Consider the following 69348-nt stretch of genomic DNA (forward strand, 5'->3'; position numbering starts at 1 on the left):
ATTATGCAGAGATGGGCATCATGAAGGTCTCGTCATTAATTTAGTTGGAAACGGGAGAAATTGTGCTTTACATTGGTATTGATATTACAGTTGATCTGGAAGTATTACGTTTTTTAGGCGCAAAAATAAGGTAAATTGTACGAACCAAGGCGATACAAAAGTGAGTGAGTTTACGTTAGAATAAGCAGGAGGGAAAAAACGGTTGGTCATCAGAATGGAAACTACAGACTGACTGAGGCCCTGCCTGATCAGGTCATATGTTAAGTCCCGTGAAAAAAGGCTGCTGATTGGCTAATAAAATTATGATGATTGGCGTGATCTTATATCGTTTATACAATTACCATGGCAGGAAAATGCCATGGTACTGGTGCAAATACCATGGTGTTTTCCTGCCATGGTAGTGACCAAAAAAACATGATGTTTTTTTCATTGTACTAGCTACCACGGTACAAAAATTAACCATGGTAGTACAATGAAAGAAATACCTTGGTTTTGTACTAGCAGCATGTAGTTAAACATGAACGCATGGTAGTTGTTTCCAATGTATTATGATGGTCTGTGTCCCACCGTTTTTCAGGTAAAGTGACCAAAAGCATAGTAATTTATGGTACTACGTTGACTACTCGCTCTGCAATGGCAAAGCAGAGGCCTAGTATCCTCTTAAACCCCTTTAGCTCATAGTGAAAAACCACAATACATATTTATTTATAATGAACCTTTATTTATCTAGGCATGTCAGTTGAGATTAAGAACATATTCTTATTTACAATGACGGCCTACACCGGCCAAACCCTAACCCGGACGATGCTGGTCCAATTGTGTGCCACCCTATAGGACTCCCAATCACAGCCAGTTGTAATATAGCCTGGAATTGAACCTGGGTCTTTAGTGACCCCACTAGCACTCAGATAAACCTCCCTTCATTCTTCTCACCATACCCTATCCTGGTCCCAAGGTTTAAGAGGGTACACTACACTACTAGACCATGGACTAGACCACTGCGCCACTCGGGAGTCCCAAGTCCATGGTCTAGTAGTGTAGTGTACCCTCTTAAACCTTGGGACCTGGATAGGGTATGGTGAGAAGAATGAAGGGAGTCTGAAACCTTGAAGATTTCAAATAGTTAGTTTATGTGGTGCTTTTCTCTTCAGTGCAGTTTTTAGCTGTCTCTCACTCATTAAACTGACTTGGCCACTCTTATATAAATAGTCAACATACCACACTTTTTTTTTAAAAGAATGAATATCGCATAGATACATTTTCATCATATAATTATCAACATATCCCTCAAAACAGCAAGTTACAATGTTTCCCTTTGTTTACACCGTGTGAACGTTCGTTGGTCATGTCGCCATGAGGACAAGCTAGCTTGACTGGAGCTAACTTTAGCCAATGTTAGCTTCTATGCTAACAGACATTTATAAATTAATTAAACTATCAAAACGTCATCAATACATAACAACAATGATATAATTACACTCCGTTTAACTTGGTGTTTCATATCCAATGCTTTTTAACTCGCTCACCGTGATGATAACGTTTAAAATATTTTGTTCATCTGGCGCTTCTCTATTCAGTTTTGAGTTGGCTTAGCTCTCTCATTCAACTGTCTCACTGACTAGGCAGGCTAGTGCGAGAGCCACTGTAGAGTGATCGAGTGTGAAGCAACCAATAGAGCAACGACTCCCTCTGCGGGCCGAAACAAGCACAACACCCCTTTACTAAAAATACTATAAATGATTAAAAGATTAGGCCAAAGATTAGGCTACCATATATCTCACATTACCCCACATTTCAGGTTGGCAACACTGGGAACCTAAACATGAACAAAAAACGGTACTATTAATACAGAAAGTATTATCTCTTTTCACAGCAACTATTTCCCTTTAACTTTGATGTTACGGAGAAACTAGGACCAACAATTGCAGCCTGCCTCTGATTTTATCAGAAACTATAAATAAATTAATCAATATAATACCAACCAACCTATTTTGACCTTACGGGCATTTATTTATGAAATACATTATACTGCCATTGTACTATGGCAACACACAATTAATATAGATAATCGTGCTTTACCATGGTAGAATGTATAATACAGGTCAAAACCATGGTATTTTTGTGATCCACATCTATACCATGGTATAATTTAGGTAAATGACAGTACCATCATACTTCAAGACTAAAACCATGGTACATTTCCATGATTCAGACTATACCATGGTATAAGTGAAAGTACCATGGTACATTTTTGTAAGGGACGCTAAGAACGTATTTCCACCGACATTATAATGAAAAGGTGCCTCTCAGGCCCAAATCAAAACGTTTTCTGTAGACTTGTGGGAGGACTGCTGATTAAGTTGCCCACTGTATGCGCTTTCGATAGCAGAAGTCTGCATGTAAGTGTCATGTTTAGGCACGACCTATGAGTGTTCTGGGTGAGTAGGATAAAAGACAATGTATGCTTGATCCGAAAATGTGGTCGGAATCGTCATATGGATGGTGTGATGCAATTGCGGAGCCTCCAGAGGCAGGCAAAGGCCAAATTAAGCTATGTACCGTACGGCGTGCGCCTGCCAAATTTTGTAACAATGCGGAGGGTTCCATGTAGCTCCGCATTGACATGATTGGTTGACAGTAGGTGGGGGCGGGAGGTCCAGTATAAGCACAAACTCACTTCCTTGACAACTTCCTTCACAACACCTCTGCTCTGCTCCACTAGGCGCAAGAAGTATGAAAGTCCTGACTTCTGCAGAGGCTGCATCGCAGTAAATACTGTAATTGAAAGTAACAACATCAGGGAAATGAGTGCTTTGCTGGACCTGTATTTATATAACATGAATCCACAACTAAGAAGTTCAATCAGGGAACTCAGTATAATGGAAGAGGTGAGGATGCTGTACAGGGTTCTGAGCTGGCAATAATTTAACTCAGAGCATCATGGTCTCAGCGCATTTCGTATTATTCTGTATGTAAATCTGGGACAACACATTTAGTATGATATGTTACATTTTGTATGGTATGTATTAATTTGTGACTATCCATCACCCATTTTGTACAACATTTAACAAATTACAAGTTGTACTATATGTTATGAATTAGCAAAACGTAAAATACAGTCAGAAGTTTACATACACTTAGGTTGGAGTCATTAAAACTAGTTTTTCAACCACTCCACAAATTTCTTGTTATTAACAAACTATAGTTTTGGCAAGTTGGTTAGGACATCTAGTTTGTGCATGACATAAGTAATTTTTCCAACAATTGTTTATAGACAGAATATTTCACGTATAATTCATTGTATCACAATTCCAGTGGGTCAGAGGTTTACATACACTAAGTTGACTGTGCCTTTAAACAGCTTGGAAAATTCCATAAAATTACATAATTGACATAATTTGAGTCAATTGGAGGTGTACCTGTGGATGCATTTCAAGGCCTAGCTTCAAACTCAGTGCCTCTTTGCTTGACATCATGGGAAAATCAAAAGAAATCAGCCAAGACCTCAGAAAAACAATTGTAGACCTCCACAAGTTTGGTTCATCCTTGGGAGCAATTTCCAAATGCCTGAAGGTACCACGTTCATCTGTACAAACAATAGTACGCAAATATAAACACCATGGGACCACGCAGCCGTCATACCGCTCAGGAAGGAGACGCGTTCTGTCTCCTAGAGATTAACGTACTTTGGTGCGAAAAGTGAAAATCAATCCCAGAACAACAGCAAAGGACCTTGTGAAGATGCTGGAGGAAACAGGTACAAAAGTAACTATATCCACAGTAAAATGAGTCCTATATCGACATAACCTGAAAGGCCGCTCAGCAAGGAAGAAGCCACTGCTCCAAAACCGCCATAAAAAAGACAGACTACGTTTTGCAACTGCACATGAGGACAAAGATCGTACCTTTTGGAGAAATGTCCTCTGACCTGATAAAACTAAAATAGAACTGTTTGGCGATAATGACCATCGTTATGTTTGGAAGACAAAGGGGGAGGCTTGCAAGCCGAAGAACACCATTCCAACCGTGAAGCACGGGGGTGGCAGCATCATGTTGTGGGGGTGCTTTGCGCAGGAGGGCCTGGTGCACTTCACAAAAAGGATGGCATCATGAGGAAAGGAAATTATGTGGATATATTGAAGCAACATCTCAAGACATCAGTCAGGAAGTTAAAGCTTGGTCGCAAATGGGTCTTCCAAATGGACAATGACCCCAAGCATACTTCCAAAGTTGTGGCAAAAAAGGACAACAAAGTCAAGGTATTGGAGTGGCCATCACAAAGCCCTGACCTCAATCCTATATAACATTTGTGTGCAGAACTGAAAAGGTGTGTGCGAGCAAGGAGGCCTACAAACCTGACTCAGTTACACCAGCTCTGTCAGGAGGAATGGGCCAAAATTCACCCAACTTATTGTGGGAAGCTTGTGGAAGGCTACCCGGAACGTTTGACCCAAGTTAAACAATTTAAAGGCAAGGCTACCAAATACTAATTGAGTGTATGTAAACTTCTGACCCACTGGGAATGTGATGAAATAAATAAAATCTGAAATAAATCATCCTCTCTACTATTATTCTGACATTTCACATTCTTAAAATAAAGTGGTGATCCTAACTGACCTAAGACAGGGAATTTTAACTAGGATTAAATGTCAGGAATTGTGAAAACTGAGTTTACATACACCTTAGCCAAATACATTTACATTTACATTTTAGTCATTTAGCAGACGCTCTTATCCAGAGCGACTTACAGTAGAGTGCATACATTTTATTAAATTTTTACATACTGAGACAAGGATATCCCTACCGGCCAAGAGCAGACGCTCTTATCCAGAGCGACTTACAGTAGAGTGCATACATTTTATTAAATTTCTTTTACATACTGAGACAAGGATATCCCTACCGGCCAAACCCTCCCTACCGGCCAAACCCTCCCTAACCCGGACGACGCTATGCCAATTGTGCGTCGCCCCACGGATCTCCCGGTTGCGGCCGGCTGCGACAGAGCCTGGGCGCGAACCCAGCCCAGCCTGGGTTCGCAAATACATTTAAACTTCTGACTTCAACTGTATGTTAAACATTTTTTAAATGTATGATACGTTACGAATTCTAGCTAGGTGGCTATGTTACCTAGCTGGCTAACGTTAGCTAGGCTAGGGGTTAGGATTAAGTTCAGGAGTTAGGTTAAAGGGTTGGGGAAGGGTTAGCTAAAGGGGTTAAGGTTAGGTTTAGGGGAAGGGTTAGCTAACACGCTAAGTAGTTAAAAAGTATCTCAAATGTAGTAAGTAGTTGAAAAGTTGCTAATTAGCTAAAATGCTAAAGTTGTCTGTGATGAAATTCGAAATCGGGTTGCTAGACATTCACGTTATACGCCTACCCATCCACCCAGACCAACCACCCTACTGGCTTAATTAACATTACCAATAGTAACATGACATACTAATATGGTAGGCCCGGGAATTACGTTTACTCTGTTACGTCTAGTCTATGGGACCAGGCTGCTTAGAGAAGTCCAGCTCTCAGCAACAATCACTCTTTGCTTTGTCTATAAATGTGCAGCCTATGATAATGCATCACACAATTTTTTTAAATCCACTACTATCCTTGAATATCAAAATCTGAACAGCTGCCTAAACCTATGGCTATTAGGCTATTACTTCTTCATTAACTTTTTTAAATTCATCACGAGCATAGGCAACATATGGCGCATTTCCTGTATGGGGGGTGCCCGCAGTCATTCTCCCCACAGGAGAGCAACGCCCCTCAGTCGTCTCTCCTCAGCACCACCCCTCATCCCAACCTGCCCCTCTCCTCTCAAAGGGATGCAAGGGAGTGACGCAGGATAGACGGGAAAACTGCGCCGAACCTCGAAGGAAAGATTGGATAGGGGTGATGCAATAAGACAAATTCTGGAAACCCAAGTGTAAATCACGGAACCTCCGTTCCCTAGAAAGGAGACCGAAGCACGGCCTGTATGGTCAGTGGACGTGGATGCCAGACTCACATGTTATCTATTTTACGCAGCCACTCACTAATGTTTTGATGGATGCGGCTCGAATTTGGACAATTGGTTGAGGTAGGCGAAGCTTAGATATTCGTGTTGACTGTGTTTTCTCATCGTGACCGATAATCCTTCTTCGAGTCAATTGAAGAGGTCTAAACCTTGAAGGGGATACAGGCCAACCAATCTATAGATTTGGAAATAAAATAATTTTATGGAGATACCTATTTTAACGACTTAACTTGTTTTTTCTTCTGCGACTCAGGGTTGATACATTTCCCACTGATCCTTCGATTCAAATGTCAAAATAGTGTTATAGGCTATTGGTAGGCTAATTCATACATTTGCATCAGAGAGCAGGATTCACCATACACCTTTTCGTAGCCAAAAAATTTCAACATGAATTACCTGCGTCGTCGGCTGTCGGACAGCAATTTTATGTCCAATTTGCCCGATGGGTACATGACTGATCTACAACGCCCTGACCCGCCTCAGCAAGACCCTGCAGTAGTGTCGCCTGGACCACCGGAGAGGCGTCTGTCTACCAGCCAGCAGTCGGAGGGCACTGGCAGCGGAGCCGGAGCTGGATTTTTATCTTCCTTTACTAAATCTGTCAAACAAACCACTGCTGCTGTTGCTGAGAAAGTCACCGAGGTAGCAGACAAAGCAGGCGTTGCCTCTGGTGCCAAGATACTCCTGGTAATTGATGAGCAACAAACAGACTGGTAAGGAGAGTGCTGTGTAAGGTTACACGTTATGGCCCCTGTCTAGACTCAAATAGGTGTCAGTATGCTACCAAGAAACACAACGTCATTAGGATATAATTCATCTTTACTATGGTCATAACACACACGCACACATATCCTCACAAGGATAGTAAAACAAGGAATATTCTGACAAGTGGGGACATTTCGCCAGTCCCCACAAGGAAAAAGGTTATTTTAGGCTTAGGGGTTAATTTTAGGGATAGGGTTACAATTAGGGTTAGGGTTAGAATGTGGGGTTAGGTTAGGCGTTATGGTTGGGTTAGGGGTTAAGGGTTAGGATTTTGAATGCGAATCAATTGTTTGGTCCCCACAAGGATAGTAACACACACACACACACACACACAACGAGACCACATTTTACTAATTTAGCAGACTCTTATCCAGAGCAATTTACAGGAGCAATTAGGGTTAAGGGCCTTTCGCCTAGTCGGCTCAGGGATTCAAACCAGCGGCCTTTCGGTTACTGTCCCAACGCTCTTAACCGCCAGGCTACCTGCCGCCCAACTGCTGCAGACTACAGTGTACACCGAGTGAATAAAACATTAGGAACACCTTCCTAATATTGAGTTGCACCCCCTTTTGCAATCAGAATAGCCTCAATTTGTTGGGGGATGGTCTCTACAAGGCGTCGAATGCATTCCACAGGGATGCTGGCCCATGTTGACTCCAATGCTTCCCACAGTTGTGGATGTCCTTTGGGTGGTAGACCATTTTTGATACATACGGGAAACTGTTGAGCGTGAAAATCCAGCAGGGTTGCAGTTCTTGACACACTTCAACCGGTGTGCCTGGCACCTACTACCATACCCCATTTAAAGGCACTTAAATATTTTGTCTTGCCCATTCACCGTCTGAATAGCACACATACACAATCCATGTTGCAACTGTCTCAAGGCTTAAAAATCATTCTTTAACCTGTCTCCTCCCCTTCATCTACAATGATTGAAGTGGATTTAACGAATGACATCAATAAGGGATCATAGCTTCACCAGGATTCCCCTGATTCACCTGGTCAGTCTATGTCATGGAAAGAGCAGATGATCCTGATGTTTTGTACAATCAGTGTTGATCAATGTTATCCACAGTTATTATCATACCTACATAGGCCACTGATATAATGAAGATGTCTTGGGCAATGCAAATGGTGCAATTGCACTTTTGTACCACCAGCACATTCCAGATAGCCTCACTTGTGCCAGGCATGGTAACTAGACTAGGCTACATATTCAAATGGTTCTTTCAGGCCAAATAAGGGCACATTCAGAATGTAAATTTTTTTGGTCTGCTTATCAGCCCATATGAGAGCCCCAAATGATTCAGTATTTACCTTAGGCCAAATGTGTAAGATACCATGATGATTTCTTGGTCCATGATAGTTCATGTTCCTTTCCAGTGTGTTAAACTGGGTTAGTTTTATTTGATAATACATGTATATCTACAGTTACTTCAGAAAGTATTCATACCCCTTGACTTATTTTACATCTTGTTGTGTTACAGCCTGAATTCAAAATCGATTAAGTCGATTTTCACCCATCTACACACAATACACCATAATGACAAAGTGAAAACATGTTATTAGAAATTTTAGCAAATATATTGAAAATGAAAATGAAATATCTAATTTACAAATGTATTCACACCCCTGACTCAATACATGTTAGAATCATCTTTGGCGGAGATTACAGCTGTGAGTTTTTCTAGGTAAGTCTCTAAGAGCTTTGCACACCTGGATTGTACAATATTTGTTCATTATTCTTTAAAAAATTCTTCAAATTCTGTTCAGTTGGTTGTTGATCATTGCTAGACAGCCATTTTCAAGTCTTGCCATAGATTTTCAAGACAATTTAAGTCAAAACTATGACTAGGCCACTCCGGAACATTCAATGATATCTTGGTAAACAACTCCATTGTATATTTGTGCTTGTGTTTTAGGTTATTTTCTTGCTGAAATGTGAATTTGTCTCCCAGTGTCTGTTGGAAAGTAGACTGAACCAGGTTCTCCTCTAGGATTCTGCCTGTGCTTAGAACACTTTGTATTCAAGTTAGTTTCTTTGCCACATTTTTTGCTGTTTTACTTTAGTGCCTATTGCAACAGGATGCTTGTTTTAAAATATTTGTATTCTGTACAGAATTCCTTCTTTTCACTCTGTCATTTAGGTTAGTATAGAGTAACTACAATGTTGTTGATCCATCCTCAGTTTTTTCCTATCACAGCCATTAAACGCTGTAACTGTTTTACAGTCGCCATTGGTCTCATGGCGACGTCCCTGAGCGGTTTCCTTCCTCTCCAGAAATTGAGTTAGGAAGGACGCATGTATCTTTGTAGTGACAGGGTGCATTGATACACCATCCAAAGTGTAATTAATAACTTCACCATGTACAAAGGGATATTCAAGGTCTGCTTTTTTACCCATCTACCAATAGGTGCCCTTCTTTGCGAGGCATTGGAAAACCTCCTTGGTCTTTGTGGTTGAATCGATGTTTGAAATTCACTGCTCGACTGAGGGACCTTACAGTATCAGTGCCTTCGGAAACTATTCAGACCCCTTAACTTTATCCACATTTTGTTACATTACAGCCTTATTCTAAAATGTATTAAATTGTTTTTTCCTCATCAATCTATACACAACATTCATAATGACAAAGCGAAAACAGGTTTTTAGAAATTTAGAAATTAAAAATGTAAAAATACCTTAAGTATATAATTATTCAGACCCTTTGCGATGAGACTCGAAATTGAGCTCAGGTGAATTCTGTTCAAATGTATCATCCTTGAGATATTTATACAACTTGATTGGAGTCCACCTGTGGTAAATTCAATTGATTGGACATGATTTGAAAAGATGCACACCTGTCTATATAAGTTCCAACAGTTGGCAGTGCATGTCAGAGCAAAAACCAAGGCATGAGTTAGAAGGACTTGTCCGTAGAGCTCCGAGACAGGATTGTGTCGAGTCACAGATCTGGGGAAGGGTACCAAAAAATGTCTGCAGCATTGAAGGTCCCAAAGAAGACAATTCTTTGATTCACAGGATTCTTAAATGGAAGAAGTTTCAAACCACCAAGACTCTTCCTAGAGCTAGTCGCCCTGCCAAACTGAAACTGAGCAATTGGAGGAGAAGGGCCTTGGTCAGGGTGGAGGCCACTGTTTTTCAAAAATTTAAATACATTTGCAAACATTTCTAAAAACCTGTTTTCGCTTTGTCATTGTGGGATAATGTGTGTGGATTGATGAGGAAAATCTTTTATTTTATCTATTTTAGAATAAGGCAGTAACGTAACAAAATGTGGAAAAGGTCAAGGGGTCTGAATACTTTCCGAACGTACTGTAATTGTATGTGTAGGGTACAGAGAAGAGGTAGTCATTAAAAAATCATGTCAAACTTTATTATTGCATACAGAGTGAGTCCATGCAACTTATTATGTGACTTGATAAGCACATTTTTACTCCAGAATTTATTTAGGCTTGCCATAAAAATTGGGTTGAATACTTATTGACTCAAGACATTTCAGCTTGTCATTTTTGTATTAATTTGTAAACAGGCTGTAACACAACAAAATGTGAAAAAAGGTCAAGGGGTGTGAATACTTTCTGAAGGCACTGTACATCAAGTATGCTTGTGAGATAGCATTACAAAACTACTCTCCAAAGTAGTCCTAGTTTTTATGCAATTCAAATATTTTCTCTTGCCTTTCTTCTCTAGGGTAAAGGTCTTCAAAGGTAAAAAGATTCATGGTGAATTTGACATTAAGGTGGAACAGGTGGGTTGCTTGTTCACCTTTGTTATTTTAATTGTCTATTTTATATCAGAGATGGAGAGAGGAGATTTGAGGTTATAGAACAGCCAATGAAACTCACAGGTCACCTCATGATGGGTGTTATTGAGTACAGGGCTTGAAGCACACAGATAGACAACCCCTGCATCTACACTCTTAGAAAAAAAAGTACTATCTAGAACCTAAAATGCTTCTTCAGCTGTCGCCATAGGGGAACCCCTTTTGGGTTCCATGTAAAAACCCTTTACACAGAGGGTTTTACATGGAACCCAAAATAGTTATACCCGGAACCTAAAAGGGTTTTTCAAAGGGAACAGCTGAAGAACTCTTTTGAAACCGTTTTTTCTAGGAGTGTACATGGGTGCTGCAGACCTGCACTTACTGTATGCAATAAACAATGAATCAAAGAAATCCCAAGACATGCACATACTGTATAGTTGAACTATGTTAAGCGGACTGACAGTTGGATAATTATCAAGTGTGATAATAATGTTGTCATATTTGTCAAATATATTAAGGAAATAGGTCACTCTGAATCTGCTAACAATATCCATGGAAAATAAAATGATCTCATGGACCCCAAAACATTTATACCCGGTGGTGGCTTTATAGAACAATGAAGTTAATGCTACCCTCTGTGCTTTGTAAATGAAGACTTGAAAATGCTTCTGGATTATTTTCTCTACCGGCATTTTCAATGTCTCCTATTTCTGTCTGCTCCTTTTATGTTGCATTAGAGTGTTTCCACTATGCACCCCATGAGTCTCAGCATGTCTCATTATCTGTGGAGGTGATAATGGCTACCTTCTGCCTCAGTTTTTGTGGACAAAGCCATTGAAGTAATACAGTAGTTCACTCCAAAATCAAAGTCTGTCAGACAATTCTGATCTCTTAAGTGGGCTAATGTGAAGATGAATCAATGTTCCACACCATCTATTTTGTAGAGCCACCTGTCTCAACTCCAAAGAAATGGAAAAAATCTAATTTCATCACGCCTGGAATACGTTGATTTTTGCAGTGAACTATAACCGTAACATGTCCCTGTTATGATCACATTGAGGTTTGACTTGGATTAACACGGATGTTGTCCACTCAGGCTGACTTCTCTGAAATCAACCTAATAGCGCATGCTACAGGGGGCTATAGTGTTGATATCGAAGCAATCCGGAATGGAACCATGGTGACCAAGTAAGTCTACTGTACATCCTTTGAATACAGTGTTCTACATGATGTTTAAGATAATCAGACACAAATATCTATCATGACACAAGGCGAGACCCAGATGCAGACACAGGAGGCAGATTGTTGGAGTCTTACAATATTTATTAATCCAAAAGGGTAAGGCAAGAGAATGGTCGTGGACAGGCAAATGGGTCAAAACCAGTTCAGAGTACCAGAGGGCAGGCAGGTACCAGAGGGCAGGCAGAATCAAGGTCAGGGCAGGCAGGATGATCAAGCAGGTGGGAAAGTAGTCCAGAGTCCGGCAGGGGTCAAAACCGGGAAGACTATCAAATAGAGAATAGCAAAAGGAGAATGGGAAAAAAACGCTGGTTGACTTGACTAACATACAAGACGAACTGGCACAGAGAGACAGGAAACACAGGGATAAATACACTGGGGAAAATAAGCGACACCTGGAGGGGGTGGAGACAATCACAGGAACAGGTGAAACAGATCAGGGCGCGACAATATTATAAGTGTGTCCTGATTGCTTATGTTACAAGATATGCATGATTTCTTGTTATTTTCAAGTGCAAAAGGCAGAATAAAATGTTGACATGTCTGTTTGAATATAATGTATTGGTAATGTGTGATTTATAAATTTTCCAAGGTGTTTCAGGCCAGACTTTGTGCTGGTTAGGCAGCATGCCTTCAGTATGGCCAAGAATGGAGACCACCGACACATAGTGATTGGGTTACAGTATGCTGGTCTCACGGGTGTAAACTCTCTACACTCTGTCTACAACTTCTGTGACAAACCATGGGTGGTAAGCGTGGCAATTTAAAGCAGATTCAATTGTTTGTTGTTTGCTTTCTGAGCCTAATCTAATTCAAGTAAACAGCCATGACTGCTAGACAGATCATGACTTTTGATTTAACTGAAAAAGTCACCTCTTGTGTATTATCACGTCTCGTTTCAGTTTGCTAATATGGTGAGATTGTACAAGCAACTGGGACCAGAGGAATTCCCACTGATCGAGCAGGTTTACTATCCCAACCACAGAGAAATGGTGGGTGTTTTGCCATCTGCTTCCCTCTACTCCTCCCCCCACCACGACATGGCCATGTCTTCACACTAAACAGACCTAAGCAAAGACTATTAGGTGGCCCTTCTGTTAGAATAACACATTTCTATGTCCAGTAAGAAAAGGACAAAGCTAGCACACATCAATAATCCATCTCAGATCTATCACAACAATCAATCTTAATATTGTCTCTGATTAGACTGAGGGTTCATGTGTACAGGTCGCAGTAGAGCCAGAGTGGGTTTGATTTTTCCTGCGCCCTATGGATCCCCTCAGTAGCACTGCAATGAGATCAGTGTCTGTGCTGCCACAGTGTTGCCCCCCTCCACACCCGCAGTCGCTGGTCTGCTCTAGGCGCAGCTCGCCTCAATGATCAACATGAATCGCTCCATAACTCTGAAAGTTTTACTGCTGCTGTTTGGGCTCATGATGCCCTCAGCACATTCACACATATTCTAACATTTACATAGGTATTCATACCCTTTACGCAGTACTTTGTTGAAGCACCTTTTGCAGCGATTACAGCCTCGGGTATGACGCTACAAGCCTGGCACACCTGTATTTGGGGAGTTTATCCCATTCTCTAAAGATCCTCTTAAGCGCTGTCAGGTTGGATGGGGAGCATCGCTGCACAGCGATTTTCTGGTCTCTCCAGAGATGTTCGATCGGGTTCATGTCCGGGCTCTGGCTGGGCCACTCAAGAACATTCAGAGACTAGTCCTGAAGCCACTCCTGTGTTGTCTTGGCTGTGTGCTTAAGGTTGTTGTCCTGTTGGAAGGTGAATGCTTACCCCCAGTCTGAGGTCCTGAGCGCTCTGGAGCAGGTTTTCATCAAGGATCTCGCTGTACTTTGCTCCGTTCATCTTTCCCTTGATCCTGACTAGTCTCCTAGTCCCTGTAGCTGAAAAACATCCCCACAGCATGATGTTGCCACCACCATGCTTCACCCTAGGGATGGTGCCAGGTTTCCTCCAGACGTGACACTTGCCATTCAGGGCCAAAGAGTTCAATCTTGGTTTCATCAGACCAGAGAATTTTGTTTCTCATGTTTCTCATGATCTGAGAGTACTCCAAGCGGGCTGTCATGTGCCTTTTACTGAGGAGTGGCTTCAGTCTGGGCACTCTACCATAAAGGCCTGATTGGTGGAGTGCTGCAGAGATGGTTGTCCTTCTGGACGGTTCTCCTGCCACAGAGGAACTCTGGAGCTCTGTTAGAGTCACAATCAGGTTCTTAGTCACCTCCCTGACCAAAGCCCTTCTCCCCCGTTTGCTCAGTTTGTCCTGGCGGCCAGCTCTAGGAAGAGTCATGGTGGTTTTTAACTTCTTCCATTTAAGAATGGGAACTGCAAACATTTTACTGCAAACATTTTTTTGGTACCCTTCCCCAGATCTGTGCTTCGACAATATCCTGTCTCAGAGCTCTACGAACAATTCCTACGACCTCATGGCTTGGTTCTTGCTCTTACATGCACTGTCAACTGTTTGACCTTATATAGACAGGTGTGTGCCTTTCCAAATCATGCCCAATCAATTGAATTTACCACAGGTGGACTCCAATCAAGTTTTAAAAACATCTCAAGGATGATCAATGGAAACAGGATGCAACTGAGCTCAATTTCGAGTCTCATAGCAAAGGGTCTGAATACTTATGTAAATACGGTATTTCTGTTTTTTATTTGTAATAATTAGCAAAAATTTTGCGAAAAACTGCTTTCATTTTGTGATTATTGGGTGTTGTGTGTAGATTGATGAGAAAAATAAGTTATTTAATCCTTTTTAGAATAAGGGTGTAACGTAACAAAATGTGGAAAAAAGGGAAGGGATCTTAATGCTTTCCGAATGCACAGTAAAACGTGATGATACTTTGTTATTTAACTGCATCCTGGCACATTTAACAAATAACAGCAGCTCAATTTGAGTTTACAGTTTACTCAATTAGCAATTTACTAAGAAATGCTGTGCTATACATTCTCTTTAGTCAAACAAACCTACCTGGCCACAAACCTACCTGCATGTCTGGAGCCTGTGTAGTATGATGTTTTCAAATGGGGATGTTGTGTTGTCTTTTGCTGCAGATTACCACTCCTGGTTTCCCTGTGGTGGTGAAAATGGGCCACGCCCACTCAGGGATAGGGAAGGTAGGACTGGACTGCTCTTGTTTCTGATTTTAAATGATACAAAGTAGGCCTGGATTAGTGTTTATGCTTCACAATCATGACTCTACCCTACAGGTGAAAGTGGACAATCAATATGACTTCCAAGATATTGCCAGTGTTGTTGCCCTGACCAAGACCTATGCCACATCTGAACCTTTCATCGATGCAAAGTACGATGTCCGCATCCAGAAGATCGGAGACAATTACAAGGCCTACATGTGAGTGAAAAAAATAAGCTCCTTGTTGTAGTGACTGAGGTCAATCCATTCTACAAATCCCCAAGCTATTCAGCACAGGCTACAGATAATTTATTCTGCATATCCCAACATTGATGTGAATAATATGATCAACAGAGAACATGCTAAACGGTAGATCTTGTCTGTTTATCAGGCGGACATCAATTTCAGGGAACTGGAAAACAAACACTGGTTCAGCTATGCTGGAACAGATAGCCATGTCAGACAGGTGAGTGTTAACACAGACTGGGCTTTTGTGCATCAGACAGACAGCAGTGCGTTTAGTAGTTACTAGCAGTGTTCTCCAACATCGTAGGTATCGGATGTGGGTGGACTCCTGCTCTGAGGTGTTTGGCGGTTTGGATATGTGCGCTGTGGAGGCTCTGCATGGAAAAGATGGCAAGGATTACATTATAGAGGTAAAAGGATTAGAAGTATTGTTAACAATTTTGCTCTTATACTTATTATATAGCTTACACTCTCCAGTTTTCTTTCTTATTTCGCATGTTTTTTTATTTAAAAATAAATAAATAAATTTTACGGAAGCCCTGAAGCCCAAGACCCCCAAAAATAATAATATCTTATTTGAACATCTTAGTATCTCGTTCGAAACAACTTCATTGTTCCTTTGTCTAATTAGGCCTAATTTGTTATGCAGCTTGTCAGACCGTGTAATGGTTGCTGCAGCCATTCATTCACTAATTCCATCCACTGATATGATTATGAATTGACAGTTTTTTGATAGCCTAAAGCAGGACTGAAGGCCAGAGCATGTAAGTGGGTGAGTGTGGAGCAAGGAGCAGAGAGTAATTGAGCAGCTTCTCTCCCGCTCCAATTTCACTCTGGTACTGCTCAGCCACAAGCTCTGGGCGTGCTCTGTCTAGCATTTTTGTTTCCTTTATCAGTATTATTTTAATTAGGCCTATTTGGATGTAATTATTTAGCCTACCCCGCCCAGAGTAGCCTATATCTAGTTTATATTCTACTTTCTAACATTAGGATATGTAGTTTCTATTTTGAAGAACTTCTAATGTATTAACAGATGTTTTAGGTGGGCAATACATAGGCTACTGTACAATGTATTTACATTTTTCTTGGAATAGAAACACCACAATATAAATCCATTTAGTTAAGCTAAAATAAATAATAAAGGCCAGTATCAGTTTATTTTCATTAAATAAAGGGAATAAATAATCTCAAACACCAATAAACTCTACAAATGAATTATTATTATTATAAAGACAGAAAAATATGCATGTGAAAGCTTAATTACATAAATAAATGTTAGTGGGAATAAAGCCACAATATAAACAAGAGGAAGAATGGAATATATTTTAAAAGCTTAGAATTAGGTTTGACTGGAGAAAGAAAACAATTAATACTGCACAAAAAGTGGTTGTTTTCTCTGTTATTTGATTTGAAAAATATTTAATATGAATATTTTGTGGCTTTGCCCATAACTTTTCACCTTTTGATGTAAATGTTTGAGGAAAGGGTTTTATTCTTTCTGGATACCATTAGAATGACAATCGCAGGGAAAGGGACAGGCAACAACTATATCTACTATATTGCTCCACTAATACTAGTAAAAGGCCCAATGCACTTATTTTGTAGTCAAATATTTATATACAGTTGAAGTCGGAAGTTTACATACACCTTAGCAAAATACATTTAAACTCAGTTTTTCACAATTCCTGAATTTTAATCAGAGTAAAAGTTCCCTGTCTTAGGTCAGTTAGGATCACCACTTTATTTTAATAATGTGAAATGTCAGAATAATAGTAGAGAGAATGATTCATTTAAGCTTTTATTTCCTTCATCACATTCCCAGTGTGTCAGAAGTTTACATACACTCAATTAGTATTTGGTAGCATTGCCTTTAAATTGTTTAACTTGGGTCAAACGTTTCGGGTAGCCTTCCACAAGCTTCCCACAATAAGTTGGGTGAATTTTGGCCCATTCCTCCTGACGGAGCTGGTGTAACTGAGTCAGGTTTGTAGGCCTCCTTGCTCGCACACGCTTTTTCAGTTCTGCCCACACATTTTCTATAGGGTTGAGGTCAGGGCTTTGTGATGGCCACGCCAATACCTTGACTTTGTTGTCCTTAAGCCATTTTGCCACAACTTTGGAAGTATGCTTGGGGTCATTGTCCATTTGGAAGACCCATTTGCGACCAAGCTTTAACTTCCTGACCGATATCTTGAGATGTTGCTTCAATATATCCACATAATTTCCTTTCCTCATGATGCCATATATTTTGTGAAGTGCACTAGGCCCTCATGCATTTTTGTTTCATCAAACCAGAGGACATTTCTCCAAAAAGTACGATCTTTGTCCCCGTGTGCAGTTGCAAACCGTAGTCTGGCTTTTTTATGAAGGTTTTGAAGCAGTGGCTTCTTCCTTGCTGAGCGGTCATGTCGATATAGGACACGTTTTACTGTGGATATAGTTACTTTTGTACCCGTTTCCTCCAGCATCTTCACAAGGTTCTTTGCTGTTGTTCTGGGATTGATTTCCACTTTTTGCACCAAAGTATGTTCATCTCTAGGAGACAGAACGCGTCTACTTCCTGAGCGGTATGAAGGCTGCGTGGTCCCATGGTGTTTATACTTGCATACTATTGTTTGTACAGATGAACGTGGTACCTTAGGTGTTTGGAAATTGCTCTCAAGGATGAACCAGACTTGTGGAGGTCTACAATTTTTTCTGAGCTCTTGGCTGAGTTATTTTGATTTTCCCATGATGTCAAGCAAAGAGGCACTGAGTTTGAAGGTAGGCCTTGAAATGCATCCACAGGTACACCTCCAATTGACTCAACTTATGTCAATTAGCCTATCAGAAGCTTCTAAAGCCATGACATCATTTTCTGGAATTTTCCAAGCTGTTTAAAGGCACAGTCAACTTAGTGTATGTAAACTTCTGACCCACTGGAATTGTGATACAGTGAATTATAAGTTAAATAATCTGTCTGTAAACAATCGTTGGGAAAATTACTTGTGTCATGCACAAATGTATTGTTTGTTAACAATGCATTTGTGGAGTGGTTGAAAAACAAGTTTTAATGACTCCAACCTAAGTGTATGTAAACTTCCGACTTCAACTGTATATTTTTATTAATAAATATTTTTTATTCTGATTTTGCAGGGGGTGATGCAGCACCTTCAGCACCCTATTTCCTGCGGCTATGCTTGATTGTGAGCTATAATCAAATGTTGAACTAAATGTGTGCGACACAAGAGGTAAACAAGTTTTCCATCAATAGAATTACTAAACTTACAGTTAAAGTATCCATCCCCAATAAATGAATAAACTTCAGAAATTATAGGCTGGTATATGCTGCGGACAACATGCTTTTATTAGCCTATCAGAATCTCCTCTGATAGGGCTTCAATTGAAAGGGGTAACTTTTTATAGACTACAGTTCACAATAACAAAAAAATAAATACATTTTATCACCAAAATAAAAGCGATAATAAACTTTCATGATGACAATTAATTTAATCTTTGAATTGTTGGCTAATGGTTTACTGAAACATAAATAAGCTATCCAATTTTCAATAGCACCGATGACAACAACCTATTCATTTGGTGATAAGGCAAAGCTCCTAAGAAGGAGCGCTTGAGAGGGAGATCTGTGCGTAATGGATGGATTTGGTGTTTTTATTAGCAGGAAGAAGTTTAACTAATGTCTAATTGTGGAGTATTTGGTAAACGAAAGTGTCACAATACATAGGGGCATATTTATCAATCAGGGAATTTGACATTGAATAGAGATCTTCATGCCTGCTGCCAAATCTGGTCTGACATTGCAAAGAAGATTCGTCCTGTCCCTTTGGGGATTAAGATAATTAAAGAGTATTTTAGGGACTGCCGATTGACAGCGTGGAGCTGTTTTTTACACACCAATCTGTGTTCTCTTTTGGTGATATGACCATTGTGCATGCCCTCAATGACAGAAGCTTTTTTGTGGGGTTTTTAGTGAATCTTTTATAGAACGTCTGCTCATTCAGTTGCCTGAGTACTTCAGTCTTTTAGACAGTGTAGTCTTGTACAGTAACAGCGCCTCCCTTGTCCACTAGGCGGATGACTATAGAGGGGGCATTCTGGACATTTAAGACCTGTAGCTTGGATATGTCTTTATGCACCAGTCTGTAGTACATATCCAAAGCTGGGTCAATAGGCCCAGGTGGAATGAACTTAGATGGACCCCTAAAAAGAACAGTTTCAGATGCAATGTGCATATGAATTAGTAGTCAAAATGCATTGCTGTTGTGCGTCCTGCTATTCAGGCTGATTTGCCCCTATGTATTATTTTGTATATCTTTTCTGTAAATAGTTCACTAAAGTTTATTGCACCATACTGGCGTTCTGCTTATTTTCTTTCTCCAATCAAAAAAAAGTAAAAAAAATAGCACAAAGCACATTGTCTCATTGTATTTGTACATTTTAGGATTTTCAAATGTATTCCATTCTCCTTTCTCTTGTTTATATTATGGCTATATTCCCACTAATAGTCCTTTATGTAAATAAGCTTTTACATGTGTATTTGTTTGTCTTTATAATAATAATATTTCATTTGTAGAGCGACTTTCCCACTTTCAATCCACATGTGAAGCTTATTGGTGTTTGCTTGAGTTTATTTCTTCCCTTTTATTCATGAAAAGAAGTTGATACTGGCCTTTATTATTTACGATTTATTTAAGATATTTTAGCTTAATTAAATTGATTCTATTCCAAGAAAATCTCAAATAGATTTCACAGTAGCCTATGTATTGCCTACCTAAAAACATGCATGAATACATTTGAAGTCCTTCAAAATAGAAATGACATTTCCTAACGTTAGAAAGTAGAATATAAACTAGATATAGGCTACTGTGGATGGGGGGGGGATAAATAATTACAACCGAATAGGCATAATAAAAGACTAGTGATAAAGGAAATATAAAATGCTAAGCAGAGCAGGCCCAGAGCTTGTGGCTGAGCAGTACCAGAGCTTGTGGCTGAGCAGTACCAGAGCTTGTGGCAGAGCAGGCCCAGAGCTTGTGGCTGAGCAGGCCCAGAGCTTGTGGCTGAGCAGTACCAGAGCTTGTGGCTGAGCAGTACCAGAGCTTTTGGCTGAGCAGTACCAGAGCTTGTGGCTGAGCAGTACCAGAGCTTGTGGCAGAGCAGGCCCAGAGCTTGTGGCTGAGCAGTACCAGAGCTTGTGGCTGAGCAGTACCAGAGCTTGTGGCTGAGCAGTACCAGAGCAAAATTGGAGCGGGAGAAGAAGGCACCGTTTGTTTCTCGCTGCTCCACACTCAACACACGCCCACTTACATGTTCTGGCATTCAAAAGCAGCCCTGCTTTAGGCTATCAAAGAACTGTCAATGAATAATCATATCAATGAATAGAATCATGAATGAATGGCTGCACCAACCATTACATGGTGCAACAAGCTGCATAACAAAAGAGGTCTAATTAGGCAAAATAACAATGAAGTAATTCAAACGGGATACTAAGTTGTTCAAACAAGATACTAAGTCATTCAAATGAGATAATTCCAAGAGGCTAAGTTGTATTTTTTTGCCTTGGGCTTCATGGCTTCCGTACTATTTTGATATTGAATACTGCATTATTGGGAAAGGCTCGCAATTTAAGCATTCTTAAACTGTGTAGTAACACTGTAATTACACTGGTAACAACATTGTAATACCTTGTGGCTACCTAGACTATTTGCATTTCCCCCCCCCCTCTCTCTTTTACGCCGCTGCTACTCTCTTATTATCTATGCATAGTCCCTTTAATAACTCTACCTACATGTACATATTACCTCAGTTACCTCGACTAATCAGACTCTGTACCGGTACCCCTTGTATATAGTCTCGCTATTGTTATTTTACTGCTGCTCTTTAACTACTTGTTACTTTTATTTCTTATTCGTATTTTTTAAACTGCATTGTTGGTTATGGGCTTGTAAGTAAGCATTTCACTGTAAGGTCTACAGCTGATGTAATCGCCGCATGTGACTAATACAATTTGATTTGTGTTTCCCCATCTCGTTCTCTCAGGTGGTGGGTTGCTCCATGCCTCTGATTGGAGACCAGCAGGATGAAGACCGTGCTCAAATTGCAGACCTGGTCATCTCCAAAATGAACCAGACAGTCCCACGCACTGCAAGTCCCTCTCCTGTCCGTCCCACAGCTGCACAGGTTACACTATTGCTAACCACCACTCAGTCTAATAGACTTAAAATGAGTCAATATTTGTCAAAAGGAGTATGTTTAGATGAGTGGTCTTTATTGTTAATTGGACAGTATATTTGGTTTGTATGTGTAACCCATTAACTTTGTGTCTCATTGTAACATGTTGGCCATGCAGAAAGCTGCATCCTCTCAGCCTATCTCACAACCCAAAGTGCCACAGGCTCAGCAACGCCCTTCTCCACAAGGTAAGAAGATGGCTCTGTAATATTAAGGCCCAAAAATTCCAATGGACACTTGCTTTTGTTCTTTAGCTGGTAACATGATAGCTAAATTGTAAAAAAAAAAAAGAAGAAAAGATTGCTTAATAGGTACAGGATAAACAGTGCTCTGTCTCCTTCAGGTGGCCCACAACAGACACCCACCGGCACTGCCACCCCTCGCCAAGGAGCCCCCTCCCAGCAGCGCCCCTCTCCCCAAGGCCAGGCCCCTGCAAAAGCCCAGCCCCCTGGTCAGGGATCCCCCCAGCGATCCATGAGCCTGGGGGGCTCCCCTCAAAACCAGAGGCCACAGCAGTCAGGTCCCCAGCTGCAGCAGAGCCCCCACCTTGGAGGCATGGGCCAGAAGTCCACAGGGGGCCAGCCCCAGCAGAGGCCCCAGCAGAAGCCAGGCCAGCCTGCCAGGCAGCAGTCCCAGGGAGGAGGCCCCCAGGGCCCCCAGCAGCAGAGGGCTCCAGCCCAGCAAGGTCGCACTGGGGCCCCCACCACTCAGCAGCCCCGCCTTAGTGCCCAGGGCCAGGGAGACCCGGGAGGAAAACCTCCTCTGCAGCAGAAGCCCCATCCCCCTCAGAAGCCCAACCAGGACCCTCCTGCTATGGGAGCCACCCCTCCACTGAAGTAAGCAAAACTTTCATAAAGCTTTCCAAAACATTCAATGCCAATATACTTTTTGCTCAGTGTATCCCAACTGTATTACTCAATAGCTCAATATTGGATGTAACATCCTCCTATTGTTTTTGGCTGTTTTTGTGAGCCACACAGGATGCTCTGTCTATCTCATTCTAGATAAGGATGAGTAAGTAACTGACGAGAGGATTCTGTGTTCTAGATTTAGCTTTCATTTATTTGTATCTCATCAAGGGGATTGATGTGCATGATGGTGTTATATCTGTACTGTAGGCTAGATATTGAATTTGCAAATCAATGTAGCTATAGTTTGTCATGGGATATGTTATCAGATGTTTACAGTGCGATTTGTTATTTGATCCAAATGTTTGGACTGAGTGTGCATGAACAAGTCTTTTCAAGACGATTCCAATGGAATGTTCACACTTTTCCTGCTCATTATTCATTTTCATGTTGCACTTGAAATTACAAGGACTTATTTTGGATAATGCTAGATTTTATGGATGAGAGGTTGGTCAGGGCCGACCCTAGGCATATGCGACATAAACAACCACGTAGGGCCCCACGGCTGCTAGGGTGTCCCAACCACCCAAAAATAATAACTATAATATATAGTTTTGTAACTCAGTCAGGGTCTCAACTTACTGATGAGCATCAGAATAGTAGAATACACAAGGTGCAATTTTCCAACAACTTTTCGTTTAGGGCCACCAAAAGGCTGGTTGACATTTTATTAAGTACCATTGACCATGTTTAATGTCCTGGTAATTCTCTAGTGACTCATGGAAAGGAGAGTTTAAATAACACTACATAATTTACAACTAAAGCAGTGTTCCTTAAAACATGTGATAGAGGGCAATGTGGAAAGGGTCAAGGAAAGGGTTATGCAGGTTTCATTATGTAGTAAATGATGTACGCTTCTAGTGTATATTGCATAGAAAATATGGCTTTAACAAGCTATTAACAGTCAAAATGTAATGTTATGAATTTAACTACTGTTCCCTGAAGGAAGGAAATGAGGTACAACATACTATGGGGAGTTGCACTTTCGCGGATCTACAATCACGCCTGACAATGAAATTCGCGCCTCGCTGGAAGCACCGCCTCCACAGGTGATAAGCGTGAGGCAAAGGATTAATTCCTTCAATTTAATACTACTCTTCACTGAGCCCAGGAACGGGTGGCACGGGGCCAAACAGGTGTTGTACCTCGTTTCCCTCCTTCAGGGAACATTAGTTATAATCCTAACGTTATGTTCCCTTTCAATCAGTCAACTTCGGTTCAACATACTATGTGGAAATATAATCACGCCCTAAGTTGATCCTGATTGATACTAAATGAAACGGTCCATGGCAGACCACCCAGACCTGACCCCGCCAGATGCGGCAGTCTGGGTATTGTGCAAACGGCGCGCTGCATATTGACTTTCCCCTGTTCCAGCGGTAAGCACCCTATGGGCTTTACTGGGAGCAGTGACATCCAAGCGATAAAACCTCACGAAAGTGTGTGGTGATGCCCAACTTGCCGCAGGACAAATATCTCCTATGGTCAACCCTTTAAACAACGGCCAAGATGCAGCCACACCCCTGGTAGGTAACCCTTGCCACTTTCTGCTATATGCCAGCGTGATAGCCTCCGCAATCCATTGGAAGAGACACTGCTTAGAGAGCGTCCTGCTGCGAGCTGGATTAGCAAACAGACAAAAAGCTGGTCACATAACCGGATATCCCAGGTCAGTTCAATGTACTTGCGAAAAGCTTGCACCGGACACAGGGCATGTAACCACTGTTGCTCTTCAGAAGCAAAAGGAGGAGGCGAAAATGGAAATTGCTCAAAGCTAAGGATCTGTAGGACACAGTCATGACTTTCAGGGCGAAGGCCGTATTTGGACATAACATCACCGTAGAGTCGCCCGGGGCGAATTGAGTACAGGAAGGGTGTACGGATAACGCGTGGAGGTCCCCAACATGTTTAGCTGATGCCAAAGCCATGAGCAGGGAGGTTTTGTGGGAGAGGATCTTCAGATCCATCAACTCCAGAGGCTCAAGGGGGTTGCCTCCAAAACCATCATCAAGCCCCATAAAAGTACACTTTTCAGGAACCGCACAATCAGTGATAGCAGCCATGTACACGTTTAAAGTGGAGAATGCCCGGACTGAAAAGGAACCAGCCCTTTATCTTGGCACCAGAGCTCAACCACTTATACGCATACAGCCCTCTTGTGGAGGGCGCCCTTGCGGACTGAATGGTAGAAATAACATTCAGAGGTAAACCTCTAGCCATCAGATTGGCCCTCTCAGGGGCCAGGCCCATAGGAATCAAATCTCCGTCCTTGCATTCCAAACCTGCCCGTGTGCCTGGGACAACAGGTTGCTACGCAACGGGAGTTGCCACGGGTCCCTGCCTAAAAGGCAAATGATCTCCACGAACAAAGACTGCTTGGGCCAACGAGGAGCCACAAGAACCAATAGTAAGCCCTCCCGGCACACCCTCTCCAGCGTGAGCTGAATCAGAACCACTGGCAGAACGTGTAAAGGAGGGTCCGAAGACACTGTTGCGCCAGAGCGTCCATTCCCAACAGGTCACGGGTCCCTCATCGAGAAAAATAGACATCACTGCGCATTTCTGAGGCTGGTAACTCTAGGTCTTCCATTCCTGTGGTGGTCCTCATGAGAGCCAGTTTCATCATAGCGCTTGATGGTTTTTATGACTGCACTTGAAGAAACGTCCAGAGTTCTTGAAATTTTCCGGATTGACTGACCTTCAAGTCTTAAAGTAATGATGGACTGTCGTTTCTCTCTGCTTGTTTGAGCTGTTCTTGCCATAGTATGGTCTTTTACCAAATAGGGCTATCTTCTGTATACCACCCCTACCTTGTCACAACACAACTGATTGGCTCAAACGCATTAAGAAGGAAAGAAATTCCACAAATTAACTTTTAACAAGGCACACCTGTTAATTGAAATGCATTCCAGGTGACTACCTCATGAAGCTGGTTGAGAGAATGCCAAGAGTGTGCAAAGCTGTCATCAAGGCAAATCAAATCAAATTTTATTGGTCACATACACTTGGTTAGCAGATGTTAATGTGAGTGTAGCGAAATGCTTGTGCTTCTAGTTCCGACCATGTAGTAATATCTAACAAGTAATCTAACAATTTCACAACTACCTTTTACACACAAGTGTAAAGGAATGAATAAGAATATGTACATATAAATATAAATATATGGATAAGCGATGGCCGAACGGCATAGGCAAAGATGCAGTAGATGGTATAGAGTACGGTATATACATATGAGATGAGTAATGTAGGGTATGTAAACATTATAAAAAGTGGCATTGTTTAAAGTGACTAGTGATACATTTATTACATCCAATTTTTAATTATTAAAGTGGCTAGAGATTTAAGTCAGTATGTTGGCAGCAGCCACTCAATGTTAGTGATGGCTGTTTAACAGTCTGATGGCCTTGCGGTAGAAGCTGTTTTTCAGTCTCTCGGTCCCAGCTTTGATGCACCTGTACTGACCTCGCCTTCTGGATGATAGCGGGGTGAACAGGCAATGGCTCGGGTGGTTGTTGTCCTTGATGATCTTTTTGGCCTTCCTGTGACATCGAGTGGTGTAGATGTCCTGGAGGGCAGGTAGTTTGCCAAAGGGTGGCTATTTGAAGAATCTCAAATATAAAGTGTATTTTGATTTGTTTAAGACTTTTTTGGTTACTACATGATTCCATATGTCTTATTTCATAGTTTTGATGAAAATAGTAAAAATTAAGAAAAACCCTTGATTGAGTAGGTGTTCTAAAACTTTTGACCGGTAATGTCTGTTTTGTAGTAAAAAAGATAGAGGAGATACGTGTTTCCAATGACATCATTGGTGTGTATTGTGTGCTTTTTAACCAATTATGCGTAGGCATTGCTAACTAATTGTCTACTAATTGGTTGATGATGTCATTGGAAACTCTTATCTTCCTCTTTCTTGTTTACTACAAAGCATAGAAACGTGCCATTTTCACATGTGGTGCTGGAGATGCTGAATATGAAGTAGAACCTTTTTTAAATGTCCCTTTAAACATTGACAAGCTTCCAAATGTAGTTGTGATTCCGTGACTGTATTGTCTTGGATGAAGCCCAGTCCCTTATGGACACAGGGGGCTCCGGCAATGGCTGCGGTAGCACCGCCCATTTAGAATAACCAAGCGACTTAATGGTAGATAGGTATACTAAACAAGAGAGTTACCCAAGCAATTCCACCGTTAGGAAGCCGGAATAGCTAGCAGTAGCTAGCTCACCTCTGCAATTTAGCTAACCTGGCTAGCACGCTATGCAGCGCTTGTTAGCTGGCCTGGTCTCAAAAGTCTACGTAGAACCGGATCACAGAGGTGGGACCCAGACCCTTCTGCGATGAGAGGCAAGCGGTGCTTAACCAAGGCAGACACAGGCGGTAGGGGGATATTCACATAACCTGGTTGCCCTCTCTCTTTGAGTAGACTCCCATAACTGTCGACAGAGCGCACAGGAGCCGGTAGACATTCTAGTCGACCAAGCACCCGATCCATCTCTGCGTTCCGCAACTCCGACTCAGCCAAGGTACGGGTACCCAGGAGAGGAAGTCACTATTGGAAACACCAAGCTCCGTAAGGAATGCTACATGATTGTCAAGAGAACCTGAGCCGTGGACTAGTTGGGGAACAGTGCAAGCCGTCTCTTAGTCTTGCACACAAACTGATTTGAGCGAGAGCATCCTGAGCATGCACCGAGCCGAGACATACAAGACAACAAACATTATCTTTTAATATACTGGGGCATGGTCGCGAATCCGGCTTGTTAGTAGTTTTGTCTTAGTTATTGCTATAGCCAGGCAAAGCCATTTGAAGAATAATTCATTGTTTGTGATTAGGAAACTTATGAGAACAAAGTACAAACTTCAGCACTGTCACGGCTGTTGAAAGGAGAGGACCAAGGTGCAGCGTGGTGAGCGTACATTTTCTTTTTTTAAATCAAAATGACGCCAAACAAAACAATAAACACTACAAAAACAAACCGTGAAGCTCAAAAGCAAAGTGCCCTAAACAAAGTCATCTTCCCACAAAACCAGTTGGGGAAAAAGGGCTACCTAAGTATGGTTTCCAATCAGAGACAACGATAGACAGCTGTTCCTGATTGAGAACCATACCCGGCCAAAACATAGAAATAGAAAATCATAGAAAAACAAAACATAGAATGCCCACCCCAAATCACACCCTGACCAAACCAAAAAGAGACATAAAAAGGATCTCTAAGGTCAGGGTGTGACAAGCACACAACGTCCAGGGGGTGAGCACGCTCTACTATTAACAGACAGTTTAGTTGACGTGACTTAAGACAGTCTCGTTTTCCAATTGTTTGTTTTAGTAGCGTGAATTGTTCCTGTTCACACCGAGGTAAATAGTGGAATAATTGAGGGAATGAATCCGAACCTCACACTTATCACCTGTGGAAGACAGGGCTTCCAGTGTGGCGTGGATTTCATTGGCCTTGTCAGGTGTGATTGTAGCTCCTCCAACCGAAGTCGTGAGAGTGCGACTCCCCATAGTATGTTGTACCAAAGTTGACTGACTGAAAGACAACTGCAAGCAATTTCTTCAATTAATTTATGTTTGTGGCGTCGAGTCCAGAACATGGAACTAGGAACACTGGTCAAGGGGAGGGGGGATGGGGGATGATTAAAAAAGCATGCCTTTGCATCCAGATCAATCATTCAGTATACATATAAAGTTGAGCTGATCAGTACACTGAATCAGTTATGTAAGGAATGTCCATACATACTGAAGGAACTCTGTCTATCCCCTATGTATGGTCTCTCTCTTTCTTTCTCCAGCCATGCTCTACACTTCTTACCATTACACCCTACACTTCTTACCATTACATGGGTTTGCTGCATGACTTTAATAGCCTCTTCCTCTCCTCTATTGCCATTTCCTCTCTTTATAGCAAATCCCAGTCTCTTACCAATGCCTTCAACATTCCAGAAACCCCAACGCCACGGGCCAGCCTTAGCCAGGATGAGGTGAAGGCTGAGACCATACGCAACCTACGCAAGTCTTTTGCTAGTCTCTTCTCAGACTGAGAGATGGAGTAAGCCCCCTCCTACGCCGACAGACAGACTGAAAGGCAGACCCTCCCCCTTCCCCTCCCCAACACACAATGGACCAATAGGACTAACACCTCCCTATCATGGACATTGATGTACATTGATGTGAAAATGCACATATAAAACATCCACTGCCTATACAGACATAGGATCTTAATTTGACCAGTATTGTCGCAGCAAAATAATCCTGCAGCAAAAGGATTTTAATTTGGCTATGTGAAAAGTACAATACGCCAAGAGGTTAATATAACCCAGGCTGTATCACAACCGGCCATGATTGGGAGTCCCATAGGGCGGCGCACAATTGGCCCAGCGTCATCCGGGTTTGGCCGGTGTAGGCCGTCATTGTAAATAAGAATTTGTTCTTAACTGACATGCCTAGTTAAATAAAGGTTAAATAAATAAAAAATATTTAAAACCGTGTGTTAGTGTGGGTTTTCAGTGCATTTATGTAAATCACAAAGCTCATCTGCATTTCCTGTGGTGCAGGAAAAATCTCCACAACAAAAGAGTGATCAAATTAAGATCCTACATCTGTACATTTGAAGACCACACATAGAATATAATACAGATAGCCCATGGTAAAATCATGTTGTTTCCACTTTATTTCAACCAGAAAAATCTACGAGATGTCGTTGAATCAACGTGGAAAACTGATTGGATTTGCAAAAAAGTCATCAATGTAAGGGCATTTTGGGTTTTTTCACCCAACTTTTAACTTAAATCCAATTACATTATTATTTTTTTTACTCGACCAAATGTAAATCAAAACTAGATGTTGAACTGACATCTGTGCCCAGTGGGAGGTTTGTTGCTCTCAGTCTGAAACATTCCCTATCACCTTCACATTCCAAATGATTCCTACAAACACACACACATACAGTACACATCCACTTCTCTTGTTGTTGCACGTGTGTTTAAATTTCAGATAAAAGTAAGGGTGAAGATTCTTACCCCATCAATCATCAGTCCCTTTTTAAATGGTGTTGTTATATATTACATTTCAGTAGGTGGCCTATGTTGCCACAGTTTTTATGTATTGGGAGATATTTACTTGGTCACGATTTGATCATTTGGAATTGTTTTTATGCTAGTATACTGGAAACAATACACTGGTAATCGTCATGACAGTGTTCCCAGTTAAATTAAACTTGTCGGCACGGTGTTGTTCACACTACAGTAGGTCAGTTCAGTGTTACAGTAAAACAACACTACAGTAGGTCAGTTCAGTGTTACAGTAAAACAACACTACAGCTGTTTGAGTTGCTCATTCATTCTAAGTTATGATTTTTTAGATGCATGTCAATAAAGGAGATATGGTTGCAATTTCAATCACTCACATCGCCGCTTGTAACTGTGCTGTCACATGTTAGTAGCTAGCGTAATTAGCATAACAAAAGTATGTGTTGTTTTTGTGAGAATGCCGTTGCTGCCTCCCTCTCCCTTCTTCTGTTAGATTAAGACAAAATCTCAATAGCTCTCAATTTGGAAACATGCCTTACACAGGCACAAAGTTCAGTCAGATAGTATTGTCTCAGGGATGTCCTGGTAAGTGACACACTGGTGTCAGGGGTCAGGTCTTCCAAACGTTGCACTGAAATGAGGATGATGAGCTACTGCAAATGAAAGCATGTGTGTTTATTGAGGTAGAATGTATTTGTTCTTTCAAATGTATTTGCACATGAAATATAACAAAATCATACTTGAAGACATGAGTCAAGTGATATTTTTGAGATTTTAATGTCAGATTGTAGAGACACAGCCAGCTCAGTGCTCTATTTTACCAGCCATCACAAGGGCCTGGGATGCTGCTGTTTCTGTGAGTGGAGAGTTTTGGTGGCTGTCCTGTCTGTCCCCTGGCTCCCAGCAGGGTCACAGCTTGTGAGCAAGGGACCTAGTCCAAATAAATGCTCAGCCAAGGAATGTACCATGGGTCATGTAGGCAGTGTAAAATAAATGTACTGGTATGTCCCCTGTGGGATATACAGTACCACTGCAGTATACTTCTGTTTGATTTTCTACACGTAATACTTTCTCCCCAAAACATTAATGACCCCTTTGATCATTGGTCAGAAAACAATCCCTAGATATTCCCTGAGCCCAAAGCTGAAACCTTCTGTTTCTAGGGCACTGAATATGTCTTCCAAAAAGAGTGTGTTCCAGGCAATCTGTTTTTTGGAGCTAATTCGGAAAGTCCCAATCTCCCTGCAGAACCCCTCTGCTTCCTCTACGCATCGACCCTTGGTGTATCCACAGTGAACTCTTGTGATAAGTGGTGCATAAACGTGTAAATGTTGTTTTGTAAAACCAAATAGAAGTGTTGTACAGATCGTGACCTATGAATGATGCAGATTTGTCACGTTTCCCCCCTGTTGCTGGCTGTGCTTGTTGATATTTTGTGCAATGAATACTTGTGGATTTTGGTTTTGGATTTTTGGCATTTATATCATTTTTAAGCCCTTTTTCTGTACTGGCATTCACTATCATGAATTATGCATTATTTCTACTTTTTGAAAAAGCTTTTTTATCTTAGCTTCTCTTGTATTCAGGATTACATGTCTACGTTTGAAAATGTGTATTACACATCTTATCATGGGCCTCAATGGAAATCATAACTCAGCAAACAGAATTGTCAGGGTATACCGTTGAAAGAATGGATCAGAGAAGCCTCAAATGATACCTGCTACAAACACATGATTGGTATACATTTGTATTGTTTTACTCAGCTCTCTGCTACTGCCTGTAACAGAGAACATCCATCAGAGAACATCTTAGCTGTGTTTGGAGTTATAGTCCTCCGGGGGATTATACATTGGAGTGTCATGATAATTGAAACAATCTATATGAATCCTGTTTGTTGATATTCATAGACATGGGTTGAAATGTTAATTTAGTTTACATTCTTTTTGATGGATAGATTTGAATGTATGTTTACAATTTGTATGCCTTTTTTCTTTGCTTAAGTAGTTTTCCTAAATGCAGATGTAAGTATATTTTATTTTGTTATCTGCACTATGAATTTCTGTGAAATTGATGGTCAATATTGATGCCTGCCAGATGTATAAAACAAGAAATCTATATGTATCTAAAATAGACAAAAATTATAAATATTACATATATTGTAAATCATCGTGGAGTATTCAAATAAATGTAGAAAAGTATATGTGATGTTATTCTGATGTTATTTGCAATGTACCTAAATAATTATGCTATCAACATGTGCACATATTCAATAAAGTTCAAGACCATTAGTAACAATGAGGAACCATTTTCTTCATAATGTTCAAATGATGATCAAAAATAACATTCTGAGCAGACATGATGACAGCAAGCCCAGTGGAAAACTGTGAATGGCCAATGGCTCATTTCCTCTGTGGAGTTGTAGAAGAGCTTTTCAGTCGAACAACTGTCATATTATGCTTTATTGGTGTAATAAGGTTTCGCTCTACCAATGTGACCACAAGGTGGTGCAGGGTTACAGTCTGACTGACCAACTAGTTGGAGACTCAAAGGCCTCTACAGTATACTTTACTGTGAACTTTATCCCATCACAACCACCATTTTCTTTATTTTTATTTAACCTTTATTTAACTAGGCAAGTCAGTTAAGAACAAATTCTTATTTTCAATGTCGGCCTAGGAACAGTGGGTTAACTGCCTTGTTCAGGTGCAGAACGACAGATTTTTACCTTGTCAGCTCGGGATTCGATCTAGCAACCAATGCACTAACTTGGGATACTGTAGAGGGGAGTGACCTAAATTATTGGTGTATTTTCTGATGTCTTTCTTATCATATTGTTGTAAGGACAGATATAATGTTTTAATGCTTGGAGAACATGTAATAAGAGCTACAGAGATACAGCATATTATACCTAGGGCCCGGTGTTTTGCGTGATCATGTGACATGACTGGATTTGAACCTTTTTATTAAAAGTTTTTCATCAAACTGTTCCCTTTTCATTTTATGTCAGATGGTCCAGCACCATCCTCAGACAATTGCTTAACTGTTTTGTATAATTCTTGTTTCTGTGTAAGGCTTAAACAGGATAAAATTGTGTTAAGTCACATGATTCTACAGAACACAGGGCCCTAATTATACAACAGGTGTGAGCAACCTTAAAAGGAATGAGAAGTCAGAGTAGTCACATTGAGATTTACATTATTTTTCAAGTGAGCCGTGGCAGTAACAAAGTGCTACAGAGTAGATTATAAATGTCTGGTAATCTTTTAAGATTGTACCCTACTTTCATGCATAATATGCCAGCTATGCAAAAGGGATAATGAACATGGCATGAGGTGGAAAAATCTGGTGAATAAGATTTACTGCCAGCATTACTACAAAATACTACACACAAATGCCAATGTTGAAGTGATGCCATTAATTTAAACAGAGCATGCATAGAACATATCCAAAGATGATCAAGCCTTTTTTTAATCTTATTTTTTTGTGCAACAAATGTGTTCATTCAAGGTTTATATACAGTACAAGAGCCAAACACACGAGCTCTGTAAAGTTCATAGAAACTACTTGTCACTGTTGGAACTATTGTACCAGACAAAGGCAGCATCTACCCCATCCAGCCAAAGAGATACAGAGGAGACTGTTATTACTCCTTCCCCATCTTGGTCTCTTTACTTTCGTCAAAGGATTTGCTTCATAGCCCAACATTTTTTTTTTTGGTTTGCTTGTTTGTTTTTAGCTTTATTTTGTATATGAATAATCTAAGTATGCTCTCTGAGAATATAAACTAACACAAAGAGTGCCAGTATTGGTTTTGCACCCAAATATCTGCTGCCTCCCTAGAGTTCTCTTGCTGTGACTTGGCCTGGAGAAAAGGTTGTTAAAGGTCCAATGCAGCTGTTTTCATCTCAATATCAAATTATTTATGGGTAACAATTAAGTACCTTACTGTGATTGTTTTCAATTAAAATGGTGAAAAGAAATAGTTTCTTAGCAAAGAGACATTTCTCAAGCAAGAATGTTGCTAGAACTGTCTGGGAGTTGTCTGAGCGGGGAGGTGGAAACTGGATTCACCTGGTCAGTCTATGTCATGGAAAGAGCAGGTGTTCATAATGTTTTGTACACTCAGTGTATATAAAACACAGGAAAATCACGTATTTGACTGCACTGAGCCGTGATTTGATCTTAAAGATCAAGTCATGGATGTGTTGCACTGCTGTCTTGTAAAAGAAAAGTCCCTGAGCTCTGTCAAAACTCCATAGTTGGCCAATGCAGCAGAAGGACATACTTAGCGAAGGATGAGGGAGGGAGAAGAGTTCGATATTTTATTTGCAGTCGATCACTTTCCCAGTTTCCCCAGAAAGTTTTTGTTATACTCTACTGTGTCTGGAGTGCACAATCCAATTTGCACAGGATGTTATATGGTTTCAAAGCTGCTAAATGTTCTGAAAGGTCACACTTGATTTTAAAGTTATGTCTGCCTGCATTTCTTATCTACATACTAAGAGTGCAGCTGTTTCCAACCTGACCATAAATCTTCAATAATATCTGATGACCTTCTAGACAGTGATGTACTTGCACAAAATCACTCTCTGATCTCCTGGCATACAAATGGCTTAGTGTCATTCACTGCTACTTAGCCACGCCACGAGTTGATATGACATGAGAATCGCACTGACAACCCCATGATGACAGTGACATATGAGATGTTGTCAATCTGTCAGAAGGAAGAAAAGTGTTTTAATATGACAAAATAACATACATTCCAGTGCAACTTTGTGTATTAGTTCAAGGAGCAAATACAGAAAACATATTTAAAAGCTTTTCGGAAGTAGTTCAGGTCTACAGCTCCACACAAGCCCTGACTGGTACTGTTAGTCTGCCATGCAGTATCGAGGGAAATGTCCTTAATGAGTTCAGCTCTCATTATCTTGCTGGAGATGAATAAAGGATTGAGGCATCTTTGTGATAACATTAGCCTTGCATTGTCACCGACTGGGAGCGAGGGAGATGGCAGAGATGGGGTCCGTGATGTCTCTTTCTCTCACTGAACGGAGATATTTCTAGAGCTGACCTACTTAAACAGCCCTGAGATGCTGTGAGCACAGGTGCATCTGGTTCTGACTGTTTCTGAAACCCAGACAGACACAATAATTAGCAGGATTCACATGATAAGAATGGAAAATGACAACCTCAAACAGCACAGCTCATCAGCTGACATATCACATTAGGGAATGACTGACGGCTGGGCATGTTTGAGCCCTTCATAGATGTTTACAAGACTTGTACAGTAATGAAATGTGAAATTCAGTATTCACGGTTGTATTTAGAGAAATTAGCTGTCATGGTATAACTCAGTTCTTGTCTAAATAAAAACACTGAAAGTAAATCTGGAGATTTGATACTATTTTGCAAGTAGAGTGATTGCATATTTGGCAGCTGTGAAAATAAAATAAAATGTTGATCTCATAAGTTGTGATTGCTTTTTACTTTCTTCAATCATGTAGGCCTATCTTAGGCTTGTACAATCCCTTTGTTGAGGTGCTTTTAGCACTGATGGGAGCTGTCCTATTGTGGACGGCAGAGCAAAAGCATCGTTAGAAAGAGCTCATTGATTCTATTAACTGAAGCACTGAAGATTTGTTGTCTGTCAAGTCATGTTAGGCCTTTTTAACAGCACGGCATGAATGACCTCCCATTGACATCCTTACTCTTCAAAAATCAATCAATAAATTAACAAATGACTACATGTGTCATCTAAAAGCTCTAATTACATTTAAGTTAAACTTAACATGACAATGCATTTCTCTGTGTTTTAGAATCCATTAGGCTCAGAAATTGTGGGAAGTCAGAAGTTTTCATGGGTATTCTTCAAATGATGGTCTGGGTCATGTTTGCACACATGGTCTAAGCCCACTAAGTCTCCCTGGCCAACATGACAGATGATGAAGAATGAGAGACTGAAGTGTGTGGCACAGATTTAATTAAACCGCTCCCCAGGATGTCTCTCTGCCGCTCAAGAGACTAGCAGAGAAGAGTTTCTGTTTGCCGAACACAGTAGCAAATAGTATTGTCTATTCTTACATTATATAAGAATTGACAATACGAGCAGTGTACAGTATGCCCTAAAGACTGCTTTGAGGATCTGCTCTAAGGGTCTGGTTGGTAGGCTTCATCCAGTTTGGAAGTATACCGTATGGTTCCATAATATTCCCCTTATTGCACAGCATCCGGCATAATATAAACCTCTCATTGATCACTCTTGATAATATGGAATGGATGGGGAAGTGATTGGATTTTGTTTACCTCATTGCATTCAAAAATTTGGTAGAACGCTTTACCCCCTGGATCCACTCACGGACTGTTACATATTTACAACCAATTTTCGCCTTCATTCATCTCTGGATAGAGATAGATAGTAGTAGATTTTGATGGTCTCTATGGGCAGCTCCCATCAGCACTTTACTTCATTCCCTTTGAAATCAATTCAGCCTTTTATTTTGCTCCTACTCAATATGGGTTACCATGGATACTGCTCCCAACTGTTAGCTAGCTTCATGCATTTGTTTATGACTGTACGGTTTCTTGGTGTGGTATATACTGTATATCTCTCAAAACTACAAAACATAAATGCAATAAACCGACTGTCGTTGATGTTAACATGTAGCCTATGTTGTGAATGCATGTGTAATACTGTGATACCCACTGTGATACTCAATACCACTTCAAACTGCTTCAATTAGGGATACATAAGAACATCTCTGCTACACCATACAAAATGCCTAAGAAAATTCAGGGTGATGAGGATAAAAGAGACAAAGATGCCAAAGGGTCAGAAGCTCAGGCGATTTAATAGTTTATAATGTTTGTCACTCATGAAAAAGCCCAATCATCCTGTCTGCATATGAGCCAGCCTGACTCACTCCACTCCAGGCCTGACCACATTCTGTGTCAGGGTGGGAGCTTCAGCTCCCTATTAGTCAGAAGACTTAACACTACTGCACTCTTGTCTAAATCCTCATCCCATACTCATGGATCATTTAAGCCCAGAGGCTGGTGCCCCATTGCAGCGTGGTTGCTCAGGTCTGTTTGGGCAAAGCTGATGGATACATGGGCCTTAGAGTAGTTTGGTTTAATTTGTTGACTTTTTAATCCTCTCAGTCTTGACCAATGGATTTAGAGAAAGACTCTCCAAAGGATTCCTCAGATTCACAACACTGTTCTTCACTCAATCCCTAGAGTCTCAGCTTTGGGTTAAGCCTGGCCTGATTTAAAACATCTACATATGTTATAATGAACTTTCATGGACTGTAAGAACTCTTAGATAGCACACATACAGTAATAAAAAAAAAATCCACACATAATTCAAGACCCAAGACTGTGATCTGTATGTAAAATATTAACCACCAAGGGGAGCACAGACAACATCTTGAGATTCCCTGGAGAATATCCCTTGAAACATTCAAACTGCATACATTTTTTTTTACATGCATATAGGCTTACATTTACCCCCAACAACCCCCTCTAATGTATTTTCCTTTTTCCTTTATTTCTACTCCAAGGTGAAAGACTTTGCTTTTGATGGGCTGCTGAATCTTCTATTATTGGCTGGCAATGTTGTAAAGAATAGGTCTGAATGCCTTTGAGAGCTGTTATCTCTTATATAATTGTATAACAATCTATGGTTGATATAGAAATATCCATGTAAGTGTAACAGATGTCCCACAAAGACAAGAAGACTGGTCTCGACACCAGTGTAACAGATGTCCCACAAAGACAAGAAGACTGGTCTCGACACCAGTGTAACAGATGTCCAACGAAGACAAGAAGATTGGTCTCGACACCAGTGTAACAAATGTCCCACGAAGACAAGAAGACTGGTCTCGACACCAGTGTAACAAATGTCCCACGAAGACAAGAAGACTGGTCTCGACACCAGTGTAACTGATGTCCCACGAAGACAAGAAGACTGGTCTCGACACCAGTGTAACAAATGTCCCACGAAGACAAGAAGACGGATCTCGACACCAGTGTAACAGATGTCCCACGAAGACAAGAAGACTGGTCTCGACACCAGTGTAACAGATGTAGCGGTCCCAGTTGATCGGTAGTTTATTTTCTGACGATAGACACAAGGGAGCACATTAGATGTGCAGGACAACTGTATGTTGATGGCTGTAGATTCATAATTTGTCGCTTACATGTCAATATCAGACAATATCATAACATTGACAGTGTCACGACTTCCACTGAAGGCGTTTCCTCTCCTTGTTTGGGCGGCGTTCGGCGGTCGGCGTCACCGGTCTTCTAGCCATCGTCAATCCACTTTTCATTTTCCATTTGTTTTGTCTTGTTTTCCTACACACCTGGTTTCCATTTCCCTCATTTTTTGTTGTGTATTTAACCTTCTGTTCGCCCCATGTCTTTGTGTGGAATTGTTTGTTGTAAGTGCTTGTGCACTTGTTTACTAGTGCGCGTCGGGTTTTTTGTACCCATATTCTGTTGTATTGTTATGCCGTTGGTTTTTGGATTAAACTGCTCCGGCTACTACCTAGTTCTGCTCTCCTGCGTCTGACTTCCCTGCCACCAGTTACGCACCCCTTTACAGACAGAGATTGTACAAAATACAATAAATGTAAGTATCTGAAGATAGACACAAGGAAGCACATTAGATGTGCAAGACAACAGTATGCTCATGGCTGTAGATTCGTGATTAGTCTGTTAGCATAGAAATAACTGTGAATTAGCAGGGGCTAATGTGACCATTACATCTCGAGCATGATAGCTAACTCGCTCTTACAGCAATAAAATACAATTGCACATTCCAGGATGCCCTCAATATTTAACAGGTACTGTACACATATACCGTATACACATAAGGACATGTACATAGTGAACTCGTACACATTGTAAATATCAAAATAGAATATAGTATTTCAGAACGTGACCTAATGCTTGCATATCACTGTCACACTGGGAAGATTTGATGATCACCATCTCCCCTATCTGCAAATGTAACCAATGGCCTAACACCTTATTGATATGTAAATTCATCCAACCAATAGGAATACCTAAACATCAAATATACATTTCTGCAGAGGCAAGTGGAAACATAACTAACCCTCTTACATAAGAAACACAGAGACTTATCAACATGTTCATGTTGGGGGCCACTCATCCACCAAGAGCACATAATCAACTCAGAGACTTTTACAAAGGTTTCCTCGATGACTTTGGCAATATGGCTCTTTGGAGAGGATACATTGAAAGTAGTCAAGTCAAGACCCAGTTTACAGACAGAGGACAGGAGTCAAGCTTTGTTTGCAGTTCCATTTTGCTACTATATGGTGTTAGTCTGATTGATCCCTTTGGCAGGGGGCTCCAATCAACACAAGGACATTGATTTCCTCCCCCAAGGGCCTCTGAAGAGGCAGAGACACCTGCTATCACAGCTGACAGATATTAATGCCTACTAACAAACAGCTGACAGTATCTGATGCCAGAGTGTGGGGCAGGAGAAGGTGAGTCAACCATGCGCCGTTAGATCCCACTCTCAGGGATATTGGATGCTAAAACACATCACAGAGTGAGATTCTCAGTGCTATCATTCTAAATCATATCTTATACAGTACCAGTAAAAAGTTTGGACACACCTACTCATTCCAAGGTTTTTCTTTAGTTGCACATTTTGTTTTACTACATTGTAGAATAATAGTGAAACATCAAACCGATGAAATAACACATATGGAATCATGAAATAACAAAAAAGTCTTAAACAAATCAAAATATATTTTATATTTGAGATTCTTCAAAGTAGCCACCCTTAGCCTTGATGACAGCTTTGTACACTCTTGGCATTCTCTCAACCAGCTTCATCAGGTAGTCACCTGGAATGCATTTCAATTAACAGGTGTGCCTTATTAAAAGTTAATTTGTGGAATTTCTTTCCTTCTTAATGCGTTTGAGCCTATCAGTTGTGTTGTGGCAAGGTAGGGGTGGTATACAGTAGATAGCCCTATTTGGTAAAAGACCAAGTCCATGTTATGGCAAGAACAGCTCAAATAAGCAAAGAGAAACGACAGTCCGTCATTACTTTAAGACATGGTCAGTCAATCTGGAAAATGTCAATAACTTTGAAAGTTTCTTCAAGTTAAGTCGCAAAAACCATAATGCGCTATGATGAAACTGGCTCTCGTGAGGACCGCCACAGCAAAGGAAGACCCAGAGTTATCTCTGCTGCAGAGGATAAGGTCATTAGAGTTACCAACCTCAGAAATTGCAGCACAAATAAAAGATTCATAGAGTTCAAGTAACAGACACATCTCAGCATCAACTGTTCAGAGGAGACTACGTGAATCAGGCCTTCATGGTTAAATTTCTGCAAAGGACACCAATAATAAGAAGAGACTTGCTTGGGCCAAGAAATAAGAGCAATGGACATTCAACCGGTGGAAATCTGTCCTTTGGTTTAATGTGTCTAAATTTGCGATTTTTGGTTCCAACCGCCATGTCTTTGTGAGACGCAGAGTAGGTGAACAGATGATCTCTGCATGTGTAGTTCCCACCATGAAGCATGGAGGAGGAGGTGGGATGTTGTGGTGGTGCTTTGCTGGTGACACTGTCAGTGATTTATTTAGAATTCAAGGCACACTTAACCTGCATCCTGCATCCTGCAGTGATATGCCATCCCATCTGGTTTGCGCTTAGTGGGACTATAATTTGTTTTTCAACAGGACAATGACCCAACACGCCTCCAGGTTGTGTAAGGGCTATTTGACCAAGAAGGACAGTGATGGATTGCTGCATCAGATGACCTGGCCTCCACATTCACTCAACCTTAACCCAGTTGAGATGGTTTGGGATGAGTTGGACTGCAGAGTGAAGGAAAATCAGCCAACAAGTGCTCAGCATATGTGGGAACGACTTCAATATTGTTGGAAAAGCATTCCAGGTGAAGCTGGTTGAGAGAATGCCAAGAGTGTGCAAAGCTGTCATCAAGGCAAAGGGTGGCTACTTTGAAGAATCTCAAATCTAAAATATATTTAGTAGTGTAGATGTCTTAACTATTATTCTACAATGTAGAAAATAGTAAAAATAAAGAAAAGGCCTTGAATGAGTAGGTGTGTCATCATTTCAATCTTCATGAGCACTATCTGTACCGTGTATCTCTCCTCTCTCTGTGTGAGACTGCTTTAGTAAGCAGTTTTACTGCAGCAGCTGGTGACTACTGCTTTGGGGCCCACATTGTGCTGTCACCATCATCAATTCAACTAATGCAGAAACTGTGTCTAGGTGAGATTGAGGAGCAGGTGCGGGGAGCTGGAGTCATTACCCTGTGCTGATGAGAGGTCACTGTTTCAGAGGTTTTGCTTTGCTATCTTGTTTTTTACTTCACTGAAGAGCCCCAAATAATTTTGACATGTATCCACCATTTTATCATCTGTAGTCTTTCTACTGTTGTGCAAGAGACTATTGTGAGTTAATCATATGTGACAAAATGAGTGAAGAACTTGTGTGAACACAGCAGGGAGCTTTTTAGGTGTACATTTGAACATGCTGCCATGCCTCATCTCACATAGTACATTTTGGTGAGGAAATAATGTCAGTTTAATAAATAACATGCCATTAATAAGCAAATAATGAAGAGTTAATTTTCATTGACAGGATACTTGTGAGATCTCAGCGAAAATGATTGGTGAATTATCTTCCCATATGAACAGTGATGCAAAATGAGCCTTAATTTTTGTGTCTGCAGCTACTTTCATGAACACAGATAGTATGCAATTCTCCTCACAGACATGTATTTAATAAGCATGACAAAGTCCCTTATAAACGCTCATCAGCACGCAAGCATACGAACTCACATGCTAATGCACGCGAGCGCGTCATTTAATGCCCATAAGCGCAGACTCAGACACACCCCCTTATTGCTACGAATGCTTCAGATAAACTATGAGGGCGCACTAAATCACTGTTGACTGTGTTGTGGATAACATGTAGCACTAAATGCGAAGATGGCATGATTTTTATAAAGACCGTATAAGAAATGTAGTAAAGCTGCACCTAACAGGAGCCAAGGATTGATCATGTAGCCTACATATGATGGAAGCGGATCATTGGCGTGAAGGGTAAGATGATATCCACTCCTATTTGATGATGGAATGAAAGGACGGGTTTCAAAATTCTCCGTTTTTCCTCTGAGTACGGCCACAACATTTTGGTCTATTTGAGCGTGCGATTACCTCTCCTCGGATGATGTCTTCGATGCTCAAATACATTGGGTCAGCAATGCCGTGCCGCATCAATAAACGAGGACAAAGTGTGCTTCAGATCTTGGTGTGCCAAAATCACACCTTTGAAAATAGAAAAGCTCAATGATAACTGTCCTTTCAAATGTCCTTTCAAATGCAGCCATCGGATCAAATCCAGGGGCGAAAATCTGATATCAACCTTGGAGGGGACAATTACATTACATTTTCTCAAGAGCAATTCCTGAGGGGGACACCAAAAGTAGTGCTGTAACACATAGCCTACGTTGTAATATGTTAAATGTATATTGAGGAACCATAATTCCTACAACTGAATAATTGATAGGTACAGTAGTTAACTGAAGGGTTTAACCAACTTGTTCAAATGTTTAAATCATTATAATACTACTACTAATAATAGTTATAGCAGTGCTCCTTACCAGTCCAGTATGTATGCAGGTATTCGTACTTACAACTAGCAATATCAAGAAAGGCCAGTAGATAGCAATGGTACTGTACACTCTATGGGTGTAGTTTTCATAAATACAATGAACATGGTGTGATCTCATCTAAAAGAGTCTCCATTGAGAACCATCACAAAGTTGGTCTACGTATTGAATTGACCTTTTAATTTTACTTTTTCTGATACATTTATATAGTCATTAAATGTGCCACTGGCCTGAGTCTACTACAATATCTTTACAAGAACAAAAAGCTTAAAATAAGTACAGTTCTAAAAGCAAAATAACTACTTCAATGAAAAACCCAAATAAATCAAACAAAATATCCTTCAGTCAGTGTCTCAACTCTTCAAACAGCAGCTATGGACAAGTATGTCGCACAAAGTATGCAATTTTAAATAAAATAACATGAAATAAATAATTTGTAAGTGTACTGTCATGTACTAAAAACTACTCTCCTCTAGGCTGCTTAGTACCCGCTCATACTGCCCTAGCACAGCTCTAATAGCAGTATTCCGCACAGTCCACCTTGTTGGACATAGGGGTTTCCGGGTGGGCAGATGTGTTTCTTTGGACGTGGCAATTGATTCAAACATGCTCTTAAACTTTCCTGACTGGCCATAGAGGACACCTAACTGATGGACCCAAGAAAGGGAATCCCGGATCAGTGGGGAGGCTGAGCAGCAAGCCTGTGTAATCAGATTTACACAGTGTGCTCCACAATGGACATAGAGGGCTAATGGCTGCTGCCTTCTCACAATTGCCTGTGCACCTGTGTATTTTCCTGCCATGTTTGAGGCACCATCGTAACTCTGCCCACGTAAGCCAGACATGGGCAAATTGAGCCTCAACAACACTTCAGTTGCCACTTTCGCAATGCCCTCGCCTGTTGTCTCCGACACCCTGTATAGCCCAATAAACTCCTCGTGAGGGACAAGGTCATGGTCAACATAATGCAAAAATACACTCTCCTGTTCAGCACCAGAGACATCTTGAGTACCATCAACAATTAATGAAAATTGTACAATCGGAAGAGACCTAATCTCAGCTGCAATGCCTCGAATGATTGTATTGGCCATGATGTTCGGAATTTCATTCTGTGCTTTGGGGCCTCTTGAAACGTCAACACTCTGTTGGCAAGAGTTTGCGGTTCAAAAATTGTGGGTGTGGCTGATATGGTTTTGTGCCATCACTGAGGTAACTGGACAATGCTGTGCCACTGTCCCCTATACTGGTGCTGCTGGCAACAAGGGTGACACCTGGTCCTGCCGTGGCTGTGACATTGTTCTCTGAACTCTCTCCCTGGCTCTTTCCCTTTCACCACCCTCACTGACTCAGTCTGTCTCCTAGAAAAGAAATAAGGTGTTTGCCGTACTCCTAACTACCGGTACCCAAAACTACACAATTAATCACAACAGCAATACCATTGCCATAAACAAATCTTAGTTTAGTCATCAGTTTAAGTTGAGAGCGGGGGTATCCATGGCATTTTCCAATTATGTCCCTATTTTACAAGTAAAAAAAATTGAGAACCTTTCATAATGTTGCCAAACAAAGACTCAACAAACTTACCTGAGACTCCCTGTCTCTGCCAGTCTGTCCCTGCCTATCTGTCCCCAGCTCTGCTGTCTGTGTGCCATCTGTTGCCTGCTCTGCCTAATGACATCATTGTGAAACATTACCATTAGCATTTCACTTCTTTCTTATGAACATTTTATCAACTCGTCTTTGAGATATTAGGCTACTAGAGTTCTTACTTTGCGTTTTGGTATACTGAAAAATACTCTGATGTCCGTCTTTTTACTTTTTTCTGCCATTTTTCTACCTGGCTGGCTGGCTGGCTGGCCGGTCTAGCTGCACACACACACATTTACACAACATATGCTACAACCTTTTCTAATTTTAATATAGTTTGTTTCATATTGGCTGGCTTCCAACAATAGCTGAATTTGTAAAGCTAGCGAGCACCAATTCCGTTTCTGTGGTGTTTGCTATAATCTTTAAAAAAAAAAGGTGAAATAAAATACATTAAAAAAAGTTCACTAGCGACAACTTAGCTTTTGCAACGAGACCATTAAATATATTTAAGACAATGGTATAAGAGAGTGTAGTTCTGTTCAGTTTGGACTTCAGTTTATCGCTAACCTTATCACAGGGACTTTGAAGCACTACAGCTGCATGCTGATCTTGGAATAAACTGACGATAGCAAAGATTCCATCTTTGACGACGCCACATTAATGGAATAGGTACTAGCTAGCTTGCTAGTTAATGTTTGCTTTAGTTTGCGCGCTAGCTCTGCAAATTCAGCTAGTGTGTGAACCCTGCCAACATAAAAATGTAAACATTGCTATGGCGCGATTGACTGGATTAACCTCACGTCAGTTACGTACATTGAGTGCCTTTCGGACAGTAGATACGAACCCTCTATTACCTTGCCAGCTAAAGAACTGGCAGTGGATCAAACCATTGTGAGGCAAAGGGCGGGGTGGTCGCAATCTTTTGAAACTTAAAAAGGCGCTATTAAGTGTCTATAATCAGCACAACTTCTTTCATTGCGTATTATTAATATTATTGAAATTACATAGTTATGTTTACAGTGATAGATTGGGGGGGACAAATCATATTTTTCCCAGGATGGGGGGGTCGTGTCCCCCCCGTCCCCCCTGGGATTTCCGCCTATGATCAAATCACGACACTGTTACAATAGCCCATATTAGACAATTTTTTTCCAATGCATTTTCCCAACAGTTGTCTCAGTGGATAAACTGTTTACTTTCTTATCAATTGTTTTGAGGGAATTTGACAATTTGCGACATGGACAGGTTGCCTATGTAGGTTAAGTTGGATTCGTTTCACGTAGAGAGAGTGCATAACTGTGGCCCATCGAGCATCTATTGAAAACTAGCCTATTTGAATGTTTCAGTGTGTGCTGAGTGTATCCAGGCGACATGGCATGTGGTATGTGAGTGTAGCCAATGTTATTTGTACTAGTTTACAGTGTTAAAGTGAAAGTGGTCCCGCTTGCCCCTTGATGCACTTCTGTAGCCTATGGCAAAATATTTTATTTTAACTCAAGTCTCTCTTCCATCGATGATATAGACCTACATAATCATGGACAAGTATTATATTGCCTATGCACAAACCAAATAAACGATGTCTGTCGCCTACTCTGTATACTGAAGACATTACTGTCAGGTAAATGGCTATTTTCTCCAGATTGCAATGATTTCCTAATTTTCAAATGAGACAATGCAAACAGAGTAGGGCTATCACGATTCAGCCATATAATGTTAATTCTGATATCTGGATTTCAGCAACATCAAAAGAGACAAAAAGTTACACATTCCAGAGATCCACCATAGTTCAGCTCAAAGGTGTGTTTTCTTATTTTATTAGCCTCTGGATAAATAGCCTTCTTTACCCAAAGGACATACAGTACCAAGGCCATAAATCTGCATCCTCTGTGACCTTTTATAAAAAATGCTGTCACTGATGACTTACCCTCTAAAAAGGACATTCAATGCCTTTATCAGCATGAGAGCAAATCAGGCGACTTTGTTTTGTTGGGCAATAGCATAATGGATTGCATGATGGTGGAAAGAGCGTATGATTGTACACACACACACACAAACACACATACGTCTGCACTTCAATGTCAGTGTTGTCAATTTACCTACTTTCTGAGTAATATTGTATATTATTAATCAATTCCATCCTCTTTGCTATTTTTGTAGCATGGCTGACACAGATGCCAGATTGATTAGAGAATATTCATGCTTCAGTGGCATTTCAGTGGTGGCCCTCAATTAGACAGCGACCAATGTAATGAAAAATAAATAGCCATAATTAAAAACATTTATCTTGTCAAAAAATATTTGATAATGCTTCATCTTACAGTCTGCCACAATATTTACTGTGTATTTCCTTAGAAATAACATTGTAAAATAGTAGTAACATAATAATAATCCAATAATTATATTGTTGACACAAACACAACATTTATAAATATTTTGATACCAGGTTGTTAGTTACCAATTGTGTTACACCCGACCCAATGGTGTAATATTTAAAAAGGACATATTTGCTGTATGTTGAAATCTGTTTTGAAAATTGTAATTACAAGATGAGTCAGTGACTGTAACCATGGTACATTATTTAATAGTATCTGTAGGTCTGGTAAGGTTATGATGGTTGTGTGTAGATGATATTTAGGTGTGTTGTGGAGACATGACGGGGGAGACGTTTGGTCAGACCTCTCTCCTCAGGATGAACATATGGTATCTCAGGGTTAGCTCATGGGCGAGAGCCAACAAGGGAGCCTCTATGTTTGTCTCTCTGTCATGAAAATATGCTTTAAAAGTCAAACGAAAAAGCATTAAAAGCAAGGTCTATGTGCAAAAATATTGAAATGTTTGCACTATTTGAAACATGGATACTCAGATACTCCCTTATTCTTGGTTTTAAACAGAGACACATTATTTATATTCCATTTCTTCATATAAATAGTGGTCAACTATACCCCTTTGTTTATTACAATGTATTGTTGTTTAAGATATGAATAGCAAGCTATGTACTAGTGAAATACTCTGTGTGTACTGAAAGCCACTATTCCACTGAATCTATTCTGTTGAAAATCTATTTATTGTGTGAAACAAAGAGTCAGTGATCTTGACTCTTGAAAACAAACCATTGGCATCTTACATAGCCTTTATTTTTTATTTTTTTGGGGGGGGGGATTGACTGTCGTCTACAATCAATGGAAAGGGACTTATTTACTGAGGAGTTGCCAGTCACTATTATACTGTTTGTATATATTATCACGACTGCTCACGCTCCCCCTCACTGGCGCTCGAAGGCGCCAGGCTCCCCAGCATTACGCACTCCTGCCACCATCATTACGCACACCTGCCTTCCCCCGTCACGTGCATCAGCGATTATTGGACTCACCTGGACTCAATCACCTCTGTCATTACCTCCCCTATATCTGTCTGGTTCCCCGCTCTGCTCCCTTCTTCAGCATTAATTGTTGTTTGTCGTTGTTTACCTGTGTGCTGACGCTGTTCCTGTTTTGTTACCTGTCTGTTCCTGAATAAATGTTGACTCTTCGTATCTGCTTCTCATCTCCGGCGTCGGTTGTTACAGAATGCTGAAGCCTTCATACGAAGCATCGGGGAGTGCTGCCGATGGAACAGGGGGTGCCTGAACCAGCTCGTCGGGCTGTCACGCCCTAGCTGGTGCTAGAGGTTCTTGCCCCGGTTGGCTCGGAAGCCGCCCATCCCACATCGGGCCTCAGCCGGATCGTCAGGTTTTTACGCCCAGCCAGCTCGTCAGGCTGCTACGCCTCCGCCGGATCATCGGGCTCCCACGCCTCAGCGGGATCGACAGGCTTTCACGCCCCAGCCGGATCGTCGGGCTCCTATGCCTCAGCCGGCTCGCCAGGCTCCCATGCTTTTGCCGGTTCGTCGGGGGGTTCCGCCCAGACGGCTTGTCCTGCGCCCGTGCCTCAGCCGACATGTCAGACTCGCCCAGGTGGGACGCCAGGTGGCACCCCTAGAGGGAGGTACTGTCACACCTGCTCCCGCACCCCCTCCTTGGTGCTCAAAGGCACCAGGCTCCCCAGCATTACGCACTCCTGCCACCATCATTACACACACCTGCCATCCCCCCGTCATGCGCTTCAGCGATTATTAGACTCACCTGGACTCAATCACCTCTGTCATTACCTCAACTATATCTGTCTGGTTCCTCGCTCTGTTCTCTGCTTCAGCATTAATTGTCATTTATCGTTATTTACCCGTGTGCTGACGCTGTTCCTGTTTTGTTACCTGTCTGTTCCTGAATACATTTTGACTCCCCGTACCTGCTTGTCATCTCCGGCGTCGGTTGTTACATATATACAGTGCCTTGCAAAAGTATTCATCCCCCTTGGCATTTTTCCTATTTTGTTGCATTACAACCTGAAATTTAAATGTATTTTTATTTGGATTTCATGTAATGGACATACACAAAATAGTCAAAATTGGTGAAGTGAAGTGAAATGAAAAAAATAACTTAAATATATATTTTTATATATATATATTTTTTTTTAACTGAAAAGTGGTGCGTGCATATGTATTCACCCCCTTTGCTATGAAGCCCCTAAATAAGATCTGGTGCAGCCAATTACCTTCAGAAGTCACATAATTAGTTAAATAAAGAGGGCTGCCCACCAAAAATCATGGCCCAGGCAAGGAGGGCATTAATCAGAGACGCAACAAAGAGACCAAAGATAACCCTGAAGGAGCTGCAAAGCTCCACAGCAGAGATTGGAGTATCTGTCCATAGGACCACTTTAAGCTGTACACTCCACAGAGCTGCGCTTTACGGAAGAGTGGCCAGAAAAAAGCCATTGCTTAAAGAAAAAAATAAGCAAACACGTTTGGTGTTCGCCAAAAGTCATGTGGGAGACTCTCCAAACATATGGAAGAGGGTACTCTGGTTAGACGAGACTAAAATGTTGCTTTTTGGCCATCAAGGAAAACGCTATGTCTGGCGCAAACCCAACACCTCTCATCACCCCGAGAGTACCATCCCCACAGTGAAGCATGGTGGTGGCAGCATCATACTGTGGGTATGTTTATCATTGGCAGGGTCTGGGAAACTGGTCAGAATTGAAGGAATGATGGATGGTGCTAAATACAGGGAAATTCTTGAGGGAAACCCGTTTCAGTCTTCTAGAGATTTGAGACTGGGACGGAGGTTCACCTTCCAGCAGGACAATGACCCTAAGCATACTGCTAAAGCAACACTCAAGTGGTTTAAGGGGAAATATTTAAATGTCTTGGAATGGCCTAGTCAAGCCCAGACCTCAATCCAATGAAGAATCTGTGGTATGACTTAAAGATTCCTGTATACCAGCGGAACCCATCCAACTTGAAGAAGCTGGAGCAGTTTTGCCTTGAAGAATGGGCAAATATCCCAGTGGCTAGATGTGCCAAGCTTATAGAGACATACCCCAAGAGACTTGCAGCTGTAATTGCTGCAAAAGGTGGCTCTACAAAGTATTGACTTTCGGGGGCGTGAATAGTTATGCACGCTCAAGTTTTCTGTTTTTTTGTCTTATTTCTTGTTTCACAATAAAAATTATTTTTCATCTTCAAAGTGGTAGGCATGTTGTGTAAATCAAATGATACAAACCTCCCAAAAATCAATCTTCATTCCAGGTTGTAAGTCAGCAAAATAGGAAAAATGCCAAGGGGGGTGAATACTTTCGCAAGCTACCGTAGGTTTGGATCCTTACACAATCATTCCTAAAGTGCTTGAAACAAACCATTGAAGATACAGATATCAGATACAGATATCTGTACAGATACAGTTTTGCACTATTTTCATGACCAGACTTTGTATGTAAGATCCCACTAAGACTACGTCTAATTTGCCATTACAATACAATACTGATAATTTACTACCTCTTAGAAATGCAGTACTTTTTTTGAGGGGAACATCCACAGTTTCAGTATTTGTTGCTTTAATTGTTTCTCTCTTTTTAAATGTCAATTTATGGGCCTTGCCTATATTAGTACACTCTTAGAAAAAGGGTTCCAAAGGGGTTCTTCGGTTGTTCCCATAAGAGAACACTTTTTTGGTTCCAGATATAACCATTTTTTGTTCCAGGTAGAACTCTTTTGGGTTCCATGTAAAATCCTCTGTGGAAAGGCTTTTACATGGAACCCAAAAGGGTTCTACCTGGAACCGAAGGGTTCTAGCTGGATCCAAATAGTGTTCTTCAAAGGGTTCTCCTATGGGGAAAGATGAAGAACACTTTTAGGTTCTAGATAGCACATTTTTTCTAAGAGTGTGTTGTGTTTCTCAAGTGTTGATCTTGTGCAAGATATTAATCTTAGATTTAGATGCTGTGTAAAGCATCTTGGCAATATGATGGGCAGTAAAATCGAGATTTCCCACTCTCCTAAAATTAGAACAACCTTGTGCGGCACACTGCAGAAAAGCACATCGCAGCATGATACAATTAAATCCTTCATCTGTTTCTTCTCAAGCTGTGTGAAAATCCACAGATTACAGGCTCCAAGTTTAAGATGCTTTACTAGATGTGAACTTTTCCTTCTTTTCATTGGATCTAGAATGAAATAGGCCTACAGTATGGAAGATACAAGTGCTGAATTAACCTCTCTGTGCTACGGATCCCTTTAGCGGGATCATTTTCCTAAACATCCGCTGAATTGCAGGGCGCAAAATATTACTAAAAATATTTATAATCATGCAATCACAAGTGAAATATACCAAAACACAGTTTAGCTTGTTGTTAATCCACCTATCGTGTCAGATTTTGAAAATATGCTTTACAGCGAAAGCAATCCAAGCTTTTGTGAGTGTATCAATCAATGCTAGAACAGCTAGCCCCAAATTAGCATGGTCACGAAAGTCAGAAAAACAATAAAATTAATCGCTTACCTTTGATAATCTTCAGATGTTTGCACTCACGAGACTCCCAGTTACACAATAAATGTTATTTTTGTTCGATAAATATTACTTTTATAACAAAAAAACGCCATTTGGGTTGCGCGTTATGTTCAGAAAACTACAGCCTCGTTCCGTTTGACGAAAATTCCAAAAAGTATCTGTAATGTTCGTTAAAACATGTCAAATGTTTTTTATAATCAATCCTCAGGTTGTTTTTAACATACATAATCGATAATATTTCAACCGGACCGTAACCTATTCAATAAAAGAGAGAAAGAAAATGGAGAGCTACCCCTCTCGCGCGCAGGAACTAATCAAAGGACACCTGACTAGTTTTAAATAATCTCGCTAATTTTTCAAAATAAAAGCCTGAAACTATGTCTAAAGCCTGGTCACAGCCCGAGGAAGCCATTGGAAAAGGAATCTGGTTGATACCCCTTTAAATGGAAGAAAGACGGGAAATTAAACAGATTTAAAAAATAAAAAATCACTTCCGGGTTAGATTTCCTCAGGTTTTCGCTTGCAAAATAAGTTTTGTTATACTCACAGACAATATTCTGACAGTTTTGGAAACTTTGGAGTGTTTTCTATCCTAATCTGTAAATTATATGCATATTATACGATCTGGACCTGAGAAATAGTCCGTTTACCTTGGGAACGTTATTTTTAAAAAAAATAAAAAATTAAAAATTAAAAACTGACCCCTAGCGTCAAGAAGTTAAATAATCATTTGATAATTTATGTTGTTAATCTCTGTCATCATAACATGTTAATGTCTGTGTAGAATCACTTCTACATTTTTAAAGAAAATGTGTGTATGTTTTAATATGGATATAAAATGCTTTTATATCTTTCTTTTCTCAGGCCATATTGATCTTGAATCAATCTGAATGGGGAGATCGGAGGAGTCCCTATAAGATGACACTCACAGATCCCCCTGATATATTGGTATCTACTCTGTATCGGGACATCAAACTAAATCCCATCACTGGGCACTCCATTTCGCTCAGCCCCTTCCAACAATGTGACTCGCAAATGATTGACAAACTGGAGCGACACACGGAAACCATTAACAAAAGACACTGCCGTAGCTTTGACTACCTTGAGTCATTGGACGACCCACAGCCCTTTTCTGCCTCAATGGAGTATCCTTACAAGAGGACTGAGCATCAGAGGGTGCATAAAGAGGTGACCTGGAATGGCCTGGATCATCCAGGACACCTCCGTTTCTCGTCCCCTGATCTGTTCAACACTAGACTACACCCACCACAGCATGCCAACCCAGACAAAACCAGTCAGGCCACGAGGTCAGATTCAAAGAAGAGGACAAGATCAAAAAGTGCTCCCAGAGTCAAGACCACCCTTACCCCTGTGCCTATGTCAGTCTCCCCACTGGTAACCAGGAGAGGACGAGATGTTCCACAGGCTGTACCAGACCCCCCTCTAAGGACATCTGAACCACACCGGGACTCTTACTCCTCTAACCAAGCTTTTTCGAACGAAGTACACCCTATAAAACTGCAACCACACTCTCCCCTCTACGTCTCAGACTGTTTCTCTGAGGAGAGCAAACAGGATGAGCCAGCCATCACTCCTCATGTCAGGTGTCGTGTGGATATCAAGCCAGATGCAGCGGTCCTGCAGCACACAGCCAGGAGGTCTCAGAGCATGAGGACTGAACATCCCTGGCAGAGATACTCCTACTTCAGTCAGAGCAGAGGTCTGTCTGTGCCACGGCAGGTACGGACACCCACACCAAACGACTGTTACAGTGGCGATTATAGACAAACATATCAGTACACTAGCTGCGGGCCCCCCAGCTACATCCAGCCAGTAGACATGCGAAGGGTGCCCTCCACTATAATGCCAAGGGAATACTTGTCAAGGGAGCAGAGGACTCTTTCAAACCCCAATATACCCACTAAATTCTTCTACACTGAGGATCCGACCAGATACCCTGTCCACCCCTCTGCTAGAGCGTACTATCAGGATGATAATTCAAGCCTCACCAGCCAAGGCAGTACTCTTAATGGTCAGTATATGCATGATCCACGGACTCGCTGGGTTCACACTGACCCAGTCCGGCCATATTACACAGAGCAACACATGTCCAGCAGAGACCCTGTGCAGGCTGTCTATACCAGGCCTTACTCCACAAGCGAGGTAGGGCCATACTTTGCTCAAACACAACAGGCAAGAGCATACTATGGGGAAGAACCCAGGGGCTATCCCTGTCAGTCTAATGGCTCCAGGATGTTATACAGCAAGCCGTACAACCCCCCAGCAGAACAGTATATTCCTTACAGGGCGTATCACACGGAGGGCCGTCGACGTACACAAATGTCCCAGGCCTATGCAGATGACTGGTATCGTTCAAGTATATCTGGATACTCCAACCAGTCCTCTCAGCTGACACCACAGAGAGTAAGACAAGAGCCAGTAATGTCCCCCTGGTTTGAAAACAGTCATGTGGAGCCAACCAGCCTGGGAGCAGAAGTCAGAAAACACTCAAAGTCCTGGGACAATATTCTTTATCCTCGTCATGACAGGGAGCAAGCAGTGCCGTGTGGACGCAGCTATGATAATCTGTTATACCAGGGGAGACATGCTCTGTTTCCTAATGATACACCAAAGCCAGTTATACTCAATCTATCTAGTTCACCAAGGCGCTATGCTGCCCTGTCCCTCTCTGAAAACTCCTTAGAGAAAGGTCCAAACAATCCTGGAAGGAACACTAAGGCTGGGCTATGGTTTGTAACTCCTGAGATCACGATAACCGACAATGACATACGCGCACGCAACCACAAACAGCAAGATGTGCGTTCAGCCACCTGGGATGCACTGGATTGTGAAAAGGTGCCAACTCTAAATGTTCTTCATCATCAAGAGCAGCCATCTGAGTCAGCGGAACTGACCAAAGACAGACAACACAAAGATTATTCCCTGCAGCAGAGCCTAGAGCAACTGGACGAGCTGCTAGCTGATCTTGTCACTGATTACAAACCCTCAACCAGCAGGCGGCCTAGTCAGGATCTAATGGACCAACTAAAACAGTTGATTAGTGAGGATGATGAAAAAGGAAAGCTAATATCTTCAGGCCTAGAGAGTCTAGGAGGCCTAGAGAGTCTAGGAACTCTGAGCTCACCAATCGCCTCCACTAAAACCAGCCCTGACACCATCAAAGACCCAGACAGTGGGTGTGATGGCTTACAGAGCATACAAAGGAGTCCAGAGGAGATCTCCCCAGACCACAGCACAGACGACGATGACACCATGATGTGTGCCAACAAGAAGTGCAAGCGGACAGAGACCCTGTTCAATGCCTGTCTTTACTTCAAATCCTGTCATAGTTGCTACACCTTCTACTGCTCCCGGAACTGCCGTCGGGATGACTGGGACAGCCATAAAGAGAACTGTCTATATGGGCGTATCAGTAGTGTGTGCAGGCACATGCTGAAGTACTGCAGAGAGAACTCTGAGATCCATAAAGCCTTCTCTCGCATTGCCAAAGCTGGCTACCTTTCCAGAGGGAGAGGCATTCTTTTCCTGGGCTTTGCTAACCCAGGGACTGCTGACAACTTCCTGAAGGATGGCCTTGAGAGCCTTGTCATGTCCCCCACATATCTGTCTCTAAGAGAGCTGGACAGCTTCAAAGACAACCTGGGGGATTACTGTAAGGACCTGCAGCAGGCTGGCAATGAGTATGACCCCAATGAATGTTTTCTCTTGAATGTATCCATAGCTGTTGGTGAACTAGTGCCTAACAGACCCTCACCAAGAGTCCAAACACCAACAGTCCGAAAACATGCAAAGATTTCGTTGGCCTCCTCCAGCCCAGATAAAAAGGTCTTCAGGAAGGAAAGTGACATGGAGACACTCATTCTCACCCCGCCACCAGGCACACCTGATATTGACAAAGAGGGAAAGGAGGGTATGAAAGCCAGAGAGATCTGCTTTATCAATATCCAACGTGAGCTCAGGACCAGGGGAGTCTTCCTGCGTCATGAGTATCCCAAAATATACCGTCAACTCTGTGAATTTGTGGAGAGCAACAAGAGATTCACGCCCACTACCATTTACCCCATAGATAAGAGAACAGGGAAGCAGTTCATGTGTATGATCATGGCTGCTTCTGAGCCCAGAACGCTAGACTGGGTGGGCACCCCCCATCTCCTGGATGATATTATATAGTACTGACCTGTGCACCTCTGATGTCACCTATATGTACATGTATATACATATGATTTAACAGATATTTATGATGGATGTTTGTAGATACACATGCATTTTACATCAGAAAGGAAGATTGTTAAAGGGATACTTCAGGATTTTGGCAGTGAAGCCCTTTATCTATTTCCCCATTATCACATGAACTCGTGGATACTATTTTATGTCTCTAACTAGCACAATTACTAACTAGCGTTAGCGCAATGACTGGATGTCTATGGTAACTGCCAGCAAGCTAGTAGATACCATAGACTTCCACTCATCGTGCTAACGCTAGTTAGCATTGGCTCGCGAAACTACCTCTAATTTCCTTCAAACTGGATGCAGAGACATAGAAATGGTATCCATGAGTTCATCTGACTCTGGGGAAGTAGATAAAGGGCTTAATTGCCAAAATCCTGAAGTATCCCTTTAATAAGACTACCAGAAGTAATGTTTGCATATTAATCACTAAGAATTCGATATCATTTAGAAGTGATTCATACAAACAATGTGCAGGAAAGGTTGACTGACGTTGCACACACAAACAAACTATAATGTAACACTTTATCATTGTAGTTTTTGGTTGAAGTAGCGTTGTTTTGATACTGTTACACTGAAATAGTTTGATCTGCATGTAAAATGGTCATACTGTATTTTCAAGTCATTATTTAGTTTTAATCCCTGTTTAGACAAGGTACTGCCTGTGTTGATACCATATGAACTGGGTTGGAACAAGCACAAATAATTCAAAATGATCTATAAAAATATAACTGAATATAACTGAATATAACTGATGGAGGCACTACTATTAAGAGCATTTCTAAAGTAAACTAGATTAAAGCTTCAAAGCATAATCTCCACTAGTGTTCTACTTGTTGAAGCTTTTCTCAGCAGCTGGAATATATAAAACAAATACTGACCGTTGTATTTCTGCAGATGCTTCAATATATACCGAAAATTATTCTAATTTGAATATCAAGAATCTCTTGAAATTGCTGTGTTGTGCCAGGGTCTGGGTAGAAATCTTAGTTAATACTATTAATATCACTGCTGATAATAATACTTTCATTATGCCTACATATGGATAAAAAATCAGGTGTCTACATCTACGCTCTGAATCCTCTCACCCCTTGAGTTTCCCAGTTGTTGATTTTGTTTTAGGCATTTGAATTGCACCCTCTTTCATCACTTTGTTTAGATTTTGTACTGATTCTACACTGCTAAATTCATTGTAACACGCTTGATAACTTGTTTGATAGTGGCCTTCGGTAGAAAATGCATTTGACAGAAAGCAATGTGTGGATTTGTTTTGTAAGGCTTGACTCTTGACTGTAAATTAATGTGGTGCATTTGCTTGACATTGCAAATTAACATTTATTTTGCTTAAAGCACGTTATTTATATTCAGGTATTTTAATATTGATTATGCTCATCATAAGACTGACAATGGTTATAATAAACTGACATTCAATGCTTGGAAATTGAATATTATTTTCAAAGATGTATGAAATATTAGTACTACTATTTTTGGTTGAGGAAAAAATGTTGTAACTAACACATTTGTTGAAGAATATCTATTAATATCCTATTACGCACAAAGTATTTCATACCTGTAAATGAACACACAAATGAAATAAAAAGAAGAAACAAAAGAGCAACTTAACATTTAAACAGGACATATTGGTAATGATAAGTTGGAGCTTTGAGCTGCTATGAGCTTCTTTTGCACTTGAACATAAATTATACAGAATGTCTCCTAATGCATCTACACAACACTGAAACAAGCATGTTATGTTTCCATTGATAGAGCCTGACAAATCTAAAATTGCTATTTTTGTCCTCCTGCAAGATGTCACCCAATTTTCTATTTTGTGATGTTTATAACCCATGTATAATAATCTGAAAATAAAGACTGACCTTTCTCTTTGCATTTCTCTTCTAGAGTAAACCATGCAGAGCCTTATATTCAGACATATCAAGGCTCTTGAGTAAACCATACAAATCACTAAAACAATGATCATACAATGTGATACATAGACCAAGTTGAAGGACACACAATAACAACTTGGTATTTAGTCTTTCCCCTTAATTTTTGTTGGTCTTCCAATTTAGGACCAAAATAAACACTATGTATATGGGAAGTCTGTAGTTATTCACACTTCTATCAGATAGCCCTGAAGGACAGTCGGAATTACTTGAAGACTGAATAAATTGAACATCCTCGTCTAACTGATGCATTAATAAACTGTAAATCAAACCAGCCATGCCACGTTAAAGACCATTCTCTGCACTGCAAGCGAGAACTCCAGAAAGCCTACAGCCCAAAAACAGACCAAGACAATGCAGATAATCATTTAAATGGTATCTCAATATTACTTAAATATTGATAGTGACTCTGAATTTGCCAACAGACACTATCCCATCATGATAGTGCATCACCCTGCAATATGCAGGCACATGTGAGAAACCAGCACTACTTCTGCTGCTCCTAAAATAGACATCTCAATATTCTTATGTTAGACAGTGCTGTATCTTTGTTTTTCTATACAAATGGAGCTGGATGGAGAGAAAAACCTGGAGAAAAGCCATTTTGAAGAGTGTATATGAAATCATAGAACTTGAGCACCACCTATTGATGAAATCTAGACATTGCTAAAGTGGCAAATCAGAATAGTCAAAAACTGTCCCTTCATATTATTTGTAAACAAAGTTTGTAGCTTATAGCCTACAAATCTGTTTCATTCATACTCAGTCTATATTGAGAAATATTCTATGACTAGATATACACTATATTTTCTCCAGGAGGTATCTTTGCCACTGTAGGCCTAATATCCTAACATTTGAAAACAGATTGTTTATGGACTTCACAGACTGCAACTATGGCCCAAATTGGAGTCCAGGGTCCTCTATGGGTCCTTGAGGGTGTCCCAGGGGGGTTCTCAACAAGGTGGGGGGGAAATATAACATTTCTTTCACACCCATATTTCACTCACAGTCAGATTGCCTTCAGAACGCATCAGGAGAAATTATGATCATAGTTATTCTCTCAGTCATAATTAAGAAAGTAAATTCGTCTATTTTGTAAATTAACACACAACAGAGAGAGAGAGAGAGAGAGAGAGAGAGAGAGAGAGAGAGAGAGAGAGAGAGAGAGAGAGAGAGAGAGAGAGAGAGAGAGAGAGAGAGAGAGAGAGAGAGATATTGGACTAGACTAGGCAGTTGGCCCCTTAATTTAATTGTGCAAGGAGTATACATAATTTTAACCATAGGGATGCCTCCAACATATAGTGAAAAAACATAAATAAATGAGGTGTGCTTGTCATAAACAAAGATTTTCTAGATTTTGCTTCTCCAGCCTTAGCCTTGAGATGAACCTTTTAGGGACTCACTTCAACATAAATACTTTAAGAAATAAGGAGATAGGTATCTCATTAGTCAATGAATGTAGAAATGTATAACGGCCAACCCAACAGACTGTCGACCAATCGGGTCACGCGGTTGCTAAACTAATCGTCACGAAATCCCTTGTAAAAAGACAGGGTTTGAGTCGAGAAAGTGCTTATCTTCCTCAAAAGTACGCATTGTCACGATTTCAAAACGATACGATATTACAAAGAACAAGTAAAATATCTCAGATCTCGGAAATGATAAGTAATGTTGTCCTTGTTGTTCACGTAATTCATTCTAATGTTGGATTTTTGAGCTAGCGTCCAATTCACTCCCATTCACTCCTTGAAGGAGTCTCTATGGGGGGTGATAAGGGCCATAATTAAGCCCAGGAAACTGTACCACTGTGTGGCTGCCTTACTAACGTCTGCATGTCGCCTGCATGTTACGTTAACTAACATGTCGTGATACCAACGCCTTACTAACATCTGCGTGACTCCTGCGTGTTAATGAAAGTCATAAGGTGTGTAGCCTACATCAGACAACCAATAAGAGTTGTGTCCGTGGCTTTCAGTCAAATAGAGGAGTTCATAGGCTTTCCCAGATGGAAATTTGGGATACTTGGGATGTCCCTACCTCAATCGAGTATACATGTAAAATGGTTGAGTTTAGTGTCAGTTAAGGGTTTTAGTTTAGTATTCAGGGTAAGGACGTCCTAAGGAATCCGGATAGCAGTGACATTCACAGTGAGAAATGGGCATGGTATTTGAGAGCTTGGCGGTGACACAGACATTCATTTGGTAGTTTTTTTTACAAGCAGCAGAGGTGATTTTCCAATGTCTGCCCCAGATAGTTTCCTTAGAGACGATGAATGTAATTACCAAGATGTCTGTCACGCCCTGACCTTAGAGATCCTTTTTATGTCTCTATTTTGGTTTGGTCAGGGTGTGAGTTGGGGTGCGTATTCTATATTCTATTATTTGTATTTCTATGTTTTGGCCGCGTAGGGTTCTCAATCAGGGACAGCTGTCTATCGTTGTCTCTGATTGAGAACCATACTTAGGTAGCCCTTTTTTCCACCTATCCTTGTGGGAAGTTGACTTTGTTTATGGCACATAGCCTTTAGCTTCACGGTTTGTTTTTTGTAGTGTTTATTGTTTTGTTCGGTGTCATTTTGATTAAAATAAAGAAAATGTACGCTCACCACGCTGCACCTTGGTCCTCTTCCTTTAAAACCTGTTGAGGATAGGGGGCGCTATTTACACTTTGGGGGAAAATCGTTCCCAATTTAAATGGCCTCGTACTCAATTCTTGCTCGTACAATATGCATATTATTATTACTATTGGATAGAAAACACTCTCTAGTTTCTAAAACCGTTTGAATTTTGTCTGTGGGTAAAACAAAACTCATTTGGCAGCAGACTTTCTGACCAGGAAGTGGAAAGTCTGAATTCGATGCTCTGTTTAAGCACCTGCCTATAAATGGGCATGATACGTATGACTATACGTGCACGTCATACACCTTCCCCTAGACGTCAAGAGGAAGTGAGAGGAGAAATGAGTTGATTATCTTGGCCTGAGATGGAATGAACCCTCTTAAAATGACGTGTCCTCCATTTTTTGTTTTCTGCAAGGCGCGTGGAGGGACCTGTAATTGCCTTCTGAAAAGCTGTCTTTACAGGCGAATACGATCTCCGGCTTTGATTTTATTTGATACATGTCACAATATCATCGTAAAGTATGTTTTTTCAATATAGTTTTATTAGAATATTGATATTTTTTCGGGACGTTAGGCGTGTTGCGTTGTCTGTGTTTGTTGACGATGGAGAGCTACTTGCCACTTGGCTAGTGCGCTTGCTAATTCAAGAGGGACAAAGGACATTCTAAAACCAAACAACGATTGTTCCCGACAAAGGACCTATTGTACAACATTCTGATGGAAGCTCATAAAAAGTAGGACTCATTTTATGATTCTATTTCATATATCTGTCGAACTGTGTACTATTAGTTTTGCGCTCAGGTTTTGGTCACTATCTCGCCATAACCTAAGCCTTATGTCGTAAAGAAGTTATTTTTAGAATTCTAACACTGCGATTGCATTAAGAACTAGTGTATCTATCATTTCCTATACAACATGTATTTTTTTGTAATGTTTATGAATAGTTATTTGGTCAGAATAGGTGAGAGTCTAATAGAAATATCCGCACGTTCTGGGAAAAAGATACTACGTTAGCACAGTGTGTAACCACTGATTTCAGCTCTAAATATGCACATTTTCGAACAAAACATAAGTGTATGTATAACCTGATGTTATAGGACTGTCATCTGATGGAGCATATCAAGGTTAGTCAAAAATTATATAACTTTTGCTGGTTTGTTACGATCGCTAACGTGCCTATTGCTATCGCTAACGTGCCTTGATGAATGAATGCGGTAGTGTGGTAGGCTATTGTAGTAAGCTAATATAATGCTATATTGTGTTTTCGCTGTAAAACACTTAAAAAATCTGAAATATTGGCTGGATTCACAAGATCTTTGTCTTTCATTTGCTGTACACCATCGATTTTTCAGAAATGTTTTATGACGAGTATTTAGGTATTGCACGTTGGTGTCTGTAATTACTCTGGCTGCTTCCGTGCTATTTCTGACGGTAGCTGTTATTGTAGCTGCAATGTAAAACTGATTTATAGCTCAAATATGCACATTTTTCGAACAAAACATAGATTTATTGTATAACATGTTATAAGACTGTCATCTGATGAAGTTGTTTCTTGGTTAGTTTGGTTGGTTCTTGGTTAGTTAGGTTGGCTTTGTGCATGCTACCTGTGCTCTGAAAAATGTCTGTCCTTTTTTTGTATTTGGTGGTGAGCTAACATAAATATACGTGGTGTTTTCGCTGTAAAACATTTTTAAAATCGGACATGTTGGCTGGATTCACAAGATGTGTATCTTTCAAATGCTGTATTGGACTTGTTAATGTGTGAAAGTTAAATATTTCTAAAAAATATATTTTGAATTTCGCGCTCTGCCTTTTCAGTGGAATGTGGGAGGAGTTCCGCTAGCGGAACGCTGGGGCTAGACAGGTTAACGGCAGTGACAATGTCCTTGATCCAACTGAGGAGTAAATAGACTATATGTAAGTTGTGATATCGTTGGGAAATATTTAGGCCTACTGTGTTGATAAGGCAAATTTGGTTTATTTGAAAATAATTTGTTTTTTTGTTGATAATGAGTTGATAACGTATTGTCGAAAGCACGTAGACAATATTATTCCTATACCCACAAGCATCCCCCATTCAATTTTGCTCCTATACCCAAGAATGCAAAGGTAACTGAACAAAATGACTATCGCCACATGGCACTCACTTCTGTCATCATGTAGTGCTTTAAGAGACTAGTCAAGGATCATATCACCTCCACCTTACCTGTCATCCTAGACCCACTTAAATTTGCTTACCGCCCCAATAGGTCCACAGATGATGCAATCGCCATCACACTGCACACTGCCCTATCCCATCTGGACAAGAGGAATACCTATGTAAGAATGCTGTTCATTGACTATAGCTCAGCATTTAACACCATAGTACCCTCCAAGCTCATCATTAAGCTTGAGGCCCTGAGTCTCAACCCCGCCCTGTGAGATTGGGTCCTGGACTTCCTGACGGTAGGAAGGTAGGAAACAACATCTCCACTTCACTGATCCTCAACACCGGGGCCCCACAAGGGTGCGTTCTGAGCCCTCTCCTGTACTCCCTGTTCACCCATGACTGCGTGGCCATGCACACCTCCAACTCAATCATCAAGTTTGCAGACGACACAACAGTAGTAGGCTTGATTACCAACAACGATGAGACAGCCTACAGGGAGGAGGTGAGGGCAGTCGGAGTGTGGTGTCAGGAAAACAACCTCTCACTCAACATCAACAATACAAAGGAGATGATCGTGGACTTCAGGAAACAGCACAGGGAGCACCCCCCTATCCACATCGACGGGTCAGCAGTGGAGAAGTTGGAAGGTTTTAAGTTCCTCGGCGTACACAACCTGAAATGGTCCACCCATACAGTCAGTGTGGTGAAGAAGTTGCAACAGCGCGTTTTCAACCTCAGGAGGCTGAAGAAATATGGCTTGTCACCTAAAACCCTCACAAACTTTTACAGATGCATCAAAGCTGGAACCGAGAGACTGAAAAACAGCTTCTATCTCAAGGCCATCAGACTGTTAAACAGCCATCACTAACACAAAGAGGCTGCTGCCTACATACAGACTTGAAATCATTGGCCACTTTAATAAATGGATCTCTAGTCACTTTAATAATGCCACTTTAATAATGTTTACATATCTTGCATTACTCATCTCATATGTATATACTGTATTTTATACTGTCTATTGAATCTTGCCAATGCCGCTCTGTCATTGCTCATCCATATATTTACATTTATATATTCTTATTCCCTTCGTTTACTTAGATTTGAGTGTATTAGGTAGTTGTGGAATTGTTAGATTACTTGTTAGATATTGCTGCACTGTCGGAGCTAGAAGCATTTAGCTACACTCACATTAACATCTGCTAACCATGTGTATGTGATTTGATTTGATTTGATTTGACATGATCCGTCCAAGGCCTCAGCTGGACGCCTAAAATGTGAGAAATGAAAACAAAATTTTACAGTAGTGTGTGTGTGTGTATGTAGTTCCAAGAAAACACATGAGAGTGATGTGCCCTTCTGTGTCAATGTTGAAATACCATAAATGGAATATGGCAAAGTAGATAGTGATATGAGTGAGATCACATGAAAATAAAGACACCTTTGGATCTAAAATGAGTATGGGATTCCCTCGTCTCTTTTTTGTCATTGCTGATGAAAATTGATGTCAATGATGAGTGGAGTGTGGCTAAAAAAGAAATGCAATTTTCTGTTGATTTTGTTTTGTACTGTAGAAAACAGGATGTGGGCAGTAGTATTCCAAATATGTATCTGTTTGTTTCATATACTTGTGGCCAAAAAATTACAAAAAATTGTTTTAAAACAAGGTGCTGAACAATGTCAAATTTGCTGTATAGTTAACACAGTGGATAAATTGTGAAATTAAGTATACAGACATCATAACACCATTGAATCCACCAAACATGTACTTTTTGTGTTGACTTTTTCTAAAATCATATCTCACATTATTATAAATCTAAAATAATATTTATTCAGCTTCAATTTGATTCAAATCAAATTTAAATTAAAAACACATAAAGAACAATTGACATCAATGTCACACCCTGGCCATAGAGAGGCTTTTATTCTCTATTTTGGTTAGGCCAGGGTGTGACTAGGGTGGGCATTCTAGTTTCTTTATTTCTATGTTTTGTATTTCTATGTTTTGGCCGGGTATGGTTCTCAATCAGGGACAGCTGTCTATCATTGTCTCTGATTGGGAATCATACTTAGGCAGCCTTTTCCCACCTGTGTTTTGTGGGTAGTTGTTTTCTGTTTTGTATCTGCACCAGACAGAACTGTTTCATTTTGTTCTCACTTTGTTATGTTGTTTCAGTTTGAATAAATGATCATGAACACGTGCTGCGCTTTGGTCCTCTTCTTCAGACGAGCGTTACAATCTATTAAAGTGCTGCACAATGTGAAGTTGACTGCGAAGTCAGTTTCTCAGTCTCCCTTAATGTGAAGTTGTCTCTCAATTTTCAAAGACAGGAGACATAGGGTTCCTAACCCACAACATTTTTCTTTAAAGAATAGTACATCTAACATTTGTAGATGATGATGAAATTGAAAGTTACGACAGAACATTTTATATCAATGAAAGTGCTGAACAAAGTCAAATTGACTGCAAAGTCAGTTTCCCAAAATACCTTGAGCACTGTTAAGTCTCTGAATTGTGAAAGATAATAGCCAGAGGATGCCCATCTAATCCACAATTTACTGTTTTAAAGAAAAGCACATGCATTTCATACAAACATCTCAACTGAACACACATAACAGCTAAATTGAATCCATCAACCTAACATCTTGAATTTGTTTTAATTAAAATATTCTACACCAAATGTGGACATGATCTCAAAGAGATAAAATTTTCAATTTGGTAATTACACTTTAGAATGCATTTTATCCATTTTAAAGCATGACACCTAACGACCTAAGCAAAGCCACATGTTGGGGCTTGAATTATGCCTTTCACCATGAACTTCTTGAATTGTTCATAATTCTGGTGCATGGGTAAATGTAGCACAGCTCCGCAAGTGTTTGCCTCAGGGTAGACCCTGTGTGTTCAACAGGAACTCTAATGTTGGCCATGTGTCGAAGCCAAGTAGAGATATTTCTTCTGCTCCTGACACAATTGGAGGACCATTCCACACGTAACAGGTGCACCGGGTCCTGTAAATTTGACCGATCAGTTTCGAACAGGGTTCAATTAATCTGAACAGCATTATATTGATACATTGACAATGTAGTTGTATCCAAATATTATATGTTTTATAAGACAATAGCAATCATGAATTTACCATCAATCTCTATGAGGAAGTCCCTCCAGCAAATTATAACTAGTTCCTACCGTCTTCTGCTGTTAGTACCCGCCGGGGAGCGTTTTGGTAGGAACAGCTCCAACAGGTCTTCAGCTGTCAATGGCTTTGTGACACCAGCCACAAAATGCTCATGAAGCATTGTGTGGGTGTGCCCTCAGACATTCTAGAAGGCCAAGGGTCTTCAGCCCTTCTGCAAATCTAAGACAGGATTTTTTTAAGGCAAATCACAAAAATGACCTAATATTTATCAGTCATTTCTACATAACTACTTTATTTATCCCTTTTTATTTATCTAGGCAAGTCAATTAAGAACCAATTCTTATTTACAATGACAGCCTACCTCGGCCAAACCCGGACAATGCTGGGCCAATTGTGCGCCGCCCTATTGGACTCCCAATCACAGCCGGGTTGTGATACAGTTTGGAATTGAACCAGGGTCTGTAGTGATGACTCTAGCACTGAGATGCAGTGCCTTAGACCACTGCACTACTGGGGAGCCCATTTGACCACAGCAGAGTTCAATATTATAATAATAATAATATAATAATATCTATAATTTAGCCCAAACAACTACCTCTTTCCCTACTGTATTTATTTATTTATTTTGCTCCTTTGCACCCCATTATTTCTATCTCTATTTTGCACATTCTTCCACTGCAAATCAACCATTCCAGTGTTTTACTTGCTATATTGTATTTTCTTCGCCACCATGGCCTTTTTTTGCCTTTACCTCCCTTATCTCACCTCACATGCTCACATTCTATATAGACTTATTTTTCTACTGTATTATTGACTGTATGTTTGTTTTACTCCATGTGTAACTCTGTGTTGTTGTATGTGTCGAACTGCTTTGCTTTATCTTGGCCAGGTCGCAATTGTAAATAAAGGTGAAAAATAATATATATATATACAGTGGGGAGAACAAGTATTTGATACACTGCCGATTTTGCAGGTTTTCCTACTTACAAAGCATGTAGAGGTCTGTAATTTTTATCATAGGTACACTTCAACTGTGAAAGACGGAATCTAAAACAAAAATCCAGAAAATCACATTGTATGATTTTTAAGTAATTAATTTGCATTTTATTGCATGACATAAGTATTTGATCACCTACCAACCAGTAAGAATTCCGGCTCTCACAGACCTGTTAGTTTTTCTTTAAGAAGCCCTCCTGTTCTCCACTCATTACCTGTATTAACTGCACCTGTTTGAACTCGTTACCTGTATAAAAGACACCTGTCCACACACTCAATCAAACAGACTCCAACCTCTCCACAATGGCCAAGACCAGAGAGCTGTGTAAGGACATCAGGGATAAATTGTAGACCTGTACAAGGCTGGGATGGGCTACAGGACAATAGCCAAGCAGCTTGGTGAGAAGGCAACAACTGTTGGCACAATTATTAGAAAATGGAAGAAGTTCAAGATGACGGTCAATCACCCTCGGTCTGGGGCTCCATGCAAGATCTCACCTCGTGGGGCATCAATGATCATGAGGAATGTGAGGGATCAGCCCAGAACTACACGGCAGGACCTGGTCAATGACCTGAAGAGAGCTGGGACCACAGTCTCAAAGAAAACCATTAGTAACACACTACGCCGTCATGGATTAAAATCCTGCAGCGCACGCAAGGTCCCCCTGCTCAAGCCAGCGCATGTCCAGGCCCGTCTGAAGTTTGCCAATGACCATCTGGATGATCCAGAGGAGGAATGGGAGAAGGTCATGTGGTCTGATGAGACAAAAATAGAGCTTTTTGCTCTAAACTCCACTCGCCGTGTTTGGAGGAATAGAAGGATGAGTACAACCCCAAGAACACCATCCCAACCGTGAAGCATGGAGGTGGAAACATCATTCTTTGGGGATGCTTTTCTGCAAAGGGGACAGGACGACTGCACCGTATTGAGGGGAGGATGGATGGGGCCATGTATCGCGAGATCTTGACCAACAACCTCCTTCCCTCAGTAAGAGCATTGAAGATGGGTCGTGGCTGGGTCTTCCAGCATGACAACGACCCAAAACACACAGCCAGGGCAACTAAGGAGTGCTCCGTAAGAAGCATCTCAAGGTCCTGGAGTGGCCTAGCCAGTCTCCAGACCTGAACCCAATAGAAAATCTTTGGAGGGAGCCGAAAGTCCGTATTGCCCAGCGACAGCCTGAAGGATCTGGAGAAGGTCTGTATGGAGGAGTGGGCCAAAATCCCTGCTGCAGTGTGTGCAAACCTGGTCAAGAACTACAGGAAACGTATGATCTCTGTAATTGCAAACTAAGGTTTCTGTACCAAATATTCAGTTCTGCTTTTCTGATGTATCAAATACTTATGTCATGCAATAAAATGCAAATTAATTACTTAAAAATCATACAATGTGATTTTCTGGATTTTTGTTTTAGATTCCGTCTCTCACAGTTGAAGTGTACCTATGATAAAAATGACAGACCTCTACATGCTTTGTAAGTAGGAAAACCTGCAAAATCGGCAGTGTATCAAATACTTGTTCTCCCCACTGTATATTAAAGATTGTGTGTCATTATCCTTACAAATATGAAAATCTGCATACTGAATGACGTAGATAGGGCTAAGAATGAAGTAATCTTCTCTCTAACACTTTATATGTTAGGGGTGGACCTTATCGGACCCTTCACGAAATCCAGGAATGGCAACAGCTGGTGTCTGACGACGACCAATTATTTTACCAAGTGGTTGGAGGCAATACCCATTAAGGTCTGTAAAAAAGAAGAGAATGTGCTTAACTCCAAATTCCCTTCTGTAACCCATGTTAAAAGGGCTTGGAACCCCAAATTTATTTTTTTGTATGATACTCATCAAGGACAAGACTGACGAGGCCACCTCCAAGGCGATGATGGACATCTACAACACCCACGGTTCTCCTGAGGTAATCTTGAGTGACCGAGGTCGTGGACTCTGGAGCAAGACACAGATGTTATAGGTTATATTCTGTCACCAATGGTTTGTTTTCGTTTTTTTTTACAATTAGTTTTTGTTTTTACATGGTACATAGTCAGACATTTCAATATCTTCCATTGTTAATAGATATCCCTCGCCTACCCCCTCCTCCAGGATTGGATGAATGGACCAACCACACCCTCAAGACTGCCATGGGTAAGTCCCTTGACCGGTTCCTGAAATGGTGGGAGAACAACCTGAAGGTAATTCTCTTTGCACACAACAGCAGCGTCCAGGCCTCCAGAGTACTCACCCTATCGGCTGCTGTATGGACGGGAGCTGCAGCTGTTGACAGAGGTAAACAATGCAATTGTATATCCAATTATTGGATATACTGTAGTATTTAACATTTCTGATTGGCTTAGTGTTGTTTGTCTAATGCTATTTTTGTATAACATACTTTCAGATCACTGAAACTCCACCTGATGTGGTGGAAGTTGTCGAACCAGATCAGAGCACCTTCAAGGATCACCTTCAGGCACAGACTGAGAAGGATGTGGAGGTTTTTGACCAGGTAAAAACTATTGTCCACTGTTAATTTATTTTCTGGCCCTCCAAGAAATATGTAAGAGAACCGCCATCCGTTAAGGTGAATATTAAAATCTCAGATAACTATTTGCATTTGCCTCCTCGCGGTGGGCAGCATCGTCATGCTGTCAACAGTACCAACACTGGCCCGGGGGTTCAAATAGTCAATCTCAAGGCTAACTACTGGGTCACAATGAGTAACCTCTGCTGCCAGGTAGGTACTGTTAAGGTGTATGACTCAAGTGGTTATGACACCATCCCAGAGTTTCTCTCACAACTCACCTCTCTCATCTTTTCCAGGGACCATCCCATACCTCCCTCATCCACCCCACTGACATAAAAAATTACAGACGGGTATCCTTTATTTTCTGTCTGACATTAACAATATTGCATGTCTAGTCAAACATTTAAATTAAATCATTCAATAACTGTATTTTTACATATCAACCTGATCAACCTGCAACCTGTGTGTTTGCTTGTTTACTTCTCTGTCTCTTGCCCTGTTCCCTTTACTTTGCTCTTGTTCTCCAGGACCTCAGGTTTCTGCCTAACACCCAGAAATGGGTGTTAGGCAGAAATGTTGTCATTATCTGCTAAGAAATGTTCTTGCTCTATCATATTGGGCACATAATGTGAGATACACAGATGAACTAAAAACACTAGCATTACAAACAGAGCAGCAGTGCCTGGACTCCACCCACCAGAATTAAGTATTTCAGGCTATTTTTGCTATGTGAGTGTAGAGACAATCTGTGAAAGTAAATTGCCACACCTGTACCAAAACAAATATCTAAGTTTATATATTTCAGTCTTTAATATTGTCAGGTTGGTTTTCACAGCGGTTTCACAAGGTGTTCATTATTGTAAGTTGTAAGGTATCCCTTGATGGTATTTGTTAGTTCAACATTATTCATTGTTGTATCCTAGCACCTACATTATATATTTTCAACCACAAGGGTTTACTAATGAGGTATACATAAAAAAAAAAAATCATAATAGAGGATTACTGAATTAGGCCAGCTTAAAATGAAAACATGCCAGCCAGACAAGCTAGTGTACGGGCGGCAGGTAGCCTAGCGGTTAGGAGAGTTAGGCCAGTAACCTTAAGGTTGCTGGTTTGAATCCGCGTGCTGACTAGGTGAAGAATCTGTCGATGTGCCCTTGAGCAAGGCACTTAACCCTAATTGCTCTGGAAAAGAGCATCTGCTAAA

General features: G+C 40.9%; 2 protein-coding genes across 3 annotated transcripts; both read left to right on the top strand.

Annotated features, from left to right (window-relative positions):
• Nucleotides 1-5749: 5749 nt before the first annotated feature.
• Nucleotides 5750-31652, top strand: LOC139576849 (synapsin-1-like). 2 transcript variants are annotated; one of them, XM_071403377.1, is made up of 13 exons: nt 5750-6723; nt 10470-10527; nt 11639-11730; nt 12374-12530; nt 12684-12773; nt 14863-14925; nt 15019-15161; nt 15334-15408; nt 15496-15598; nt 21228-21368; nt 21538-21607; nt 21763-22255; nt 28235-31652. In XM_071403377.1, the coding sequence occupies exons 1-13, from the start codon at nt 6398-6400 to the stop codon at nt 28368-28370; spliced, it is 1947 nt and encodes a 648-aa protein (XP_071259478.1). In that variant the 5' UTR covers nt 5750-6397; the 3' UTR covers nt 28371-31652. The 2 variants fall into 2 exon arrangements, with proteins under 2 accessions (XP_071259478.1, XP_071259479.1); XM_071403378.1 differs by having other exon boundaries at nt 28273-31652.
• Nucleotides 31653-41324: 9672 nt separating this feature from the next.
• LOC139576850 (apical junction component 1 homolog) lies at nt 41325-54829 on the top strand. The gene is made up of 2 exons (XM_071403379.1): nt 41325-41482; nt 51389-54829. Exon 2 carries the CDS (start codon nt 51443-51445, stop codon nt 54713-54715), a length of 3273 nt encoding a protein of 1090 aa, XP_071259480.1. The 5' UTR covers nt 41325-41482; nt 51389-51442; the 3' UTR covers nt 54716-54829.
• Nucleotides 54830-69348: the final 14519 nt, after the last annotated feature.

The sequence above is a fragment of the Salvelinus alpinus genome, chromosome 5 (genome assembly GCF_045679555.1).
Source record: "Salvelinus alpinus chromosome 5, SLU_Salpinus.1, whole genome shotgun sequence".
NCBI lineage: Eukaryota > Metazoa > Chordata > Actinopteri > Salmoniformes > Salmonidae > Salvelinus > Salvelinus alpinus.

Excerpts from the sequence above, each read along its gene's own strand:
- LOC139576849 (XM_071403377.1), top strand. The coding sequence starts at position 6,398 with ATGAATTACCTGCGTCGTCGGCTGTCGGACAGCAATTTTATGTCCAAT. Across the intron at positions 12,531-12,683 it reads TCTGTGACAAACCATGGGTG|TTTGCTAATATGGTGAGATT; the intron begins GTAAGCGTGGCA and ends GTCTCGTTTCAG. Across the intron at positions 22,256-28,234 it reads GGAGCCACCCCTCCACTGAA|CAAATCCCAGTCTCTTACCA; the intron begins GTAAGCAAAACT and ends CTCTCTTTATAG.
- LOC139576850 (XM_071403379.1), top strand. The coding sequence starts at position 51,443 with ATGACACTCACAGATCCCCCTGATATATTGGTATCTACTCTGTATCGG.